This window comes from Rutidosis leptorrhynchoides, chromosome 5 (genome assembly GCF_046630445.1).
Source record: "Rutidosis leptorrhynchoides isolate AG116_Rl617_1_P2 chromosome 5, CSIRO_AGI_Rlap_v1, whole genome shotgun sequence".
In the NCBI taxonomy this organism is placed as follows: domain Eukaryota; kingdom Viridiplantae; phylum Streptophyta; class Magnoliopsida; order Asterales; family Asteraceae; genus Rutidosis; species Rutidosis leptorrhynchoides.
Window position 1 is genome coordinate 5,133,618 of NC_092337.1, and position 72,089 is coordinate 5,205,706.

General features: G+C 33.6%; 2 protein-coding genes and 1 pseudogene across 2 annotated transcripts; 1 reads left to right on the forward strand and 2 right to left on the reverse strand.

Moving 5' to 3' along the window:
- Positions 1-6,351: 6,351 nt before the first annotated feature.
- Positions 6,352-6,708, reverse strand: LOC139847303 (uncharacterized). Its single transcript, XM_071836977.1, has one exon. It carries the CDS (start codon positions 6,706-6,708, stop codon positions 6,352-6,354), a length of 357 nt encoding a protein of 118 aa, XP_071693078.1.
- Positions 6,709-21,337: 14,629 nt separating this feature from the next.
- Positions 21,338-29,007, reverse strand: LOC139847304 (villin-3-like). The gene is made up of 11 exons (XM_071836978.1): positions 29,004-29,007; positions 28,498-28,523; positions 28,227-28,358; positions 27,857-27,862; positions 26,293-26,353; positions 26,119-26,198; positions 25,952-26,032; positions 25,684-25,834; positions 25,456-25,588; positions 21,505-21,677; positions 21,338-21,393 (listed from the first exon to the last, which is right to left on the reverse strand). The coding sequence occupies exons 1-11, from the start codon at positions 29,005-29,007 to the stop codon at positions 21,338-21,340; spliced, it is 903 nt and encodes a 300-aa protein (XP_071693079.1).
- Positions 29,008-29,727: 720 nt separating this feature from the next.
- On the forward strand, positions 29,728-38,575 carry LOC139846719 (ureide permease 2-like; annotated as a pseudogene).
- The last annotated feature ends 33,514 nt before the right edge of the window (positions 38,576-72,089 follow it).

The window sequence follows — 72,089 nt, forward strand, 5'->3', positions numbered from 1 at the left end:
TGGCATCACCCCCAAGTGTTCCAAAAACGGCTATGGCATCACTTGATCAATGTGTGAGTAAAACACAGCTATTACTCACAATCATGTGCACAAACACGGCTATGTGCAACAATTAATACGGGCAACAACGTGGGAGTAAAACACGGCTATTACTCACCACCATATGCACAAACACGGCTATGTGCATAATTATCAATTGGAAAAAACTGCTATGTCCCACAACTATGGTCACAAAAATGGCTATGTGACACCATTACTACGGGCACATAAAACATATACATACATACATAGATATTCCACTCACAATATTAACCCTTCGCCATTGGGGTTATATAATCCACATCACACGCCCATGTGATAACGTACACACAAAGTGTGCACCTCGCCAAGGTAGTCAACCAAAACGCACAATCGTGCCAATTGGACCTATACACAAGTTCAACAATTCCACCTATATGAGAAGGGAGCTCTATAACCGAGAACCCCTTCACCCGACCCGCACCCATCCTACACATACATATGCATATAGGATATTAACACTCACCTTGTTGCCTTGATGAATGCTTCTAAGTAATCCGCAACTCGTCAATGGAAAGTACCTATTCCATTATCACAAATACAACAATACACAATTAGGGTTGACTTACAAACCAACCCAATTTACCCTTAGTGCAATTTCGACCCAAATGCACTTCCAAACACCGAACGCGTCCAAACTAACCAATAATCACTAACATGAGTGAAAATGGTCCTAATATGCCAATTAAACCCGAACACAAGTGTTAAACACTTATCGTTCTCAAAATCGCTCATAAACCCTAATTTTGACCCAAAAGGTCCAAATCCCATCATTTACAAGTTTTGACACCAAAACATGTTTAACTCGGTTTTATACTTCAAATTAATCCATTTTAAGTTTACAAACCTCATCGAATCGACATTCGGGTCATAATCCTCAACAAACCCTAATTTTGACTCTAGTCAAAATTAGTCAACCACGAAAACCCTAAAAGTCTCCAAAACACCAATAATCACTAATGCTAGTGATTGTACACCATTTACAAGTCTTAAACATGGTTAAATCATTAACCAACCCAAAACTCGCCTTTAACAACAATAAACCCGAATATTGGTGTTAATCTCCAATTAACAACTAAATGAGTTTCACCTATGACTCGTACCATCAAAAGCCCCAAATTTGAATGATGAACACGAAAATGAAATTCGGAGTTAGAGCTTACCACTAGTATCGCTGTGTAGCCAAGAACGATGAGAACAACCTAGTCAACTACGCCAAAGATCAAATCCCGCTTCTTCCTTTCCAAAAATCCCTTTGAAATCAAATGGGTGTTTGAGTTTTGAGAGAAAAATGAAAAGAAAAGGAAAATGAAATTAGGAAAATGAATGAGTGGATGAGGTTAAAGCCTCAAATCTGGCTCAAACGTGAAAAGACCAAAATACCCTTGAACTTCATTTAAAATTACAAGAATCTGGTGCCAGTTCGTGCAGTATGCCGCGCCGCGGCTTTAAATGTCGCGCCGCGACATTTGACTAAGTCTGGGATCATTTTATAACTAACTTTTGATCTGGATTTATTCAAAACGCCGCGCCGCGGCTCCCTTTGTCGCGCCGCGACACTCAACGTGTCCTGACTCATTTTCTCGCATACAAGACTTTAACACCCGAACATGTATCGAACCCTTCATACGCCTGTCGTAGATACACAATACACCTATAAATCATATACGGGGAAAACGGGGTGTTACAAGACATACCCGATCACCCTAAAGTCAAGTTGGTAGCCATTAAATTGCGCTAACATGCCTATTTGTGGTGGGATAACGTAAAGAGAAACAGAGCATTGAATCGAAAGTCAAAGGTTGAAACATGGGATAAAATGAAGAAGCTTTTGCGGGGTAAATTTCTTCCAACAAATTTCAAGCAAGAAACGTTTCTCAACTATCACAACCTTCGTCAACGCACATCAAGTGTCGAGGAATTGATACAAGAATTCGACCGTTTGAGAATGTGATGTGATGTACAAGAAGCGGAGGAACAAACGATAACTAGATTGAAACAAGGCGGCAGCAGCGGCAGCAGTGCCGACGGCGGCGGCGACAGCGCAGGAGGAGCAGCAGCAGTAGGAGGAGGAGCAGCAGCAGCAGCAAGAGGAGCAGCAACAGTAGTAGTAGTAGCAGCAGTAGTAGTAGTAGTAGTAGTAGCAGTAGGTCCCATCTTGATTGTTTGGACGAACGTTGGGGACCAACCATGATATTTTTTCTTATTTATTTATCAAAGTAACAATAGGGAGTACGTTTTTTTATTTATTTATCAAAGTTAGGTTATTATTAATTGATTATTGTTATTTTTTATTACTTTGAAATAGAAGATTTTAACCAATGTAAATTAAAATGATAATAATTTAATATTTGATAGAATAAAATAATTTTATTGGAATCATGAATTAAATTAAAGAACAAAGATAGAAGAATTTGTACAATTTTCAATCAAAATTAAATTAATTAAAATCTTTTTAATTTTCAAGATTTTTATACTATTAAAACAAGCAATACATAATATAATTTTTTTTTTTTTAAAAGCAACAATTATATTAAAAGAACACAAACATTTACATGGAGTGTGAATGGGAGCAATTTAGCCTTTGCAACCCACATATAGAATATACAGGAAGTACGATACAGACTCAAACATACACAAATATACACGACATAATAGGAACATATGAAGCTAATCAACCCGGATCACGACTGTTTTGATGAGGGAAGCATAACGTGATCCGATGAAGGAGCCATTGAAGCCACTCGATTGGTTTTAGATTGGAACGATTGTTAATCCATTCAAACGATTTTACTTGGATCTCGTTTACTATTTTAGGAGCCGCCCAACTATTGTTACAAGCGAGGTGGGGCCGAATAGCAAATTGAAGTTACCAAGAGCCATTTGATCTGCAATGTCTTTAAATGATGCTGCTAATAATCTTCCCCCTTTGAGAGATAGAAACTCCTCTCAAGTGTCGACTAATTCAACTGGTAATAAGGAAACCGAGAATGCAGTAGCTCCAAACAGTCCACGTCATCTTGCTAGACAAACGACAGATGAAAAGGAAAATCATGGACTGTAAAATTAGGTGGAGTACTAGATCTGTTTTATTGGCTTCATTTGTATGTATAAACTTGTTTTGCATTTCGACTGAAAATCATGAATCCTAGAGTTGAACCATAAGATAGAGAATTAATTCATGACGTGCTTGTTGACAATTGACAGTAACCTCCAATCCAATCCTTTCTTGGTTGCAGTCTATTTGGGTCAAATGTTTATGATTGCTTAACCAAGTTGATTGTGTACGTTCAACTTTACTTTGAGCATGTGTAAAATGTAAACATTCTAAACCTGTATGTTGTTCTGTTTGTGTTTATTGACCAGATTTTGGTAAAACTAGAATACTTTGGGCTTTTTGGCTCGTTTGTTTTAGTTAGTAATTTGCTTTTGTTTCGGTTTAGGTTAGATGAGGCTCAGTATAGGTATTTCGTATATTAGCCGCTTTTTTGGTACGAGCCTCATCCGGGTTTCCACTCGTATCTTGTTAATTCCGTTTTCTTTTCGAAGACTTTTTTCGTTTTTGTAAAAAGTTTTTGTTATTTTTGAAAAAATGAAAAGAAAAACTAGAATACTTTCAAAATATAACTATGACTTTTAAGTTTTAACTATGATATCAAATAATGGTAAAATAGAGTAACTTTTTGTTATATTTACTTTTATAAAGTTACGTGATCGAATTAAAATTGTCGTTATTGTGGACTTTTTTGCCCCGTTGGTCCTTCAATTATACACGAAATTGCAATTCGAGTCCCTCAAGTTTTTTTTGGATTTTCGAGTCCTTAAAATTGCAAAATTTTGCAATCCGAGTCCCTCCGTCAGTTTGCCGTCTAAATTAGCCGTTAACCCTTGACATGTGCCATGCATGTGAGGGTAAAATCGTCTTTTTACTCTTTTCTTCGACTTTTTTGCTCCTTTGATCCTTCGTTTATAGACAAAATTGCAATCCGAGTCCCTCAATTTTTTTTTAAGGAGCCAAACATAATATATTATATATATGAATTAAAGGTACAAAAAGGACTCATAGTTGAGAATAGTATGAGTCGAAATAAACACAAATGTTACAAAGTACACGGCAAAGGTTACAAGGTATAAAAATGACTCATAGTTGAGAATCGTTGGGTCCAAACTTATATTCGCAAGCATGTATTTGGGTTAGCGCCTATGTCATATGGCAAAATTGAAATTGTAAATTATTCCGAAACTCACAATTGACGGGTCCACTAGCTTTCCAAGAGATACAAGTCCGCACCTTCGAATGGGTTTCCAATCGCTCGAAAAACAAAACACTTGAATGGCTACAATGGTTTTCGTCTCCAAGTTACTACGATGCTCACACGTGATTTAGTTGTTGTATAGGCTTAATGTTTCCGTGTACTTTGTAACCTTTGTGTTTATTTCGACTCATACTATTCTCAAGTATGAGTCCTCTTTGGTACCTTTAATTCATATATACAATATATTATACTTGGCCTTCCAAAAAAAAAAAAATAAAAAAAAAACAAAACAAAACAAAAAACTTGAGGGACTCAGATTGCAATTTTGTCTATAAACGAAGGACCAACGGAGCAAAAAAGCCGAAGAAAAGAGTAAAAAGACGATTTTACCCTCACATGCATGCCACATGTCAAGGGTTAACGGCTAATTTAGACGGAAAACTGACGGAGGGACTCGGATTGCAAAAATTTTCAATTTTAAGGACTCGAAAATCCAAAAAAAAACTTGAGAGACTCGGATTGCAATTTCGTGTATAATTGAAGGACCAATAGAGCAAAAAAGTCTCACAATAATAAATAAACATATATACCTTTAATATTTAAGTTTACTTTTTTTAAGTTTGTACATATTCAATAAAATAGTCATTAAGTTGATGTATTTACGGATTATATAATTAAAAAATGCGTGGCTTTTTAATCCTTCATAAAATCATTTCCAACCCTCCGTTAGTTTCCCCTGTCAGATGATGTGTACAGAAACTGACGGCCTCTAACATGGTGTCAGTTAGTTTTAGCTCCATCTGTCATTCGCCTACATGACGGATTTGCAACTGTGAGTGAGTTTTGCTTTGGCCAATCACCTAATTTTCCACATTTAATTAAAATATGTATTTTATTATTAATTAATTTTTCCCACTCAATTTCAATCAAATTTTACTACATCACCCTAACTCAATATTTAACACAAAAAACTGACACAACAGCTAAAAATGTCAGCGCCAAATCACAGTCAGATTGCACTTTTTAACCAAAAAGTACACAACTGTCCGTGATATCACCGTCAGGCGTCAGAGGTCGGAAATGGCCTAATATAAATGAGCCTTAGGATATTTTATATGATTTATTCTATTCTATTTTTTAATTTGTAGTAAAAATGGAAAAAAGTACTCCTTCAATCCTGAAAAATGCGTCCACGAACAACATTCTTATAACTCAAGATATGTAAGTAAATTGTCCATTTTGTCCTTCATTTAATAAGATGTTATAATTAATTTTCTAAACAAAATAAATGAGAGATGAAATTAGGAGTTAAATTTTTTTTTTTTTTTTTTTTTTTTGGTAAGTGGGGAAACTCTCTTATGTGAACGAGCACATTGGCTCCCCATAGAAGGTAAAATCTCGGGTAATGAAGTTTCCCGAGCGCGAGACTTGGTACCGGGTGAATTGCGCATTATGTGCACCTTCTAGTCACACTTCCTTTTTGAACAATTTTGCATAGTCAGAAATTGAACCCGGGTGGTGTGCTTTATTGGGCATCTCGGTGGCCACTCAAGGAAACCTGTGTGGTTAATTAGGATTTAAAGTAATGTGGACTTTTTTTTCGGAATGGAAGGAGTGTATCAGAGCTCATTATCATTGTTATAAATTATGAATGGTTTTATAAATAAACTGTAAATACTTTTTAGTTCATTACATGATTAAAGCTTGATTATATACCTACACATACAATCTCGGGTATAAACTTAAACTACACCATATTTAAAATACAAGGATAAAGCATTGGTAGCAAATTACAACAAAGAAACATAGCATACCGTTAATTCATAAGCATGTAGAGCAAACAATCATATAACATAATTAAATCCCCCTGGACCCCAACAACGCTAAAAATTACAGACTAGATAAGCAGTAATAATCCAATAAAAACATATACGGAGTACCATTGTTTCAATCAATATACTAAAGCTAAAATTTAACTGCGTGCGAGTCCTTGATTGAGGCAATCGTCGTCTCAACTTCACCCGGCTTGTTCTTTTTCATTCTCGACTAGATCGAATGATAACTTTTTCACAAGCCACTTCATACCAACTTTACTTTCCTCATCATCGTCAACTAATCCAACACACCGTCTTCTTCGCTTGCTTGCAATTGGTGCAGGAGGTGGTGACGGACTCCGACCTTGAAGACGATTACGATGAAAAGATAAAGCGCCCATTGGCCAATGAGCATGAGCTTCTTCTGCCCACGACATCAACGGGTCAAGTACTGGAAGGGGTGTGTCAGCCCGATCTGAATTGTATATGATGTTGGTGTAAATTCGGGGTCTTGGGAGACTGCCACCGTTAAACTTCCCTGGGCTTTCTGATACCACCATTGTCGACGTTATCTGATTCTTATGAAAAAAGAAACGAATTGTAGGGGTTTAGACTTTAAAGGGAGAAATTAAGATAATAAAGTGATACGGAGTAATAAGGGTTCGTGTGTAAGGGTTCGTATATATAGTACATAGAGTTTCCATATATGAAAACGTAAGGAGTTGTCTAAATAAACGTTTTATTTGCAAAAAAGTAGGTAGCAAGAATTTGTTATCAATTGCAAGTTCTACAAGTTCTATTCCCTTAATTAACATATTAGCCGTTAAAGCAATATTATTGTTTATCAAAGAGTTAATTATACTATTGGTTCCTGTGGTTTATCCAAAATTATACCGATAATTCCTGTAACACCTTTAACTTACAAAACTCTAATAAATCGTATAAAAATACCTTATAAGGCAAAATGGCGTTAATCTTATTCAAAGTCAAACCAAAGTCAAAGCTAAAGAAAACGGACGTTAAACCAAAATGACTAAAGCTTTACAAAATTCCAAGGCAAAGGTGCTAAGTCCACTTCAAATCTACACTCTTCTCTCGATCCCAAAGCCCACTGAATACCTGTCGTATAAGAAAGAAAACGGAATACGACTGAGCCAAAGCCCAGTGAACGGATATAACAAACGCAAGAGTATAGTATGACATGCAAATACATTATACAAAAAGAACTTATTTTCGATATAACTTATTCTCAAAGCAAACTTATTTTGACAGAAAAGTACGATTTAGTATAGATATACAATACAAAATGTGTAAAACTTATATTAACACAAGCTTATTTCAAAGTAGACTTGCTCAATTACAAATACATGGTTTAATAAATATATACGAATGATATAGGTTCGTGAATCCGAGGACAACCCTGCATTGTTCAATGTCGTCATATGTATTTTTACTACAAAATACATTAAGTGAGTTTCATTACTCCCTTTTTATATATATTTTTGGGACTGAGAATACATGCGCTGATTTTACTAATGTTTTACGAAATAGACACAAGTGATCATAAACTACATTCTATGGCTGGATTATGAATATTGAATATCACCCCTTTTTAGCTTGGTAAACTAATAATTAGGAAACGGGTATGGCCCCTAATTGACGCGAATCCTAAAGATATATCTTTGGACCTCGACAAGTCCCATCCGGGGTACGGATGCTTTAGTACTTCGAGATTATTATTATTATACAGATGAGAGGTTCTGTTTGGGGAGATTCTATGCATTAAAGTTAAGTCGGTTATCAAGCGTTCACCATATAAATGAATTTTAATTCGCGGGTTACACGTGTCATTATGTACTCGGGTTACGTGTACAATTAAATATCTAAAATCTTGTGGTCTATTAAAATGATGGAAATGATTATTGATGATAAACTAATGAACTCACCAACCTTTTGGTTGACACTATAAAGCATGTTTATTCTCAGGTATGAAAGAAATCTTTCGCTGTGCATTTGCTCATTTTAGAGATATTAATTGGAGTCATTCATGACATATTTCAAAAGACGTTGCATTCGAGTCGTTGAGTTAATCGGGATTATTATTAAGTCAATTATAGTTGGATATATTATGAAATGGTATGCATATCGTCAACTTTCGATGTAAAGAAAGTTTGTCTTTTAAAAACGAATGTAATGTTTGTAAAATGTATCCTATAGAGTTCAAATACCTCGCGATGTAACCAAATGTAATGTATTCGTCCAGATGGATTAGGACGGGTCGTTATATATTTATTGTTAAACAAACTTAGAATTAGTTAATAATTATAGTAAACTTAAGATTAAATGTAATTATTACTTATGAATTATTTCTTATCTCAAAATATTTGTCTTTAATATTATTAAAGTTATAGTATTAATTTTGAGAGGTATTACAATCCCTATCTTTTTAAAATTATATAGATTGTCCCCGTGGTTTTTAAAACGTATGGCGCTAGTCCCTGCAACTAACTTCTGTTAAAATATTCCATTACATCTATAATAAGAAGGGGTATCATTGACTTTTCGATATTTTTTCCTTCTTCTACAACTTAACCTATTTTTTTTTTTTTTTTTGTGGTCTACCAAAGAAACAAGAGAGTAGTAGTAGTAGCAATGAGGTGGGGCCGAATACCAAATTGAAGTTACCAATAGCCATTCGATCTGCAATGTCTTCAAATGCTGCTGCTAATAATCTTCCCTCTTTGAGAGATAGAAACTCCTCTCAAGTGTCGACTAATTCAACTGGTAATAAGGAACCCGAGAATGCAGCAGATCCAAACAGTCCACGTCATCTGTAGAGACCCGTCCTAATCCATAAGGACGAATACAATAACATATGGTTACATCGCGAGGTATTTGACCTCTATATGATAAATTTTACAAACATTGCATTCATTTTTAAAAGACAAACTTTCATTACATCGAAAGTTGACAGTCATGCATACCATTCCATAACATCCAAACTATAAATGACCTAATCTGTCATTTACTTAGTAATAATCTTTATTGAACTCAATGACTTGAATGCAACGTCTTTTGAAATATTCCATGAATGACTCCAAGTAATATCTCTAAAATGAGCAAAAGCACATCGAAAGATTTCTTTCAAACCTGAGAATAAACATGCTTAAAAGTGTCAACTAAAAGTTTGGTGAGTTCATTAGTTTATCATCAATATTCATTTCCATCATTTTATAGACCACAAGATTTTCATTTTCATTTCTCATAAATATACATCTCATACATAGAGAAAAAATCATTCATATGGTGAACACCTGGTAATCGACCTTAACAAGATGCATATAGAATATCCCCATCATTCCGGGACTCCCTTCGGACATGATAAATTCGAAGTACTAAAGCATCCAGTACTTTGGATGGGGCTCATTGGGCCCGATAGATCTATCTTTAGGATTCGCGTCAATTAGGGGCCAGTTCCCTAATTCTTAGATTACCAGACTAAAAGGGGCATATTCGACTTCGATCATTCAACCATAGAATGTAGTTTCGATTACTTGTGTCTATTTCGTAAAACATTTATAAAAGAGCATGTATTCTCAGTCCCAAAAATATATATTGCAAAAGCATTTAAAAAGGGAGTAATGAAACTCACAATACTGTATTTCGTAGTAATTATGCATATGACGGCAATGAACAAGTGCAAGGTTGGCCTCGGATTCACGAACCTATATTAAGTATATATATATTTGTATGTTGGTCAATATTTGTCTAACAATTTAGGTCAAGTCATAGTGTATCACAATCCTAATGCTCGAGATCCGTCATGCAAAAGTTAACAAAAGTCATCTAATCCAAAAATGACTTCCAAAATCTATATATGTTTATTATATAACTTAAATGTAGTCGTTTTATATATTTACATATATTTATCAGATTTTATTAGAGTAAATAATACAAGTCATTTATTAATAAATAAAAATTTATATTAAAATTTATATATGATAGAAATATACTTTTATATATCTTAAGTAGTAAAATTTATAAAGTTCACTCAATATCAGAAAATATAGCGGTATGTATTATTAATGTAATTATATCACGTGTGGTAAAATATCTTTGTATCACAATTTCATTTGATAAAATAATATTGATAATAATAATAATAATTAAAAGTTGTATTATTTTGTAATAATAATTATTATTCTACTACTAATAATAACAATATTTATATTTACTCATGATGATATTAATTATGATAAAATGATAATTCTAATCATGATAATTTTAATAATAATGATACTTTTTAATTTTAACAGTAATAATAATAATATTTTATAAAAATAATAATTCTATTCAAAATGATAATTTTTAATAATAATAATACTAAAATAATAATAATGATATTTTATAATAGCAATGATATTTCTATTAAAAATGATAATTTTAGTAAAAATGATAGTTTTAATATTAATAAAACTTTTAATAATAATAATAATGATAAAAATAATGAAAACGATATTTTTATCTAAATTGATATCTTACAATATTTCAATTTCATCATGATACTTATACTCATTATTTCTTAATCGATTTGTTTAATAGCTTTTAGTCCTCTTTTATATCGCATTCATAATAATGATAATATTAGTAGTCATAATAATTAGATAATACTAATATTAATAAATATTATAATAATATTAATGATAATACTAATAACTATTTTAATGATGATAATAACAATAATAATAATAATAATAATTGTTATATTTCAGTAGGCTTATAACTACCTTTAGTGGCCTGGTTCAATATATTCAAATTGAAAGAACCAATAAAAGAGAGATGTGTTGTAGAAGATATAGGAGAGAAAGAGGTTGAAGAGAGGTGTGATGTATTTAATGTATATGTGTGTTTTTGTAACTTACATTATGCACATATATATAGTACAAATTTTACTATCCATATTTGACTAATTACCATCCATATTTAACTACTAAATTTACAACACTCCCCCTTGGATGGTAATTTTTTTTAAAGAGCAATTAATACTGTCTCGTTAAAAACCTTGCTAAAGAAAACCCAGTGGGATAAAACTTTAGCTAAGGGAAAAAGAGTGCAGCATAGAGTTGACTCCCCCTCAAGTAGACAACGCTGAGTCGTCACATCTTTTGAACTTGCCTCATGCTAATATTGTGAACGTATGTTTTGAAAACAGCGATTGACAGTGCTTTGGTATAAAGATCAGCAGAGTTGTTGATTGAACGTATCTCATTTTAATCTGGTTGTCTTTTACGAGATCTTGAGTATATGAGAAGAATCTGAGGTTTTCATCTGAAACTGTATCATCTAAATCTTTTATGTACAAGTTTGACCCTTGTGATTTGTCTACAGTCTCCTTCATGGTTTGCTCAAACTGTTGTTTCAATTCCTATTCCCTTTCATTCTTTTTCTGAACCTTACCAATATACCATTCTTTTCCATCAAACTTATGACCGTTAAGACCGTTTATAGCTTTAGCGCCTCGTCAGCATTTATGTTTTGTTCTGTCATTTTCGATACTCTTCTTTCATTTGTACTATGTAAGCTGTATTATCTTCATAGATAGTTGTTGGGCTTTTATAGCGTTCTAGTCCACAAGAATCAATAATGATTTGTATTATTGATCTTAACTAAAATCATTCCCGAGTAGCTTCATGTAATGCAATCACTTCGGCATGATTTGATGATGTTGCAACAAGTGTTTGTTTTGAGAACGTCATGATATTGCGGTGCCTCCATTTAGGAATACATATTCAGTTTGAGATTTAACTTTATGTAGATCAGATAAATAATCTGCATCTGTATAACCAAACAAATCTTGTTTCGAGTTGTTAGAATAAAATAATTATAAATCAGTAGTTCCCCGAAGGTATCAAACTATTTGTTTGATCCCATTCCAATGTCTTTTGGTAGGGGCTGAGCTGAACCTTGTCAACAAATTAACTGCAAAGAAATGTCAGATCTTGTATAATTTGTAAGATACATAAGAGCCCCAATTGCACTAAAATATGAAACTTCTGAACCAAGAAGATCTTCATGATCTTCTAGAGGATGAAATGGATTAGTATCAATATTAAGATCTAACAACCATATGAGTACTTAATGGTTTTTGTCTTGTCCATATTAAAATATTTTAAAATCTTTTCGGTATAAGTTGTTTGATATATAAGTAAGTCATTAGTTATATGCTCAATATGTAAATCAACGTAATACTTGTTTTTTTTTATTTTAAAATATTTCTTTAGAAGTTGAATGGCTTCATAGATTTGTTTATTTAAGATAATTGATATAAACAGCTATGATCACATATCCGAACATTGTTTTTATAAAACACACGTGCAAATAAGTTTATATGTATACCCTTTTCTTATCAAGTAGTAATTTAATCGATTATACCACATACGTCCCGATTGTATAAACCCATTTAGAAATCTTTGTGATTTAATGGAATATATTCCCTTGGGTTTTGCATTAAATGCTTATGATACCTTAACCCTTCAGGTATATTCATATATATATCACTATTAAGTGATCCATACAGATAAGTAGTAACAACATCCATGAGATGTATTTAAATAACTACCAGGTTGATTAAGTATCTAATAAGTAATTATATTCATTATAGGAGGATAAGTTTTTCTCCTAATTCATTTCTGGTCTTTGTGGGAAATCTTGAGTTACAAGTCTAGTTTTGCCTTGTAACTTCATGTGCACATTTCTTTTCGGATAAAAATTCATTTGTATCCCATTGTTTCACATCTTTAAAAGTGATAACGATTGATCCAAAAACTTTTCTTTTATTGAGCGATTCTAATTCAGCTCGTATTGCTCCTTTCCGTTGAGTTCAATCACGACTATTTTGATATTCAATGACAGATTTTGGTTCCAGATCATCATCTTTATTCATGATGTCATTGTAACATTATATGAAAATATCTCATCAAGATTTTTCATTTCATTTCAGTTTCATAATATTGCATAATTTATTGCAATTTATGTATTTACATTTATCAATATCCTCTGCAGAAGGAGTATTGATTTGTGGTTCTTGTTGAACACTTTCTTTTACCTCATTATCAGCTGATTTTCTTTTTCGAGGATTTTTATCTTTGGAACCAATTGGTCTCCCACGTTTCTGCCGTAGCAAAGACTCATGAGTGACATTATTGCCAGCTTTTGTAATTTCAATTCTAGCTGAAGCATTTACTGCTGGTATATATGATTTAGTCACTTATTTTTTTTATCTTTAAATGCATAAAGTAATTAATTTGCAAGTTCTTGCATATGCATTATATTTGAACTTTCTTTTCGCATTCTTTTGTGCGATGATCAATATTCCTTAATTGATGTTCACACCATGAAACATCATTTTATTTATATTTCATTTCTCCCCCTAATATAGGGAAAAATGTTTCATTAAAGTGACAATCGACAAAACTTGCTGTAAAAATATCACCCGTCATAGGTTTAATATATCTTATGATTGAAGATGTTTCATATCTAACATATATTTCAATCCTTCTTTGAGGAACCATTTGTTGTGGTTGTTCAATTAAAAATACACTGCACAACCAAATGTTCTAAGATGGAAAATATTTGGTCTCCACCAAAATTAAGTTGGTAATGGAGAATATTTATAACTTGCACTTGATTTAATGCGAATTAATGTCACATCATGTAAATTTACATGTCCCCATATAAATATTGAGAGTTTTGTACTCATTTCTAATTGTCTAGTTATTAGCTGTAAGCGTTTATCTATTGATTCAGCTAAACCAATTTTGTGTATGCACATGAGCAACTGGATGTTCAACAACAATCCTTGTAGACATATAATAATCATTAAAAGCTTGAGATGTTAACTCACCAGCATTATCAAGTCTCATCCTTTTAATTATGTAATCAGAATAATGTGTTCTTAATTTAATAATTTGTGCAAGAAACTTTGCAAATGCCATATTATGGCTTGATAACACACAAACATGAGACCATGCGTTAGATGCGTCTATTAGAAAAATGGTCCACATGATGGATGAATTGGTCCATATATATACCCTTGAATTCTTTCAAGAAACATTGGTGATTATTTCTCAATGTGCTTTTCATTAATCGCCATATGTGATTTTCATTAATCACCATATGTGTTTTTCGTTAATCACTATATGTGCTTTTCATTAATCACTATATGTGCTTTTCATTAATCACCATATGTGATTTTCATTAATCACCATATGTGCTTTTCATCATATATCATTTTCACCATATGCGCTTTTAATCATATGTGCTACGCTTTTCGTTATATGCACTTTTCATTATATGCGCTTTTAATTATATGCGATGCGCTTTTCATCATATGCGCTTTTTATCATATGCGCTTTTAATCATATGCGCTGCGCTTTTCATCATATGCACTTTTTATCATATGCGCTTTTAATCCTATGCGCTTTTCGGTGCTACATAGATATTTCTCATTTTCGATTATCATTGACTGATAATCATATCCATTATGATATATATCAGAGAAACTTAACAAATTTCTCTTTGATTTGGGAGAAAACAAGACATTGTTTACCAAAAAATTCGTACCATTTGGTAATATGAAATTTTGCCTTTTTCGTTTCTTATATCAAGTTTGCAAGAGCTGATATAGTATTTATAATTTCTTCATTTGATTTAAATCAATGAAATATTTCTTAGATTTGATCATAGTGTGTATGTTACTACTATCTGCAATACATAGGTCTTTACCATTTAATTGATGTTGTATTTCTGCAGGATTCATACTAAAACTTCAAATAAGATAAGCAAATAATGAGTTATATTTCAGCAAGATAATCAAATTATATTACCTGCAAACAAGTTATAATCTGAAGTACATAAAAGATAACACTTAATAAAACATATGCGTTATGGTCTAAAACCATTTATTTATGAGTGATACATAAAAAAACTAGGCATCTTAGAAAATTCAAACCATTCAAGTCTCAAGGTAGCTCGGGGTTAATTTAATCAAGATTTGTCAACAGATTCACTCTCGTTTTCTTTTCTTTTGGGACTTATTTGTAGAGCTAAACAAGATGTTCATGTATTCAAGAAATACTAGACTGATGATCCACGTTACCAGATTATTAATAAGAATCTCCGAAATTCTTATAAGAGCGTTTACTAATATCTTTAATTTTATTCTTTCATGGATCACCGTTATTATTATTTTTTATATTTTTTTTTGATAATTAATATCGTATCTATCTTTGAGTATTTTCCATAATACACTTGGATTTTCGATCATATAATATGTAGATTCTAAGGACTCGTCAATATGTTTGCTAAGAAAAATACTTACTATTGCTTTCTCTTGTTCGGAATAATTGTTATTTTCATTCAGGGTTTCTAAAATACCGTTTGATTCGAGATATTTTTCTACATTCATAACCCATGTTAAGTAGTTGTTCCCACTTGTTCTAAATGAGCAAATTTAAGTCTTTTCAAATTCGACATTTTCTATTATCAAAAAGATGAATAACATAAATCATAATCATAATCAACTTCTATTCATAGACAAATAATAAAATGAAATTAGAATCATTTTAAATTCATAAGTAGCAAACAACAGAATAATGGTATGATTACAAATAATAAAACCACAAGGGCAGGATAGAATATAGGTTCACCCGGTGATATATTAGCAACAATGATGATAGTTAATATGACCAATACAATAGGAAAAATCATCCTTGTGTGAATCATTTTTACAAAAACTTTTTGAGAGTAGTAATCTGAAAAATGAAGATTGATTTGTGAAAATGTGAAAACGGAGATGTTTATTTTATATTTGAAAAATATAGTTGTTGTAACGTCGTCAGTTGACGTTAACAACCGTTATGTATATATGACCGTTGTAACGTCGTTAGTTGACGTTAACGAATAAAGTCACTATATCAAAACGCGTATGAGTAATATAAAGGACAAGATTTTTTTTTCTTATTTTAACTTTTAAGATTTACTTTTAATAAAAATACAAACTACTTTTCTTATTTTAACTTTTAAGATTTACTTTTAATAAAAATACAAACTACTTTTTCTTATTTTAACTTTTAAGATTTATTTTTAATAAAAATACAAACTACTTTTCTTATTTTAACTTTTAAGATTTACTTTTAATAAAAATACAAACTACTTTTCTTATTTTAACTTTTAAGATTTACTTTTAATAAAAATACAAACTACTTTTTCTTATTTTAACTTTTAAGATTTACTTTTAATAAAAATACAAACTACTTTTTCTTATTTTAACTTTTAAGATTTACTTTTAATAAAAATACAAACTACTTTTTCTTATTTTAACTTTTAAGATTTACTTTTAATAAAAATACAAACTATTTTTTCTTATTTTAACTTTTAAGATTTACTTTTAATAAAAATACAAACTATTTTTTCTTATTTTAACTTTTAAGATTTACTTTTAAGAATAAACATTAGTATGCATGAAATAAATAATGATTAATTGCATAAGTAATCATAAATGTTAGATAACATATAAAGACCCCATCGTATTCGTATTGATCGTAATTAATCTCGACCCATGGTACCGTGTTGTCAAATGACGTGTTGCGTACATAAAGTACCGTGTTGTCAAATGACGTGTTGCGTACAATCATGAGGTCTTATTAACATAAATATAAATGTTAGTGAAGTTAATAAGAGTTAGATTACAGAAAATATAATTCAGGCGGTATAACCGACCATATATAACTTAAATAACATAAATATAAATGTTAGTGAAGTTAATGAAAGTTAGATTACAGAAATATAATTCAGGCGGTATAACCGACCATATATAACTTAAATAACATAAATATAAATGTTAGTGAAGTTAATAAAAGTTAGATTACAGAAATATAATTCAGGTGGTATAACCGACCATATATAACTTAAATAACTTAAATATAAATGTTAGTGAAGTTAATAAAAGTTAGATTACAGAAATATAATTCAGGCGGTATAACCGACCATATATAACTTAAATAACATAAATATAAATGTTAGTGAAGTTAATAAAAGTTAGATAATTTCTTATCTTGATTAGTGACGTGTGCTTGCTTAGATAAACCTTGATTATACGGAGCACTTCGTGCTGATAACGTGTTATATTTCAGTAGGCTTATAACTACCTTTAGTGGCCTGGTTCAATATATTCAAATTGAAAGAACCAATAAAAGAGAGATATGTTGTAGAAGATATAGGAGAGAAAGAGGTTGAAGAGAGGTGTGATGTATTTAATGTATATGTGTGTTTTTGTAACTTACATTATGCACATATATATAGTACAAATTTTACTATCCATATTTGACTAATTACCATCCATATTTAACTACTAAATTTACAACAATAATAATAATAATAATAATAATAATAATAATAATAATAGTAATAATAATAATAATGATAATGTTAATAATAATCTTAATGATAATAATGGTAGTAATACTAATAACAATGACAATTTTTAATAATAATACTTATAACGATAATGATATTAATAATAATTATTATTATTAGATAATAATAATAACGATGATAATAACGTCGATAATAATAATAATAACTATTTTAACAATATTACTTAAAAATATAGATAATTCAATTGACTATTTATTTTAATTCGTTCATCGAACCCATAAGCTTTCTAAATGAAAAGTTATTAATTTTTCGCCAACTTTCCAACGACATGCACATCATATACTTTATCCCAGTAGCATATGTATTAAATTCATGATTCATCATAAACTATCTAACGACAATATTAAGCGTACAAGCATGCATAATCCTATATACTCGAGCACTAGTCAGGGATACACTATTAATATATAAAAGATAAGTTATGAATGCTCACGTATCAATATTGTGATTCAATATTGCAGGAAAAGTACGTAGACACGACGGAGATGATAAACACTAGATTTACCTCACGAGCATACCCCCGAATCATACCCATAACCTCCATAGCTATAACCCATGTTTTCCTTAGCTCTATCCTGCTCAAAAAACCCATTTAAAATAACACGCGCATACCCTCGTCGTAGTATTTTATGTATAACTAATACTAATAATACCAATATTAATACCACTAATAATAATAATAATAATAATAATAATAATAATAATAATAATAATGATAATAATAATATATATTCATATATTTATCGAGAGAGAGTGATAGATGATTAGAAACTGGAACCGAAATCGATCATTTATACAACTTTCAGCTAACCACCTACCCATGCGATCGCATGGCTATTGTGAGGGGAATCCATGCGATCGCATGGCCCCTAGTCACAACTCATATTTGCTTAACTTCTTGTGCCGACGGTTTTGATTTAATATTTTATATATAATATATTTAATTTATATAATTAATTATATATTATATTAAATTTACGTGTATAGTTAACTTATAATTTTAGCTCCAATGACTCGTACGTTGTCACGCGACTTATGTCCCGATTCTGGTTTCTCGAACGCATTTTCGTACGCTTAGAAAAATGGTACTTTATGTTTCGTGTAATGTACCTTTATACATAACAAGACTTAAATCAATGAAAAACTATCCCACTCAAAGTGTAACTTATTCATTTGAATGTTTTGGTCATTTGCTTCCATAAATCGACATCTCATTATATATACATATGCATATATATATATAATAGTATTATTTTAAATAAAACGTTTTATAAATAAAATTAATATTAAATCTTATTACGTTGTAAAATATATATATATATATATATATATATATATATATATATATATATACTTTCATTTCGAAATATAAATTCGAAATATTTATTTAATAATATAATATATAATTTTTCAAAACTAAATTTATTTCAAAGACCATTATATAATTTAAAACCATTTAAATATTTAACAATGGTTTTGTCACATAACGTTTACATAATAGAAATTATTATATCATATAACGTTTTCATTTTAAAACTTAACTAAGTATAGTTCATTTATGTACTAGCGTTTATTTTAACTTCGCACTAGTTATCCTATCTACATATTAATCGAATCACTTAAGCGAGTGTTACTATCGTTTACTTAACTAATTTAATATACATAAACACGTTTTAAATACACGATGCAAGTTATGTATATATATAGTTCTAACAATTAACATTTCGACTTATTGTATATATTCAAATTCATTCTTTAAAAGGTTTCACCTATATCATAAACGTTTTCAATAATATGAAAACTAAATAATTATCTTATCAAAGACACGAGGAAATCATTGCATTGAAAGTTAGGCAGAAATCTCTACTAACCTTTGTCCAGTTATTGTTAATTGACGTATTTGTTCTTACTTGTAATTCACTTTACCATTTTTCGAATATTGTTAAAATGGAAAGATTTTCTCAAATCAACGTGGACCTCACAACAGAGACTCGTAATCCTATCACAATGTATCTGATAATTCAGTCATTTGATATTATCTTTTAATTTCGTCGATAGATATATTAAACATATATTGAAACAAATACGTTCATGTAAAGTATTATACATCCAATACTTTGTTAACGTTTTCAAGTCATATAATAATTTCATAACTTATTTTCATATCAACCAAACCGTTAAATGTTTTATTAATATTTCTCAATTTAATAATCACACATATGTATATATTCATACATATCTATTTACACATAATTATTCGTGAATCATTGAGAGCAGTCGAAGGGTAAATGAATACATGACCACAGTTCTAAGTTTTTGAGATTTCAACATTACAGACTTTGCTTATCGTGTCAAAAACATTAAATCATATAAAGATTAAGTTTAAATTTGATCAAAAATTTCCGGGTTGTCACATCATCTAGCTAGATAAATGACAGATGAAAAGGAAAATCATGGACTGTAAAATTAGGTGGAGTACTAGATCTATTTTATTGGCTTCATTTGTATGCATAAACTTGTTTTGCATTTCGACTGAAAATCATGAATCCTAGAGTTGAACCATAAGATAGGGAATTAATTCATGACGTGCTTGTTGACAATTAACAGTAACCTCCAATCCAACCCTTTCTTGATTGCAGTATATTTGGGTCAAATGTTTAAACCAAGTTGATTGTGTACGTTCAACTTTACTTTGAGCATGTGTAAAATGTAAATCTTCTTAACCTGTTTGCTTTTATGTTCGTGCTTATTGACCAGATTTTCTAATTGTTAAAACTACAATACTTTCTAAATGTAATTATGAATTTTAACTATGATGTCAAATAATGGTAAAATAAATTTGTTATATTCACGTTTAATGGTAGAAAAAATTATGTAGGTGGTCCCAGTGCTTTACCCTAATTTTTTCGCATAGTCCCTATGTCTTTTTTGACTTGGGTTGTCACTTTGATTTAACAATGTTACGTAAGTTGTACTTGATTCTAACAAACGTTAAAAGCGTCCGTTAAGTGAATACGTTGGTGGTCCCCGACACTAACAGACGGTAATCGTTTCGGTTCATGAATCGTTTCAATTCCACATTTTAGTTACCATGTTTCTGTTCGTTTCGCGAAAATCGTAACACAAAACTGTAACATGAAACCGGAACATGAATCGAAAAGCGGAACGAAAACGCGAAAACGTAAACACGAAACTTAAATGTGAAACCAACACGCGAAATTGAAATGCGTAATCGAAAAGCGAAACCGAAAGGCAAAACTGAAACGAAAAAATGGAAAAGCAAAAATGAAACGCGAAAACCGAAACGCGAAAACCGAAACGCGAAACTGAAAAGAATTCCACTAAGGGCAAAATCGGCCAACCCAAAACTTTTACACTGAAAATTGTAAATTCACTCAGGGCGGATGCCCCTTGCCCTACCTATTTCCACCACTGCCTGTATGGGTACCCTACTAGATTTATGAGCCCGTGCGTTGCACGGGTATTCATCCGAAAAAATTATATAGTATTTTGCAAATTTATATGAAATGACGATATTATACGGTCATGTCCTAAGTACTTTTGTGGGTTATTTATGTACTAACAAAAGTGGTAAACTTAATCTCACTAATACATGGTCATTTCTAATTTATGAGACCGTTGGACGGGTTTTAATAATGACTGCGAACTTTATCTCACCAACGATCTACTGAACTATTTCATTATGTTCCTTTTCAACCCAAACTCATATTGACCAAAATCCTGACCATCTACAATTAACACAAAAGAAGATGTTAATTACAACAGCTTGCATCGCAGCTTTTACAACAGATGTTAATTACAACAGCTTTTGTGTAATTAACACAAAAGATGTTAATTACAACAATGGCCTACCTCAGCAGCTTGCATCGCAGCTTTTCTTTCATCCACTTGTGTTACTCGGCCGACCCAAACAAACACCTCCGACCCACAATCCAAAAGATGGCATTTGCTGTTTTCAAATAACGATTTCGAAAGTTCGCCATCTACGTGCTTAACCTGACCTTTAGCAATGCTGCAAAAAAGGCGATAAAATGTAAGCATAAGTAATACATGGGCATTTAAGTATCTGATTCAACATAATAGATCCATGTGACAACCCGGAAATTTCCAACCAAATTTAAACTTTAATCTTTATATGTTTCCGACACGATAAGCAATATTTGTTAAGTTAAATTGAAAGAATTTTAAACTATGTTCATACATTCATTCAACCTCGACCAAGTTCCAACGATTCAAGAACCATTAAACAAATATGATTATATATGTATATGTGTATATATATTATAACTTGAAACGTAAACAAAATATTAGATTAAATACTTTATATGATTGTATCTGTTTCAAAATGTTTATCAATGGAATTAGAAGATAAGATCAAATGATTGAATTATCAGATATATTGAATTATGATTACAAGTCTCTGTTGAAAGGCCCACGTTGATTTGAGAAATCTTTCCATTTTAACAATATTCGGAAAATGGTAAAGTGATTTATAAATAAGAACAAATTGTCAATCATTGAGAACTAGACAAAGGATAGTGGAAGATTGAATCTCATAAAGACTCGATTGATCTATTTAGTTTCAAATGTACAAAAACGTTTTCAGTTTAAAAAGAACTTTATTATTAAAACGTATATAACTTTTATAAATATCTAGAACCACTTTTGACAACTCATTACTTAACTAGTATGATAAAGATAACGATATTTATATTTTATTTTATTAAATATATATAACGATTTAAATTAATATTATATATATTTATACGCGTATTATACGTACATAGTTTTATACTTTTACTATACTTAAACTTTACCTTTACTTTATTTTTACTTTACTTTAACTTTAATAATTCACTTTAATAATTCATACTTTAATAATTCACTTTAATAATTCATACTTTAATAATTCACTTTAATAATTCATACTTTAATAATTCACTTTAATAATTCATACTTTAATAATTCACTTTAATAATTCAAAAATCTATTATAAATAGAATTCAATAGGTTTCATTATTTCATAGAAACTTGAAAATATTTTTCTCTAAACTCTCTCAATCGATTTACATATATATATTTACTCCGTATTATTTCAAGATATTATTAGTATACATAAAATATTACGACGGAGTACTGTCCGAGTGATTTCGAAATTGTTTTTCGAGTAGGATAGGATTAAGAAAATTATGGGTTATAGCTATGGAGGTGATTGAGTATGGTTCATGGGTATGCTCGTGAGGTCAATATAGTGTTTATCATTTCCGTTGCGTCTACATACCTTTCCTGCAATATTGAATCTCAATATTGATACGTGAGTACTCATAATTTAACTTTTACATACTAATAGTGTATCCCTGACTAGTGCTCGAGTATTTAGGATTATTCATGCTTGTACTTTTGATATTGCCCTTAGACAAGTTAGGTTGAATATTGAATTAGTTACACTTGCGGTTGAGATAAGGTATAAGATATGCATGTCCTTGGAAAGCTAGCGAAAAATTAAGAACTTTTCCTTTAGATATCGAATGGTTTCGATGAACGGATTAGAAGTTATAATCAATTGAATTTTCGATATTTTTATTAAAAATGATTATTATTATCGTCGTTTTTATCGTCGTTCTAGTTTTATATTATTATTATCATTATTATTATCTTTATCAATAAAAGGAATTTATCATTAAAAATTGTTATTTTTTTATTATTATTACTATCGTTATTATCGTTAAAGTTATAATTAGTATTATTATTATTATCCAATTATTATTATTATTATTATTATTATTATTATTATTATTATTATTATTAGTATTAGTATTATTATTATCATTATTAATATATATATCATTATTTAAAAATGGTTATTGTTATTGTTATTATTATTATTACTGTATTATCATTAAGATAATTATTAGTATTATCGTTAATAATGTTATAGTAACTATCATTATTAATATTAGTGTAATTAAAACAAATATTTGTAACACCTAATTATTTTGATTACTATTATTATCATTATTATGAACACGATATAAAAGACGATTAGAAGCTATTAAACGAAACGATTAGGAAATAATGAGTAAGAGTATCATGATGAAATTAAAATATTATAAGATATTGATTTAGATAAAATTATCGTTCTTATTATTTTCATCATTACTATTATTATTAAAAGTATCGTTAGTATTAAAACTATCATTTTAATAAAAATTATCATTTTAATAGAAATGTCATTGTTACTATAAAATATCATTATTATTATTATTTTAAATAGAATTATTATTTTAAAGATAATATTAAAAATTATCGTAAATATTAAAGTTATCATAATTAGAATTATCGTTTTATCATAATGTAATCTTAGTAATTATAAATATTGATATTTTTATAATAATAATTATTATTACAAAATAATACAACTTTTACTTACTATCATTATAGATATTATTTTATCAAATAAATATGTGATACAAACATATTTTACTACGTGTAATAACTTACTTTAATAATACCTATCATATTATCTTTATGATATTAAATGAACCCTATAAATTTTATTACTTAATATATATAAAAGTATATTTTATTACATAAATTTAATATAGAATTTTATCTATTAATAAATAAATTATATTATTACTCTAATAAATCTTTTAAAAATATTTAAAAATATAAAACGACGATATTTAAACTATATATTAATCATGTATAGATTTTTGGAAATTATTTTGAGTCAAATTTACTTTTGTTGACTTTTGCATATTAGTCTCGAGCATTAGGATTGTGGTACACTATGACTTGACCTAATTTATTAGACAAATATTGACCAACACATAATTATATATAATTAATTTAGGTTCGTGAATCCGAGGCCAACCTTGCACTTGTTCAATGACGTTATATGTATTTTTACTACGAAATACAGTATGGTGAGTTTCATTTGCCTTTTTACCCTTTATATTTTTGGGCTGAGAATACATGCGCTGCTTTTATAACTGTTTTACGAAATAGACACAAGTACGTGAAACTACATTCAATGGTTGGATTATTAAACCGAATATGCCCTTTTTATTAAGTCTGGTAATCTAAGAATTAGGGAACAGACACCCTAATTGACGCGAACTCTAAAGATAGATCTATCGGGCTCAACAAGCCCCATCCAAAGTACCGGATGCTTTAGTACTTCAAAATTTATATCATGTCCGAAGGAGGATCCCGGAATGATGGGGATATTCTTATATGCATATTGTGAATGTCGGTTACCAGGTGTTCAATCCATATGAATGATATTTTGTCTCTATGCATGGGACGTATATTTATGAGAACTGGAAATGAAATTCTTGTGGTCTATTAAAATGATGGAAATAAATGATTATGATAAACTAATGAACTCACCAACCTTTTGGTTGACACTTTAAAGCATGTTTATTCTCAGGTGTTAAAGAAATCTTCCGCTGTGCATTTGCTCATTTTAAAGATATTACTTGGAGTCTTTCATAGCATATTTCGAAGAACGTTGCATTCGAGTCATTGAGTTCATCAAAGATTATTATTAAATTAATTTATAGTTGGATAGTGGATATTATGAAATGGTATGCATGCCTGTCAATTTTCAATGTAAAAAAAGTTTGTCTTTTAAAAACGAATGCAATGTTTGTAAAATGTATCATATAGAGGTCAAATACCTCGCAATGTAATCAACTATTGTGAATCGTTTATAATGTATATGAACGGGTCCTTTCAATCCACACACATAAAAAAGGGAAATCACAATGATTATAGAATTATACCAATAAAGTTTTGGAGGAGTCTTTTCTATGACTATATGATCATCACTTGCGACCTTTTTGCTAATAGGCGCAAACCCGCCAAATATGACCCAAAATTCACCCGAGTCACCCTTCGCTTGTAGCTTTCGGTCATCTAAAATATATCAAGAAAGTTATGAAAACAATGATCTTACGACCTTACTTGTAAACTATATTCAAAAGTTGACAACATGTCAACTTTTGACTGACAATGACCAACTTTGACCCGACTTTTTTGCGTTGACCGACTAATTAGACGTTTTTGGGAAACACGGGAGGGGCTAGTCACCAAACTGCTGCGACTGCCGTTTTCAACCATGGTAATATGTAAAATTTCATACAGACAAAACTTAAAATCAATCTATATAGCATATTCACATACCAACAATTGCAACATCACACGTCCCATAATGAAATTATCCTTCAACAACTGAATAACTTCAAGTGCTTTAGCCCGTTCTTATATATTCGAATTTGCCCCATTAAATTGTAAAATCTTATCCTTTGTATCCAAGATAAAGACATCATCATGATTCAATATAGATCGAGAGAAAGGTACCTGAATAAAAAACACATCTTCATTTTCAATAATAGAGTAGACATACAACATAACAATCAAAATTCAAAATATTGTGATATTAAAACCTGCTTCAATCTGACAGCTCGTTTTCCTTCGCATATGTACAATCGTATTTGAAATTCTTCTTCTTCAATTTCCTTAAATTCTGTTGCAACACCACCCTCGAGTGGTACAATACACGATTTAAAGTATGAAAAAAATCTATCAGATTCAAGACCCTGTGGTTCCCTATATTGCACCGCGCGTATCACCAAGAATCGCATCAAGTTCGACTGTCTTTATTGCTGTTCTAGCTTCATCCTGTATTATGCAATGGAATTAAGATACTATAGAGTTAAACTTCACTAAAAAAATAAACATTAAGGTGTTGTTTGTTTTTCGGTCCGCAGATCTTATTTTTACTATTTGTTTGCAAGCTCGCAGACTTTTTTACTACAAATTGTTTGTTTGAATAATGTCTTATTTTGTCAACTCTACTACATACGTTTTTACTTATGTTTGCAAGCTCGCAGATCTTATTATGTCTTATTTTGATCCAATTATTATAAATTGTTTTTTTGAAGATAAAAATTTTCATACACCCAAAGTAAAAGCATAGTAATAGTAGATCAATAACAAATAGTAAAAATAAGTAGAAGCTAAACAAAAATAAAAGATATGTACCTTAAGTATCTATACTCATAGAACCTGAAGAGGATGTCTGCAACTGTCGCTGGAAGTACAAATAATTAGATTCACACAACGACAATAAGACCCTGACCCATGTTGGATTTTGGGGAAACCATATATCGTTCAATAATCACAAAATAATACATATTGCAAACAACAAAATAGTCAATGGTATGAGCAAATTATGAAACAAATATTAACTTTAGCAGGTATCTAATTTATATATGTTTGCTGTTAGTTTCCATAAAACACTAATAGTAACCAATATCCATAATCCATAATGTAATTCAAAACCAAATACCTAATATGTGTTTACTATTTAGCAGTCAGAAAACATAGAAAATATATCGCAATCAAACTGGTAAGTTGTAACATTGTAGTTTATAAAAAACAAAAAAAGTTTTGACTCGATACCCATCCTGCCCGACACGCCCATTTGGCCACCTCAACTTATCTTGGTAAAAGTTCCAAACTTTAAATATTTCTAGCATTAAATTAATATTGGAAGCTACAAAAGAGAATGTGTACCTAGAGTTGTCATAAAGTTGCACTAAAAGAGAGCTTCACTCAGATTTGGCCTTCAAATTGACAGGTGAACCGTATTACTCCACAACTTAAAAAATATAGAACGTAGAATAATAAACACTCTAAAACTAACGATACATATTTTAAGTTTTTTGAAGTAGTTGCAGCAATCGCTAACAATGTTATCAAATTTCTCGATGTAGCAAACGTGGTCCCATTGACCGCCCATGCCCTTCATAATCTATTTCGAGCACTGCATACCCGTAGCTCGCAAGCTTTGTCCCACAACCTACAACCAAAATCATCTTTTATAAATTTAGCAAATCATATATGTGAAAGTAATATATAATAGATCTATTATAAAATCATAACCATGTCATGATACAGTACAGATACTATGAACTATTTAATATTTGACTGCAATGACTTGATTCATAATTTGATCAAATAGAGCAAGTAGATATGACTATTTATGGTACTTTACATAGGTAGCATTATCTTTCAAAAACTTACAATGTTTTTTTTATTTATTTATTTATTTAACTTACAATGTTGTTATAAAGGGATTCAGTATTTGATATAAAACCAAGACGACACTACATTCCATACCATAACCTGCAATAGAAACATTAACATATTCTAAATCAAACATTAATGAAGCTTAAATCACAAGTTTTTTTTTTATATTTTTTGTGTTTGTGTGTGTGTGTGTAAAAGATATTAATCACACCATGGTAGAGGAAGATAAATGCTTAAAAAAGATGAAATCATGATGTTAATAATTAATTTAGTGAAGAAAAACATAAGTGGTGGAGTGGAGGTGGGCGGTTTTAATTTATTTCCGGCGGTCGGTCAATGGTAATGCCCTACGTCGGATGTTCGTTGAGCCGTTCTACTACCTGGAATTCATTGAAAACTTGTATCAAACACTTGATATGCAACAACCAACAATATAATTTGAGAGTTAGTGGTCTAATACTTTGCAACTACTAAGAAACAACTTTCTATGCAACACATCAATTCCAAAGATACATTGGCCACAAAGACACCGAGACTGACAACAACTATATTTCATTTGTTCTTTTCCAGTCACTACACTAATATTCACCAACTGCAATAAATTTAAAACAACTTACACATCCACAAATGCATTTAGAATTGTACACCAGCATCAATAATAGTACCATGAAATTAAAACCACAAAATAGCAGGTTAAAAAAAAATTCTAACAGCAAACAATAAACATATACCTTAAGCACCTTCAAGCAGAGATTTACTAAAACACAGCAAAAAAAAAGTTAATACGACAAAGCATATGAAAACAAAAACCAATTTAAAGTGAACAAAATGTTCACTACAAAAAACAAATTCAAAATCAAGCAACAATAACCATTAAGTTGTTTTAAAATTTGATGTATATATGAGCAGGGTATCAAAATAGACTAATATTACTACCGTCGATACAACTACAACCGTGATCAACAACATTAGAAGCACACCATCGAAAAGTGGCTTTAGGCATGCTCTCTTCAATTTCTGCTCACGAAACAAAACTAAAAATCGAAGAAAGCTACCAGCAATTTTACTGTACAATAAATAGCTAAGTAATCAAATTCACTTTTAATATAAATTACAACCAATTACACAAAATACTCCCTCGGAATTAAAACAAACTTATTAATCAAAACACATATATCTACTTTTCAATTGACGATGAACCGTAATTAGAACGAAACAAATACAAATTCAAACTTACCCATTTAATGCGATAAAGCTTAATAAAAGCCGCTTGAAATAATTCTCGCAACGATTGACTGATTGAGGAATTTTCAATTCTTCATCGAATTGATTCCTGCAACAACCGATTATGAAACAAACTGAAACGTGTATCACGGAATTACACTCGCCATCGAAGAGATAATCGACGGATATAGTGATCGTGGTTATTCTAGGGTTTTCACTTTTGAGGGATAGGAGCGGTTTCAATGATCATGATGATGAACATGAACTTCTTTAAGAGACATTAATCGTTAAAGATTGAATCGGTGATAGAATGAATCGATGAAAATTTTGGAAAAATAAATTTGTGAACCCTAATTTTGAACGACCCCAACCAATTGAAGGGATTATTGAGGGACACGTGTTATTTTTATAGAATTATTGGGATTTAATCAACTTTTAAGGAGAAAAAAGAAAAATGCTGAGGGTTAATGTAGAACTGCCACGTGGACTTAGCTTACCGGATTAGTAATATAGAGGATATATATCTATACATCTCTATCTATCTATCTATCCATCAAGTGAGTGAGTCTGACGTGTCGACTCCTCCTTTGTCGCGCTGATATGCCGTCCTACATGTTCAAGTCAAATTGGTTTGAAATTCAAAGTGCCGATGACATGGAAGTCCATGTGTACAAAATTGAAATCAATTTACAATTATATCGGCAGTTTCAACCATAACCCTAAATTCGATTTATCCATCTCTTTCATCTCAAACCGTTCCCTTCTCAAACCAACCCTAGAACTGTTCATCCAACGAATTACTCTCTACCATCGGCGATTTTTTGAAATTCAGGCTAAATCAAGTGACGAAATCACGAATTACATCTGTTCTTCTTCCGATTCATTATACTTCGTCGTCCAATTGTGATAATACAACGCTCATCGTCTCAGAAAATCACACGTGTACCCTACATATTTTCTTCTTCTGATTCAGTATCCATTGTGGATCAATTTAGATAACACAACGCTCAATCGAATGATATAATTACCAATCGTTCATCAAGTGTTTCTTCTATCGGAAGGTATGATTGTTAATTCGATTACGGTAAATTATTTCTTCTTACTACTATGCTTCCAACGTAATTCATCTTCACAAAATTGTGTTTCTAACCATCATTTTCTTTATGAACAGATTTTAGATTCCGAAATTATCCTTGGTAAGTTTTGAATATATTTTTTTTAAAAATAAATATTATAATCATCTGATGTAATCATCTGATATGTAAACGTATAAATATTATAATGTATTTTTTCATGTTACTTTTGTTGATGTAATAATATGATCTTTATTGAAAAAGCCAAGTTTTGTGACTTTAATCTTATAATGACATTATTTTTGATGAAAAGATATAAAGATATTTGGAGTATATGTATTTACTATATATATATAGGGTTAAAATGTTTATAGATGATTTTCTTTTGTGTGCAGACTTTAAGCAGATTGAATATCAGGTAATCATTTTAAAGCAAGCCTAGAGTTACATCAATGCGTGTTAACTTATAGGTACATATTAAATATTTCATTTGTTTCTTTATCGATTGTATTTATATTAAGGGTTTTATGACAGTTTTTGATGCTCTTGAACCTACGTTGACTGGTTGATATTATTATGTCAGTTTCTTTGTTTTATTTTCTTTGTGGAATTTGATGATTGTTTGCTACCTGTAGATTCATTAACCTGATTTATTGAATCATGCTTAAGGTTTTTGAGTTATGCTTAAGGTTTTTCCTAATTTGGTTTCAGGGTATTCTCAAATTTCAGTTGTTGATTACTTTTACAAAGGGATTTGGGCTTAAAGATGTATGTAGCGGAAAGTAAAGGTGGATCTATAGCATCTATGCTGCTTGCACTGTTTTTTCCAGGAACATGGCCCGCAATTTAAACGTTGTTAGAAAGATGTGGCAGGTTACCTCAACACACTTATCTCGATTACACAATCACTAATCTTCTGGCTGCTGTGATAATCGCCTTTACGTTTGGGGAATTAGGACATACTAATGATGGTAAACCCAACTTTTTAGTCCAGCTTTCTCAGGTATATATCATCATGAACCCAAGCTAATGAAATAACTTAGTAAATCTTATATGTATTGTTTAGATGTAAATTGTAAGTTTTGTTTCAGAATAATTGGCCAAGTGTTTTTTTCGCTATGGCGGGTGGTGTAGTTTTAAGTCTTGGAAATTTGTCGACTCAGTATGCTTGGGCGTTTGTTGGTTTATCGGTTACTGAGGTCATAACCTCAAGTATTACCGTCGTCATAGGTATATTATCATCTTATATATGTTAATATATACTTAGTATGATACAAGTGTGACTATTTCAACTAATTTGCACATAAATGGGTTGATTTGGGTGATAGGTACAAATTTGAACTACTTTCTAGATGACAAGATCAACAGAGCCGAGGTACTTTTTCCAGGCGTTGCGTTTTTCTTGATTGCTGTTTGTCTTGGTTCATTGGTGCATACATCCAATGCCAAAGATAATAAAGTAAAACTCGATAAATTAGGAGATTCTAACGTGGGCGAAAAAGGGTATATTCGTCTTTCTTTCAATACAGTTGTTTCTTTTTATTTTCGACTTCAAATGACATGGTTCATATGGTACTTATTAGACAACTATAATTGTATAAGGTTATGTTCTATTTATAGTTTAGGGATACTTAGTTAGGGATACTTAGTGTAATTACACCTTCTATATATAGAAGGCACAATACTCTGAATAACACACACAAAACTTACAAGTTCAATATCTCTCTTCCTCTATTCTATCATCTATTATGGTATCAACAGCTGTAAAGGCCTAAGTCCGGCAACAATTCCGGCAGCCACTATTCCGGTAACAATTCCGGCAGCTACTATTCCGGCAGCAGTTCCGGAACAAGAACAAAAAAAAAAAAAACTGACCTTTAAAACTCAAAGTATGCTCTGTGAATGCAGCGTTGTCGGAACGTTCACATCAGGAACGAGCTTTTTCAGGTCATAACAACTAAATCCGGTAACCCACAAAATCATTGCAACTCAATACAACCCTAATCAGCCAAATTACCAACACAACTACATGCGGAATTAAATTCCGAACACACGCACAAGTATTTCAGCCGCAACTGCCACCACACGCGCCACCACAGCCGCCAGAAATTTTCGACTTTCTTTTTCGATCTACATCAATCCGGCCAAAATCAGAGAAAACCGCCAACACCAATACGCTCGGAATCAAATTCCGACCGACCGCTGAAATTTTCAGCTTTTTCCGGCAACTATTCACCGCCGGCCGCCGCCGGCCGCCACTGTACACGGCCTGTCCTATTTTTTTTTGTCTGGAACGAGAGTAAAAAAAAAGAGAGAGAATGAAGTTTTAACCCTTTATCTTCTTTTTATCTCTCTCCTACCTACTCTAGATACTATTTATTTTTACTTTTACTTTTTTATCTTCTTTTAAGTTAAAAAAAAAAGAAAAAAAAAACGGAAAAAAACAGAAAAAAAAATTATTATTACCTTATCTTTTTTTTCTATATCTGAAAATGGCAATGCTAGCTTCCTTTACTCCAACAGAGAAAGCCGCACACAACTCTCACAAATTTGGTTTCACCTTATCTTCCACGAACTATGGTTACTGGAAGACCATGGTTGAACCGTTCTTCGTCACCAACAAATTATTTGACTACATTGATGGCACAATCCCTTGTCCACCTATAAATGTACCATCATCAGAAAAAGATGAAGAAACACAATCTCAACCACCAAACCCCAATTACATTAATTGGGTCTCTAATGATGCTCATATAAGAATGCTCCTCCTTTCTACCATATCCGAAGCATCATTCCAACATGTTCAAGGAGTAACGTCTCGTGATCTCTGGTTGTCCCTTGAACGTGCCTACGCTCCTCACACTTCCTCTCGAGAATACACTTTGAAAACCCAGCTTCTCAGACTACAGATGAAGCCAGATGAAACAACCGCAGATTACCTAACTAGGACTCAAGAATACGATGTTGCGCTCGCTAACATAGGTGAAAAGATGAAAGAAAAAGATTTGGTGATGCTAGTTATATCAGGACTACGAGAGGAATACAACGGTTTAAAATCAAGCCTTCTGGGCCGCGAAAAGCCCCCTACCTTTGTAGACCTTCATGATCTGCTATCAGACCACGACTACATGATCAAGAAATCTGTACCCGACATTCCTTCGGCTCAAGCATTCACGACTAGCACACAAAGTCGCAGTTCACCAGCTCCTAATAATGTATTGCCCGCTTCACAAACAGATCAGCTTCAAGCCATACAATTGCTTTTATCTCAACTTGGACTCCAAGCTCAACCTGCCCATACACCGGCTGCACAAGCCATGTACACTAACCGATTTGGCAATAACCGTGGTCGTGGACGTGATTACAGACGTGGACGAGGCAACTATAACAACAGAAATCAAGCAGGTAATCGAAATTCATTTAACTGGGCTTCTAATCAAAACACAGTTTTTGGCACATGCAACAGGTGTGGGATTGGGCACATCCCATCTCAATGTCCTAATCGTAACCCTGCTACTATGAGACGACAGTCACCTTCAACCAACTTTACAGAATATCGCTCCCAAGCGTCAACCTCTTGGATCCCAGACACAGGCTCTAGTCACCGTGTTGCTCCAGACCTATCCAACTTTGGCAACTCCGAGGTCTACTACGGTGAGGACAATCTTCATGTTGGCAATGGTAAGGGTTTACCCATTCTACACGGTTCCTCATTTTTCGTCTCCAAACAAAACCTTTTCCCTCAAAGACATACTTCATGTTCCTGAAATAAAACATAAACTACTTTCTGTACAAAAGTTTTGTCTTGATAACAATGTGTATTTTGAATTTCACTCAACTTTCTTTGCTGTGAAGGACAAGATTACACACACTACCCTCCTCACGGGTCCAAGTAATGGTGGTCTTTACTCCTTCCATCTTCCTCAGTCTTCACCAGTTCACAAAGTAGCATTCTCCACTACCCGTGCATCTTCAATTACATGGCATCAAAGACTCGAACATCCACATCCACAACTTTTGAAGTCCATGTTATCTAAATATCATTTGCCTTTACAAAATAAGTTTACAACCACCTTTTGTGATTCATGTAATGTTGGAAAATCCTCTAAACTTCATCTATTACCATCTACTTATAAAAGTTCGCACATTTTGGATTTAGTCTTTTGTGATGTATGGGGACTTGCGCCTGTTACCTCCTTTGATGGTCACAAATACTTTTTGTTGTGTGTTGATCACTTTTCACGATTTATGTGGTTTTTCCCATTAAAACTCAAATCTAATGTTTACGCCACCTTTAAGCAATTTGTGGCAATGGTTGAACGACAATTTCAGACCAAACTCAAATCTGTCCAAACTGATTGGGGAGGTGAATTTAGAAATCTCCATCAATTCTTTTCTCCACTAGGCATCAATCATCGTCTTTCCTGTCCTCATACAAGTGAACAAAATGGTTTGGTTGAAAGACGACATCGCCATGTTGTTGAAACCGGTCTTACTCTACTCGCTCAATCACATGTACCACAACGTTTTTGGCATTTTGCTTTTGGAACTGCAGTGTATCTTATCAATCGAATGCCATCCAGAACAAACTCAGCAACCTTACCCTTTGAACATGTGTTCAAACATAAACCTGATTTTTCATTTCTTCGAGTTTTTGGGTGCCAATGCTACCCTCATCTTCGTTCATACAACAACCACAAAATGGATTTTCGATCTACACCTTGTGTATTTCTTGGTTACAGTACTGCCCATCATGGCTATCGATGTTTCGACCCAAAGTCGGATCATATTTATATAGCCCGTCATGTTCGATTCAATGAGCAATCTTTTCCTTTTAAACAATCTGATACAACCATTTCTACACATCCAGTCAATCCCTACATCTCTAAATATCCAAATCCTACCTCACAAACTAAAGATTCACGTTCCACAGTTCCTAAAACTCATTCTGTCCCACCAGAACCACAAAATACCACCACTACACCGCTTGTACACGGCACGATCGAACCACCTATCATTCACAAATATCATCGTCGCTCAAAAACCTCCTCATCACCACCTAAACAAAGTCACAACCAACTACCTCAGACTACTGCTACTACTACCACCACTTCCACAAACACTGAGCCACCTCCTCGTTCTCGACCAGCCAATCTTCGCCCCAATCCAAAACAAATCCACCAACATAAGGCCACCTCCTATCATACAAGAGGTCCCTCGTCCGACACTGAACCAGCAAACTTTAGCATTGCTAACAAAGATCCTCACTGGCGTAAAGCCATGACTGAAGAGTATTCAGCTTTGGTGCGGAATGGTACTTGGTCACTAGTACCTCGTGTTCCAAATTCTAATGTGGTTGATTGCAAGTGGGTATACAAATTAAAACGGGATCAAACAGGGGCAGTACAACGCTACAAAGCACGTTTAGTTGCTAAAGGGTTTCGACAACAACCAGGCATCGACTATCAGGAAACATTTAGCCCCGTTGTAAAATCAACAACCATTCGTGTTGTTCTCTCCTTGGCTGTGTCTCAGAAATGGTCCCTCAGGTAACTTGATGTACAAAATGCCTTTTTACATGGTGATCTTCACGAAACAGTTTATCTACAACAACCACCAGGATTCGTCAATTCAGCTACACCAAATCATGTGTGCCTCCTTCACAAAGCCTTATATGGATTAAAGCAAGCACCTAGAGCATGGTTTCATCGACTCTCTACAACACTTCATTCTCTTGGATTTCATGGGTCGAAAACGGATACTTCCTTATTCATCTACTCTAATGGGAACACTCTTCTATATATGCTTGTGTATGTTGATGACATTATTTTAACAGGGAACGATACAAAGGAAATAGATAGGGTGGTACAAAGTCTCAGCCGCTCATTCGCTATTAAAGACATGGGTAACTTGTCTTATTTTCTCGGGATTGAAGTCACAAGAAATGGTAACGACATGATCCTATCACAACGCAAATACATACATGAACTTTTGGAACGCGCCGACTTATCTAATGCTAAACCGGTTTCATCTCCCATGACAACCAACGCAAACCTTGCTCTTGGTGATAGTGCAACATTTGACAACCCCGTTCAATACCGTCAAATTGTAGGTGCCCTTCAGTATGTTACATTGTCTCGACCGGACATCACTTTCGCAGTCAACAAAGTCTGTCAGTACATGCATTGTCCCACGATAAATCATTGGTCAGCAGTTAAACGAATTCTCCGTTACTTACAGGGCACTGCCAATTATGGGTTACGATTTATACACGACTCCGGAACAGTGCTTCATGCCTACACTGATTCCACATACAACTCACTGACTAGCTTCTCTGATGCTGACTGGGCAGGTTGTCCAGATGACCGTCGATCCACGGGAGGATATGCTATATATCTAGGTTCAAACCTAGTATCATGGTCTGCACGAAAACAAAAGACTGTCTCTCGATCTTCAACAAAATATGAATACAAGGCCCTAATACAAGGCCCTAGCTGACACAGTTGCAGAACTAACATGGCTTCAAGATTTATTACGTGAACTTCGTGTGCCTGTTAAATCAGTTCCTACCTTATGGTGTGATAACCTTGGCGCTACGTATCTCTCAGCTAACCCAGTCTTTCATGCACGTACAAAACATGTAGAAGTTGATTTTCACTTTGTTCGAGAAAGAGTTGCTCAACAAAAACTTTCAGTTCAGTTTATAACTAGTGACGATCAGATTGCTGATATCTTCACCAAGCCGTTGTCCTCACCAAGATTTCTTCTATTACGATCCAAGCTACAAGTCGTATAGTTTTGGGAATATTAGACAACTATAATTGTATAAGGTTATGTTCTATTTATAGTTTAGGGATACTTGGTGTAATTACACCTTCTATATATAGAAGGCACAATACTCTGAATAACACACACAGAACTTACAAGTTCAATATCTCTCTTCCTCTATTCTATAATCTATTAGTACTTGACAGACCAACAAGTAATGGAACAAACTCAAATTCAAGTAAGAAAACTTGAACTTCTAACTCATCATGTTTTGTTTTGGCTTTTGATTATTTTGAAAAAACCTTTTTATAATCTCAGAAAAGGATTTGGAAAATGGATCTCTCAAATTGGAAAAAGCTAAAGCAGGGACTGCTAATTTTCTTATTGAGCTCGAAAGCCGAAGATCAATTAAGGTCATTCACTCAATGCATTATGCATCATTTATCTTTAGGGTTCTACTAATGTGTTTAGCTGCATTTAATGAACTCAAAATTTCCTAAACATTCTGAATTTGATTTGTATTTCAGGTGTTTTAGGAGAAGCACATTTATTGGTTTAATCATATGTTTATTTGCCGGAGTATGTTTCTCTCTTTTCTCTCTGACATCTAATCTTGCAACGAACGATCGATGGCATACGTTGGAAGATGGGGTACCTCACTTAAGTGTCTACACATCTTTTTTCTACTTTTCTTACTCGTGTTTTGTGATTGCTGTAATTTTAAATATTATAATTCTTTACCTCCCTGCTTTCAACTTGCCACGATCATCAATCAAATCATATTTGAACGATTGGGATGGTCGAGGTTGGGCGTTTTTAGACGATTTTGGAAACGGGCTCCAGTTTATGGGTGACCAAGCTGCTGGTTATGCTGCTGCTGATGCAGTTCAGGTTAGTTCAAAGTCTATATAAACTTAAGGTTCTAAAATTCAGTGTTGCAATGTTATGACTAGAGGTGGCAAAATGGACGGGTCAATATTCTTACCTTTTGAGGTTGTTGTGGACTAATTTCAGGATCCTCCACCTGTGAGTACATTTTGAGGTCATGATATAGTAAAGTGCTTTTAAGATTGATTTTCTATAAGAAGTTATATATTATAGTAAAACACTGAGTGAGTAGAGGCTGACTATTCAAAAAACTTTATGGTTCAAAGGATATTGTTTGAATTTCAAAATGGGTTTTGCTCATTTCGAATGATTCACTGCATGCTCTTTACAGAGTTATACTTTTAATGGGATTCTAAATTCTTATAAGCATGGCAAACAAGTCATTCAAAATGGGTCATTATTACCCCAGGTTGTGTTTACCTAAATCCATTATCTTCTCACGCTTCACCTAATTAAACTAATTGTCTTTTTTTCAGCCAAATGGACGTTCTGAAGCTCAAACCAAGATCTGCTTGAGCATCTCGAATCATCATCCTTATCATTGACAGCCATCATCAAGTGGTAATTTCTATTCTTAAATTTAACTTTTGCTCTATGTTTTTGTAGTTAGAATGTCTCATTGACAGCAATCCGAAATGACAGGATCAAACTAGAAGATCAAGGAATAACACCATCATTTGATGCAAGTATATTTAACAATTATTATTGGAGCAAGGATAAAAATGTTTTTTTTATTTCGTTTTTCTATTAGTTTCTTTTATTTTTTTGTATTGACTGATTTCATTTATATCTAATAACATACAACTTTGCTGAAAGCCTGAACATAAAGGAAAGTTATAAATGCGACTCGGGTACTAACGTGCTTTACAAACTTTTATTTTAAATTATTTTATTGATTCAGCTTTTTTATGTATCATTACGAGTTTAATTCAAATTGTGTAGTTTCGTTGCGAGTCAAAACGTCACTTTTTGTGTAAGTTCTTATAATTTTTTAAGAAACGATATCCAGTAATAACCTTCTTTACAAAACAAGTTTAGAAGGTTTAACACATTCACCTTGGGTGCCTCATCATCCCATTTGACTTTGTTCCATCTAAGTAGTCAATTTTACACATCCAAAACCTTATAGAGAACACGTTACCTAAGTCTACATATTCATACGTTTATGGTTGAAATTGACATGTTAATGTGACGACCCGGAAATTTCCGACCAAATTTAAACTTAATCTTTATATGATTTCGACACGATAAGCAAAGTCTGTAATGTTGAGTTTCAAAAGTTTTGGAACTATATTCATGTAATCAATTACTCTTTGACTGTGCTCGACGATTCACGAACAAATTATATGTAAATAGAAATGGGGAAGTAATCAATCGGGGGGAAGCAAAAAAAAAAAAAAAATTCGTTTTTTGGAAAAACTTTGTTAACGAACATTATAGATTGGATGAAAATAAGAACATTTAGAAAAGACACTTCGTGATGAATGTTATTATTTTGGCGGAAAAACGATCGACAAAAATAACATTCAAGATAATATTGTTCGTGAAGAATGTTAACGTTTTTTTTTCTTCATGTTTTGTGAAGTAAAATTTAGCCCGATTTAGAGTTTAGGGTTTAGGGTTTGGTGTTTTGGGTTTATTCCATAAACCCAAAACACCAAACCCTAAACCATAAACCCTAAACCGTTCGTGTTAAAAACTCAATCTAAATCCTAAATCTAAACCCTAAACCCTAAATTTCTAAACCTTAATATCTAAACCCTATAAACCCTAATATCTAAACCCTAATGTCTAAAACTTCAACATACACTCGAAAAACACGATAATTGTTGTATATTACTTCTTCGAGCGTTTTTCCGCCAAAATAATAACATTCATCACGAAGTGTCTTTTCTAAATGTTCTTATTTTCATCCAATCTATAATGTTCGTGAACAAAGTTTTTTCAAAAAACGAAAAAAAAAAATTGCTTTCCCCCGCTTCCCCCCGAATGGTTACTTCCCTCTTGATCATACCACTATATATATATATATATATATATATATATATATATATATATATATATATATATATATATATATATATATATATATATATATATATATATATATATATATATATATATATAAGTACATTTGGTATGTAATTTAAATCAGGAAAATGAAAACGGAATGATGGTTATGCTGTGTAGAGGTGAAACGAGTGGTCGCGGGTTTGAGTCCCGCTTCAGGCAGTTTATTTTCTTCTTTTTAAGAAAACCTTCTAAGGTATTAACTATTATTATTATTATTATTATTATTATTATTATTATTATTATTATTGTTAAAATAGGTATTAGTTATCATTTATTATTATCATCATGATTATAATTATAAGTATGATTATTATTATCATTGTTATTACTAATATTATTATTATCATTATTAGTATTACTATTTAGGAGCACTATTATTAATATTATCATTAGTAATGAAATATTATTATTAAGTACTAGTATTACTATTAGTAGTAATATCATCATTATAGTTAGTAACATAAATATACGTTTTAGAAAAAATATTGCATTCGTTTCATAAAAAGCACACTATTATTATACATAATGCATGTTTTAAACAAGTGGGCGATTATTTAAGAAATAATCCTCATGATACATCAGTTTCCAAATACTACACACGTGACATAACAGTCGAATATAGTACATGACAAATGTTTTATTGAATGCAACACTTCATTTAAACAAAAGCATGAGACTCCATGCACATCTTGCTCAGATAATGCAACAGCGGAAGACTTTCTTAAGGACCTGAGAATAAACATGCTTAAACAGTCAACACAAAGGTTGGTGAGATATATAAGTTTAAAGTTAGCATTGATAGAAATATAGACCACAAGATTTCATAGTTACAAACATTTCAATAAAGATATTCTATAAGTTGTTGAGCGCTTCGGTAACCATACTTAACCATTAATGTGGCATATTCCCTTTATTATGAAATCTCCCTACACTGTACCAAGTGTAGTAAAAACGAAGTACTATGTAACCGTTTACGATACTAGAGCGACTAGCCCGGTTGGGGTTGTCAAACCCGATATATCTATCAATAGGATTCGCGCTTACATGTTCTTACAACATGTAAATATTAGTTACCAAGCTATTAGGGAAGATATGCAATGTGGTACAACTCAACGTAGAATATATTTTAAGTACTTGTGTCCATGGCGTAAAACATAAAATGCATGTATTCTCATCCCAAAATATTTGTAGAGTTTATATATATATATATATATATATATATATATATATATATATATATATATATATATATATATATTACAAAGTGATAAAATATAATATTAACCAGATACAAAACGTTTTGATTTAAATTAATATTATCATATATATAAATAACGAGAAGTTGAATTAAAGAAGCAAATGACCTAAACACTCGCACGTTAAAGTTACATTTCGAGTGATATAGTTTATTGATAATTTAAGTCGATATTTTGACAAGAGTACGAGTCACAAAACGTAGAATGCCAAATTATTAAAGCGTACGAAAGGCGTTTGAGAAACCGGAACCGGGACATAAGTCGAGCGTCAACGTACAAGTTATCGGAACTAAAATTACAAGTCACCTATGCACGAGAATATAATATAATATATAAATAATTATATTATATATATATATATATATATATATATATATATATATATATATATATATATATATATATATATATATATATATATATATATATATATGATGTGCAGCGGGGTAGTATATAAAATAGTTATTATTTTACTAGGAAAAACTATTAAATACGATACAATTTTACACAAGATATTTATTTATTTATAGAATGGATATACTTAAACCTTGCTACAACACTTATAGGCAGTGTACCTAATCGTACAGTAGTGTAGTTTTTAGTAAGTCCGGTTCGTTCCACAGGGAAATCTTTAAACAAAGCTCAACGCTATATTAGTTAACTTTTATAAAAATACAAATATATATATAGGTAATATTATTATTATAAAGGGGGGTTTTTACCGTTTAATGACCGGTTTGTCGATTTTAAAACTTTAGTCGCAGTTAAAACCTAATGTAAAATATAAAATAAATACAAGACTTTAAATTAAAGCGTAAAGTAAATAACGATAATGAAATTGCGAATAATAAAAATGCGATAAAATTAAATTGCGATAATTAAAAAGTACGATAATTAAAAGTGCGATAAAATAAAATAAATAAAAGTGCGATAATTAGAAGTGCAATTAAATATAAAATAAAGGAAATTAAATATGAAATAAAAGAATTATGCTTATTTAAACTTCCGTAATCATGATGTTTGACGTGTTGATTTTAGTTTTATGCCCATGGGTTAATTGTCCTTTGTCCTGGATTATTCAATATGTCCGTCTGGTTTTTGTCCATAACAGTCCATCAGTCATAAATATAAATTGCAAGTGTCCTTGTCAAATTATTATTATACCCGAAGATAAATATTCCAACTAATTGGGGATTCGAATTGTAACAAGGTTTTAATACTTTGTTTAATGAATACACCAGGTTATCGACTGCGTGTAAACCAAGGTTTTACTACTTTGTTAACAATTACACCAATTACCCTTGAATGTAATTTCACCCCTGTTTTAATTATTCTAGTGGCTATTAATCCATTCCCGTGTCCGGTTAAATGAACGATTATTCGTACATATAAATACCCCGCCCATCGTGTCCGATCGAGTGTATATGGTAATTTATAGGGACGCCCAATTGTAAATCTTTATATTAACATTAACAAACTTTCATTTAGTTAAACAAATATAAAGCCCATTAATAGCCCATAGCCTAGTTTCCACAAGTGTCGTTCTTTTATCCAAACCCCAATTATGGTACAAAGCCCAATTACCCAATTTTAGTAATTAGCCCAACATCATGATTACTTCGTTTTAAATAAGCATAATAATAACTTAGCTACGAGACATTAATATAAAAAGGTTGAACATAACTTACAATGATTAAAAATAGCGTAGCGTTACACGGACAGAATTTCGACTTACACCCTTACAACATTCGCTAACATACCCTTATTATTAGAATTATAATTAAAATTAAAATATAAATTATAAATATAAATATATTTACGTATGAAGAGGAAGAGAAAAAGATGATGATTTTGATCAGAATTCGGGTTGATTTATAGCCAGACTTGATTTTTGGGACTCCGCGACTCGCGGCCAAATACCCTTAAAACTCCGCGAGTCGCGGAGAGGTATTTACAGTTTACACCCTTGGAGTTTCCTGCTGCCGACGGTTTTAAATATATATATATATAATATATATATAATTAATATAATTAATTATATATTATATTATATTTATATATATAGTTAACTTGTAATTTTTAGTCCGTTGCGTCGAGCGTTAAGAATTGACTCTGGTCCCGGTTCCGGATTTTCGAACGTCCTCGCGTACAATTTAATATCTTGTACTTTGCGTTTTGAATCTTGTACTCTTGTGATTTTGAGACGTTTCTTATCAATAATTGGAACCTTTTTGATTGTCTTTTGTTCTTTTGAGCTTTTTGGTCGTTTGCGTCTTCAATTCGTCGAATCTGTCTTTTGTCTTCACCTTTTATTATTTAAACGAATATCACTTGTAAATAGAACAATTGCAACTAAAAGCTTGTCTTTCTTGAGGAATAATGCTATGAAATATATGTTCGTTTTTAGCATTATCAAATATTCCCACACTTGAGCGTTGCTTGTCCTCAAGCAATATTGTCTTGAAATACTAGAATCACTTCTTTATTCTTCACACTTTGTACATCAGTGATTTCTATACGGCGGTATAAACAATGGTAGTAACGATATGGTTTACAGTCCCACATGACTATAAAAATTTAGATCCATTAAGGAAATTGGATCTTTATGAAAACATTTGATCTTTTGAAAATTAAATCTAGTTTTTACCCTAGATAAGTTTTCCGGAATAACCCTTTACCGGTGTTTGCAAAATATTTTTGTGGGTTTGGTGGGTTTCAGATTTGAAAATTTTAGCTCAAAACTTGCGGTTTTGTGTCACCCACTTGCTAACCTTGTATTTGGAAAGCAACACGTCCAGTTTACTTGTTCCGTATATTACCTTTCGGCAAACTACCGTCCGGTTGTAAAGGAAAGCGTTGAACAAGCAACTGTTAAGGCAATGTCCCGTGACATGCTTTTGATTATGGTCTATAACGTGTCGGACGCAATTACTATCCTTGGTAGGAGCAATAGTAAAGCTCACCCTTATAATTTGTCGGTTTGGCACAAGGTCCTGTCTTTGACCATGCTATGCAACCACCGTTCTTACGGTTGACACCCGATTTAGTTTAGGTGACCTAATGAATTCCAGGTGAATTCCTAGGATTTTACGTTCAATGGTAATGAACGCATTGAAAATAGGGTTTTCAGAAAACAAATCGGTTTATAATTTTGATCAAAATATTTTCTCGTTTAAGCTCGAGTTTAGATATCATCGAATTCCATGAGTTTGAATTCTCAATCTTTAAGGTCAATCTCTAGGATTGAGTAATATCAGTCTTGAAAGCTGATTTTTAATCTTTAAGGAGATTATCCTTTCTGGGGATCTGATTCATTAGTCTTATCCAGCTAATTTGCACGGTGCCTCCCCATTGTACGAGATAAATCCTTCTCATGGTTAGGATAAATCTGACCACTTGGCGACCCTGTTTAATGCTGAGGTCCGTGGATTTCCTGCTGATTTTAGTGATGACTTTTCTAGATTTTTCGTCAACCTACAGCTGGTCTGAACGACAACTTCATGACCTAAATCAAGAAGCGCGTGTCTTTTTCGGAAGACTTTACTTCCTTTTAATGATGGAATTGATTCATCGTGTAGATCCATCTCTTCTTTTCTTTCATCGGGTAAAACAGTTTAGTTTAGTTCAAAGCAAAAGTATTTTCAGTTATTTGTTACAAATATATGTGACATATGTTTAAAATAACTTGGTAAATTTTCCCACACTTGGCTTTTTATTTTTCTTTTTATCGTCCTCTATTCCATTTTAAATGAATTTTAACATTTTAGTTTGTTTCTCAATTTATGTCCTTTCCGAGGTAACAATAATTTCGGTGTTAAAACCTAGTTTTATCGTTCATAAATATGTATAAACATGATTTGAATTCATTTAATTGAAAAATTTTACTAGAATTGGGTAGTCAGTATATAAGACTAGTGCTGTTCTTTTTTATCAGAGAGCACTAGATTCTAATACAACTACTGCTTTACTAGTATTTTAATGGTAACCAAGTGTTTAATAAAAATTTTTAAAATCCGAAAGAATTTAACCCCTTCCCACACTTAAGATCTTGCAATGCCCTCATTTGCAAGAAATCAGTAACAATTTAAATTATTGAGGGTGATTTGTGTGAAAATGATTAAATTTTTACCAAAGTTTCCAAATATATTGGCGTTTGTTTGCTGAATGATAAATGGTGCACGTCATTGGTTCATTCCGTCTTGTTGTTATTTCACATATATTTTGCATCATTGTCGTCAAAATTACTTGCTTTTGCTGAACTTAATGCCAGTCTTTGAAAATGCGTTGTTTTACCCTGTTATGTACATAAGATAAATTGCAAACATATATACATATTTTTGAAGTTTGGTATATTACCCCACATTCAAAAATTATTAAAATCTAAGAATAAAAGTTAGATAATTATAAAAATGATTACAATATTAACAAAAGTATTAAACATATCAATAATTACAAATTACAAAATAATAAAAAAATAATAAGTAAACTAAGGATGATATTGGTACCAATAGGGGTTCCACGCATAACCATAAGTGCTATAGAATGCTTCGGCAGGGTCATACGTAGGATATGGTGGCTGCATCTCTATCGACCAAGGAGGGAAGACGGGTTTCGGTGTAGGAATATAGTTTCTACCTATATGTTGGCAATGCGCTATGATCTGGTTCTGATGAACTTGCCAATCTTCAAATGCTCTCTGTCTAGCATTTTCGTATTCCTGAGAAGCTATAAACCTATGCATTTCTTGCATCTCATTCCCCCCTCCTACATTACCTTGTTCCTGGTTTCTCTCTACCTGTGGATGTCTACCATTGTATCGTACTGCGGCGTTATTTCGCCGCTTCAAAACTTTCGCACCATGGTACACATTTAAACCTATAGTGTCGCGGGGTTCCGGCTCTTCTACTAATAATCCCCCCCGACTTATATCCACACCGAGATATTCACCAATCAAAGTAATAAAAATACCACCTCCTATTATGCTATGTGGACGCATCCCTCGAACCATAGCTGATAAATAATAACCCACACAATATGGTATACTTACAGCGCTGTGTGGGTCTCGAATACACATATGGTAAAACAAATCTTGTTCATTTACCTTTTCTTTGTTTTTACCCCTTTGTGTAATCGAATTAGCTAAAAACCTATGTATCACTCTTAATTCGGCTCTATCTATATCCAAATAAGAGTAGTTTCCCCCTTTAAAACGGTGATGGCTTGTCATTTGACTCCACACACCGTGTGTATCAAAATTTTCATCTATTTTCCTACCGTTTAGTATCAATCCTCTACAATCGGCAGACGCTAATTCCTCAGGCGTATATATACGTAAAGCCTGAGCCATGTCCAGTAAAGACATGTGGCGCATCGAACCGCCTAACAAAAATCTAATAAAAGAACGATCGGTTAAACTAGCTACCCGATCATTCAACTCTATACTACATAACAGCTCTTCACACCATACTTTATATACAGGTCTGCGTATGGTGAATAAACATATCCAGTCATTAAAAGAAGAATTACCATACCTCTGTACCAGTAATTCCCTAATTGGCCCGGCCAATTCTACAGCTTCCAAGGGTCCCCATTCTATGACCCTCGGTACCTCAACAACCTTAGAGTGAAGAGTATGCAAACCCCGTTGATATTTTGGATAATCTATCCAAAGTCTGTCAAATCGCAGGTTCGGGTGCAACTGTTCCAAGTGCATATCTGAAAAGGTCATGACTGGATGAGGTACATCCTGCTTGTAGTAGTTATCTACCTCCTGTTGTTCCAAGTTCTCAGCAGGAGCATGGCGGGCTTGGGATGAAGATTCACCCCTTTCATTCTGCAAAACACATCAAACACAAATTTTGTGCATCCAAATATGCATTAGTGTCAGCAAAATCATCAATCAAAATAATTACAATGACATTATCAATTTATATCAAACTTAAGCTTATTTTCACATTTTTATCAAATCTACACTTTTTCAAATAAGCATATACGAAAATTTTCGCCAAGTTCATAAGCATTCAACTCAAATAACATGTCAAAATAATCATTACTAGCAAATAAACAAGTCTCAAATGGCATTATCTTTCAAAAATCAAGTTCATGAATTTTGGACTTGAAAAAGTCCACTTTAATTCTCAAAATCATGTTTAGGCTCAAAGTTTGGATCATTTAACTACCTAGACATGTTACACTACTCAATTTAGCAACAATTCATGACAAAAATCGGCCATAACCTGTTTATATCAAAAAGCCCCAAATTGCTCAAGAACACAAACCCTAGATTATTCAAAATTTGAAGTTTAAGGCTTCTAATCATGTTAAACAGCATCAATCTAGGTTATACAAGCATAATACATAAACAATTTAAGTCTAATTACACTAGAAAGCATCAAAATCAAATTGGGGAAAAATAGCTCAAGAACACTAAAATTCGAATTAAATGGTGTTTAGGTGTAGAAATTTACCGTTTTTCTTGAGTAGTTCCTAGATATCATCCTTCTCAACATGATTTTAGCAAAAAATTTGGTGATTAACGGTTAAAAATTGAGATTTTTGGAGTGTGATTTTCGGGTTTTTCGGGGTCTTTTTTCGCAGTATTTGGGTGTTTATGTGTGTGGGTGAGTGAACTGATCGTGCAGCTTGTTATATTTTTTTTTCTGTAATTTTGTCCCTCCGCGAGTCGCGGAGGTTTGCACTGAAAACTCCGCGAGTCGCGGAGTATACCCTTTTTTTTTTTTTTTTTTTTTTTTTTTTTTTTATAATCTTTAACTTATAAACAATTAAGAAATTAATTTTTAAAATTTTGTTTCCCTTGTTATTTAGGACGAGGTCGTTTCGGATCGATGTCCTAGTCCGTCCCTCGACAAAATTTTAAAATTTGTCTTTTTGTAGCGATTGTTTTAAAAGCTAAGATTTTTGGGTTTTTTAATGTTTTTGGCATACTTTAAATCAATAAGATTAAAAATAATGATAATAAAAGTTCTCGTCCCTCCCTCGGGTAAAGCAATTTCGGTTCAAAGACCTAGTCTTCAACTTACGACGAATTTTAAAAATCATATTCTTAACTTAATGAGATAAAGTAAATTTTTGTTTTTAAATTCACACAACTTAAATATAAAATTCAAAATTAAAATTAAAAATTCACACCAAACTCAAAATTTAAAATGCATAAAATTAAAATTTCATATTTTAAAAATTAAAAATTCACACCAAACTTAATTTAAAAATTCATAAATTCATACCAAACTTATATTAATTTTTCAAATATTTACAATTTTAAAAATATTGTTTTTACAAAGTTTACAATATTAATTTAAGATTTAAATATTAAGATTAAAAATATGGTAAAAAAAAAATCTTTTTGTCTTTTTATCCCACTTTAATCAGTCAAATATTATCAAAAATATGCGCCCCTCTTTTCGGTAAAGTAATTTCGGTTCCAAGACCTAATTTAACTCATGACGAATTTTTGAAATATTTTGGGTTGATTGATTAAAGATATTTATACCTTAAGAATAAACGTTAAATTTCGCAGTGATGTAATAAATTTTTGAACGATATCAATAATTTCGGTCGCCAAACCTAATTTTATTTAATACCAATTTAATACTTTTTAGCGAACAAATTAGCGTTTATTATCAAAAGGTTAAAAATAAAAATAAAAATAAAAACTGTACAGACATACCTGTGAAATAGATTTCTTAGTTATATGATCTATTATATTCATAAGATAGTCGGTTTAATTGGTTTTCCATGGCTGCATAGGCGTAACCTCGAGCATTCATTGTCTTTTCTTCTAAACATATGAACGGTCCGTCTCTGCATAAAGTAACAAATTCGGTATTTAAATAAGTTTGATTATTTGAACATTTACCTCCATGTGACCATTTTCCGCATTTGTGACATTTTTCTAGGTGTCGTGCTCTTCTTTTCGCTGCGGATTTTGATTTTCCTTTACCAAATTGTAACTTATTATCTTCGCATCTGGATCCTTTTCTAACTCCGTCCATTCTTTCTCTGATTACTGATACTATTTCACTCGGGAGTATGTCATTATTACGTTTAGTGATCAAAGCGTGTAGCATTAGACCATGGTTTAGTTCACAGGCAGTCTTCATTTTGTAAAAACCTAAAAAAATAAAAATTCAGAATGGGGGGAGAAGACTAGTTCTTTAGGGTCTGCTAGGGAAAGACCATACGTGTTCCATTTTCGAGAACTACACGAAAACAGACAATCTAACTCTAACAGAAATACATATTATCCTTTAAAGACTTGATTCTCCCCACACTTAGTTATCTGTGGTGTCGAAATTGTGATTAACTTCGTTGTCGACTTCCATCGGACCCTGTATGTAATGTTTAACTCTGTGACCATTAACTTTAAATTCAATCCCATTTGAATTTATTAATTCTATCGTTCCGTATGGGAAAACTCTTTTGACTATGAATGGTCCAGACCATCTTGATTTCAATTTTCCAGGAAATAGCTTGAATCGTGAATTGAAAAGAAGAACTCTGTCTCCTTCTTTGAATTCTTTTGAACTTCTGATTCTTTTATCATGCCATTTCTTCGTTCTTTCTTTATAGATTAACGAATTTTCGTATGCTTCATGTCTTAATTCTTCTAATTCGTTTAGTTGACTTAATCGTAGACGTCCGGCTTCATGTAAATCAAGATTACATGTCTTCAAAGCCCAAAATGCTTTGTGTTCAATTTCTACTGGAAGATGACATGCTTTTCCATAAACAAGTCTAAAAGGTGTGGTTCCAATTGGAGTTTTGTAGGCTGTTCTAAAAGCCCAGAGTGCATCCTCCAATTTAATGGACCATTCCTTCGGATTTGATCCTACGGTTTTCTCTAGAATATGTTTTAAAGCTCGGTTGGTATTTTCAACTTGTCCACTTGTTTGTGGATGATATGCGGTGGAGATTTTATGAGTTACTCCATATCTTTTAAGAACTTTTTCAAGTTGATTATTACAAAAATGAGTACCCCGATCACTTATTAAAGCTTTCGGTGTTCCAAACCTTGCAAAAAGACGTTTTAAAAAGTTGACTACAACTCGTGCATCGTTAGTTGGGAGAGCTTGTGCTTCCGCCCATTTAGATACATAATCAATGGCTACGAGTATATATAGATTATTATGAGATTTTGGAAATGGACCCATAAAGTCAATACCCCAAATGTCAAATACTTCACATACTTGGATAACATTTTGTGGCATTTCATCACGTTGACTTATTCTTCCGGTCCTTTGACATGCATCACAGGATTTGCAAAGAAGGTGTGCGTCTTTGTAAATTGTAGGCCAATAGAATCCAGCTTCATAAACTTTTCTTGCTGTTAGTTGAGGCCCATAATGCCCTCCTGTTGGTCCTGTGTGACAATGGTTTAAAATTTTACTAGCTTCATCTCCAAATACACATCGGCGTATTATTCCATCGGGACAACTTTTAAACAGATGTGGATCTTCCCAGAAATAGTGTTTTATATCACTGAAGAATTTCTTTCGTCTTTGGTACGATAATCCTTTTTCAAGGAATCCACAAACTAAGTAGTTTGCATAGTCTGCAAACCATGGGATTTCTTTATAATCTATCTTCAATAGATATTCATCAGGAAAGTTGTCTTGTATGGCCGATTCATTCAGAACTTTTAATTCGGGATTTTCAAGACGAGAAAGATGATCAGCGGCGAGATTTTCTGCTCCCTTTTTATCTCGGATTTCAATATCAAACTCTTGTAAGAGTAAGATCCAACGGATTAATCTTGGTTTAGCATCTTGTTTTGAAAATAGGTATCTAAGAGCAGAATGGTCGGTATAGACCACCGTTTTTGCTAGAACTAGATATGATCGAAATTTGTCAAAAGCAAAGACAATAGCAAGGAGTTCTTTTTCAGTAGTTGTATAGTTCGTTTGTGCTCCTTGTAATGTCTTACTAGCATAATATATAGGTTGAAATCGTTTTTCAATCCTTTGTCCTAAAACGGCTCCCATTGCAAAATCACTTGCATCGCACATTAGTTCAAATGGTAGATTCCAATTTGGTGTTATCATGATTGGTGCATTAGTGAGTTTTTCTTTAAGAATATTAAAAGATTTGATACACTCATCTGAAAAGATGAATGGCGCATCCTTTTCTAGGAGTTTATTCATAGGAGTGGCAATTTTAGAAAAATCTTTTATGAAACGTCGGTAAAAACCGGCATGCCCTAGAAAACTCCTAACTCCTCTAACATTGGTGGGATGTGGAAGTTTAGCAATTACATCTACTTTAGCTCTATCCACTTCAATTCCTTCTTTTGAAATTTTATGTCCAAGAACGATGCCTTCTTTAACCATGAAATGGCATTTCTCCCAATTAAGTACTAGATTTGATTTTTCGCATCTAATTAGCATTCGTTCCAGATTAACTAGACATGATTTAAATGTATCACCGAAGACTGAAAAGTCATCCATGAATACTTCCATGCATTCTTCTATCATGTCATGAAAAATCGCCATCATACACCTTTGAAAGGTTGCAGGGGCGTTACAAAGTCCAAATGGCATGCGTTTGTAAGCAAAAGTACCATAAGGGCACGTGAATGTGGTTTTCTCTTGGTCTTCGGGTGCTATTGGAATTTGAAAATATCCGGAAAATCCATCTAGAAAACAATAGTAACTATTTCCGGCTAATCTTTCCAACATTTGATCTATGAAAGGTAAGGGAAAGTGATCTTTTCTGGTGGCGTCATTTAATTTTCTATAATCAATACACACACGCCATCCTGTTACAGTCCTAGTAGGAATAAGCTCATTTTTCTCATTTGTGATGACAGTCATGCCACCCTTCTTAGGTACGCATTGAACTGGGCTTACCCATGGACTATCAGAAATTGGATATATCAAACCTGCATCTAGCAGTTTAATAATCTCTTTCTTAACTACATCTTTCATATTAGGATTTAGTCTTCGTTGGCGTTGCACATACGTTTTATGACCTTCTTCCATAAGGATTTTATGTGTGCAATACGAAGGACTTATTCCTTTAATATCATGAATCTTCCATGCAATGGCTAGTTTATGAGCTTTCAACACAGAAATGAGTTGTGATTTCTCATTTTCAGTAAGAGAAGACGATATTATTACAGGTAATTCAGATTCACCATGTAAATAAGCGTATTCCAAATGGTTTGGAAGTGGCTTTAACTCTAATTTCGGAGGTTCTTCTATCGATGATTTATATCGATATCTGTCTTCTTCTTTTAGCATTTGAATTTCTTCTGTTGTTGGTTCATATCCATTAGCTATAAGTGTAGCTAACATTTCAGCTTCATCAATTGGTTCATTACCTTCTCCTAAAGAACATTCTCCTGTTCCTTGTAATTCTGGAAATTCTTCTAATAATTCTGCATGTGCATCTATAGTTTGAATATAATAACATGTATCATCTGCAGATTGTGGTTGTTGCATTGCTCTATCAACTGAAAAGGTAACACTCTCATCCTCTATACTTAGGGTCAGTTTCTTACCGAACACGTCTATCATTGCTTTAGCCGTGTTTAAGAATGGTCTTCCTAATATGAGAGGAACTTGAGAATCTTCTTCCATGTCCAAAACAACAAAATCTACTGGAAATACTAAAGTACCAACTTTAACTAGCATGTTCTCCATTATCCCTCTAGGATATTTTATTGATCGATCGGCTAGTTGTATGCTTATTCTTGTTGGTTTCAATTCTCCAAGGTCTAGTTTAGCGTATAGTGAATACGGCATTAGATTTATACTAGCACCTAAGTCTGCCAATGCTTCTATTGAACTAAGACTACCCAGAAAACATGGAATTGTGAAACTTCCTGGATCAGATAGTTTTTCTGGTATCTTATTCAACAGCACTGCTGAACAATTAGCATTCATAGTAACAGCCGAGAGTTCTTCCATTTTCTTTCTATTCGTGATTAGATCTTTCAAGAATTTAGCATACCTAGGCATTCCTGAAATCACATCAATGAAAGGAAGATTTACATTTATCTGTTTAAACATATCCAAGAATTTGGATTGCTCGGCTTCAAGTTTCTCTTTCTTCATTTTACTCGGATAAGGAAGAGGTGGTTGGTATGGTTTAACATAAGGTTTATCCTTAACTGTGTTATCTTCATTAACCTTTTCAACTACCGGTTCTTTTTCCTTATCTTGATCAGGTTGTGGTTCTTGTGGAGTAGGAATAGTTTCATCAGAAGTTACAGGTATTTCAGGTGGTTTAAGTGTTGTACCACTTCTTGTGGTAATAGCTTTAGCTGTTTCATTCCGGGGGTTAGCATTTGTATCACTAGGTAAACTTCCCGGTTTTCTTTCACCTATTAACCTTGCTAGGTTACTTACTTCTTGTTCCAGATTTTGAATAGAAGCTTGTTGATTTCTAAATGCTTGAGCATTTTGTTCATTGGTTTGTTTTTGAGATGTGAAAAACTGCGTTTGAGTTTCAACTAGCTTCGTCATCATATCTTCTAAATTCGGCTTTTTATCATCGGTTTGTTGTGGTGGTTTGTTTTGAAAATTAGGTCTTTGCTGATTATAAGTATTATTGGATACTTGTTGATTGCTAGGACCTTGTTGGTTGTTGAATGGAATATTTCGGTTATAATTCTGGTTTTGATTGTAAATCGGTCTTGGCGGTTGATAATTATTCTGATAATTATTTCCAGGCCTTTGGTTTATGTATGAAATATTCTCTCTTTGTTCCATTGTTAATTCAATACTGAGACAATCTTTTGTCAAATGTGGTCCTCCACACTGCTCACAACTAATTCGTATAGCATGAATATCTTTAGTCATTTTTTCCATTCGTCTCTCGAAAGCATCTATCTTTGCGGAAATGGAATCTAAGTCATGGCTAGAATCGGCTCTAGCTGCTTTAGATGATCTAATGATGTCTTTTTCTTGATGCCACTCATGTGAGTGGGAAGCAGTGTTATCAATAATTTTGTAAGCATCAGTTTCGGTTTTCTTCATAATAGAACCACCAGCTGCTATATCTATGTCTTTTCTTGTAGTGATGTCGCATCCTCGGTAGAATATTTGTACTATTTGACAGGTGTCTAAACCATGTTGCGGACATCCTCTTAATAACTTCCCATATCTTGTCCACGCCTCATATAGAGTTTCATTTGGCTTTTGTGTGAACGTAACAATTTCTGCTTGAAGTCTTACGGCTTTAGATGCAGGAAAGAATTGTTTAAGAAATTTATCAATTAAAACGTCCCATGTATCGATCGCCCCTTCAGGTAACGATTCCAACCAATATTTGGCTTCTCCCTTTAAAGTCCAGGGAAATAACATGAGATATATCTGTTCATCCTCCACTTCTCGGATTTTAAATAGTGTGCAGATCCTATTAAAGGTACGTAAATGTTCATTTGGATCTTCCTTCGGCGCACCACTAAATTGGCATTGATTAGTCACCATGTGTAGAATTTGTCCTTTGATTTCATAATCTGGCGCATTAATGTCTGGATGAGTAATTGCGTGACCTTGGCCAGTGCGTTTAGCTCTCATTCGGTCTTCCATACTTAAAGGTTCCAGATTCTCCATAATTGAATTTGTTGACTCGGTATCACTAGATGCTTCAGATTTAATGGTTCGTTCCTCAACAATCTCTGTTTGAATGATTGGTGGTTCCGGAGGAAAGTTTAGTGGTTCAGGATCTACGAACCGTTCCTGAATATTTTCTGGATTCTCAATTGTGAGGTCGGGTTCAAAAAATGGATTATCGGTATTTTGAACTGAAGTACTTGGTCGACTGGATGACGATTCTAAAGAAAAATCAACGGCGGTTATATTTGTTAAACGATGTCTTGATCGAGTTACAGGTGGTGAACGTACAAAAGGTGGTGAACGTCTTGCTCGGTGCATTCACAGAATATCCTATTAGTTTTTAAAAGGAAAGAAAAATTATAATAAGTTATCCAATTAATAGACTTTTCTGATTTTGCCCACGTTTCGAATAGCCAAAAGATGCAGCAGAGGGGCAGGATTCGTTTGGTCTCAATATAATTGAGGACTGTTTGGCTCCAATAACCCGGTCCACGTACAAATCCAACTATTACTACGAACCAGAAAATTTTGATGTCTATTAATTTAACCACTTAAAATAAATTTTCGTAATTTTAAGAAATTTAGATAAGAAGTAGAATAAAATTCTAAGTCCTAAAAACTAGAATGACGAGAAATAAGAAAGACAAAGAGTTCGTCGCAAAAGGTCGAAAAAGAAAAATGGTTGAAAAATAAAAGGTGACGGAAAAATAAAAGAAACTTATAAAAACTTAAAAATACTTAACTAATTTAATCTTATTACTACAACTAACTTAAAATTATAATCGCAAATTGAAATTACTAATTGGAATGATAATTGATACATAGTAAAAGGTCTAAAAATATTAAAGCTTACAGGAAAAACTAAATTCCAAATGGAAATAACTTAAAAAGAAACTAAAACTTAAAAAGGCGTCGCAAAATTCTAAAGCACCTAAATCTTAGTCTAAAGAAAAAGCACTTAAGAAATTCTACGGCAAAGCCTAAAAATATAGGAGTAAAAATAACTATAGCAAAAACTAAGTTTAAAATTAATTATGAGCTAAAAAATACAAAAGTTACGCTACAACGATTAAAAAGGTACAAAAATATAAAAATATACAAAAAATTGTAAAAAGTACAATTTTTATAAAAATATTATTTTATATTATTTATTTTACTAAACTATTAATTTTACAATTTAATAAAAACTTAATTAATACTAAATACATAAATATAAAGTAAAAAGTAAAAATAAAACTAAAATTAATAATAATAATAATATTTAGGTTTTAATAATAATAATAATTAAAAATAACCCGTGATTAGGGTTTTTTGTCCGTGTGTCAGAGGGTCTCCGCGAGTCGCGGCAAATAAAGAGGAAAACCCCGCGAGTCGCGGGGTTCAGTAATTCAGTTGACAGGTACTAATTTTTACGCGTTTTTCTTTTTATTTTTTTTTTCTTTTTATTTTGTTTTCTGTTTTTTTAATTAAATAAAAGATATTAAAATTAAAACTTATATTTTTATAAACTAAAATAGAAATAAAGAAAGTTTTAAAACTTAAATATTTAATAAAATCTTAAAAATACTTATATTTTTGTTTTTCTTTTTATATTTTTCAATAATTAAAACGTATTTTTACAAAAACGAATTTTAATAAAAGTAGACAAAAATTTTTTTTTTCTTATATTAGCGTTGCGCTTCCGGCTTTTAAGAGTTGTTCCCCGGCAGCGGCGCCAAAAATACTTGATGTGCAGCGGGGTAGTATATAAAATAGTTATTATTTTACTAGGAAAAACTATTAAATACGATACAATTTTACACAAGATATTTATTTATTTATAGAATGGATATACTTAAACCTTGCTACAACACTTATAGGCAGTGTACCTAATCGTACAGTAGTGTAGTTTTTAGTAAGTCCGGTTCGTTCCACAGGGAAATCTTTAAACAAAGCTCAACGCTATATTAGTTAACTTTTATAAAAATACAAATATATATATAGGTAATATTATTATTATAAAGGGGGGTTTTTACCGTTTAATGACCGGTTTGTCGATTTTAAAACTTTAGTCGCAGTTAAAACCTAATGTAAAATATAAAATAAATACAAGACTTTAAATTAAAGCGTAAAGTAAATAACGATAATGAAATTGCGAATAATAAAAATGCGATAAAATTAAATTGCGATAATTAAAAAGTACGATAATTAAAAGTGCGATAAAATAAAATAAATAAAAGTGCGATAATTAGAAGTGCAATTAAATATAAAATAAAGGAAATTAAATATGAAATAAAAGAATTATGCTTATTTAAACTTCCGTAATCATGATGTTTGACGTGTTGATTTTAGTTTTATGCCCATGGGTTAATTGTCCTTTGTCCTGGATTATTCAATATGTCCGTCTGGTTTTTGTCCATAACAGTCCATCAGTCATAAATATAAATTGCAAGTGTCCTTGTCAAATTATTATTATACCCGAAGATAAATATTCCAACTAATTGGGGATTCGAATTGTAACAAGGTTTTAATACTTTGTTTAATGAATACACCAGGTTATCGACTGCGTGTAAACCAAGGTTTTACTACTTTGTTAACAATTACACCAATTACCCTTGAATGTAATTTCACCCCTGTTTTAATTATTCTAGTGGCTATTAATCCATTCCCGTGTCCGGTTAAATGAACGATTATTCGTACATATAAATACCCCGCCCATCGTGTCCGATCGAGTGTATATGGTAATTTATAGGGACGCCCAATTGTAAATCTTTATATTAACATTAACAAACTTTCATTTAGTTAAACAAATATAAAGCCCATTAATAGCCCATAGCCTAGTTTCCACAAGTGTCGTTCTTTTATCCAAACCCCAATTATGGTACAAAGCCCAATTACCCAATTTTAGTAATTAGCCCAACATCATGATTACTTCGTTTTAAATAAGCATAATAATAACTTAGCTACGAGACATTAATATAAAAAGGTTGAACATAACTTACAATGATTAAAAATAGCGTAGCGTTACACGGACAGAATTTCGACTTACACCCTTACAACATTCGCTAACATACCCTTATTATTAGAATTATAATTAAAATTAAAATATAAATTATAAATATAAATATATTTACGTATGAAGAGGAAGAGAAAAAGATGATGATTTTGATCAGAATTCGGGTTGATTTATAGCCAGACTTGATTTTTGGGACTCCGCGACTCGCGGCCAAATACCCTTAAAACTCCGCGAGTCGCGGAGAGGTATTTACAGTTTACACCCTTGGAGTTTCCTGCTGCCGACGGTTTTAAATATATATATATAATATATATATAATTAATATAATTAATTATATATTATATTATATTTATATATATAGTTAACTTGTAATTTTTAGTCCGTTGCGTCGAGCGTTAAGAATTGACTCTGGTCCCGGTTCCGGATTTTCGAACGTCCTCGCGTACAATTTAATATCTTGTACTTTGCGTTTTGAATCTTGTACTCTTGTGATTTTGAGACGTTTCTTATCAATAATTGGAACCTTTTTGATTGTCTTTTGTTCTTTTGAGCTTTTTGGTCGTTTGCGTCTTCAATTCGTCGAATCTGTCTTTTGTCTTCACCTTTTATTATTTAAACGAATATCACTTGTAAATAGAACAATTGCAACTAAAAGCTTGTCTTTCTTGAGGAATAATGCTATGAAATATATGTTCGTTTTTAGCATTATCAATATATATATATATATATATATAATTATTAATTATTAATTATGTCGACAAGCTAGTGAACAAAAATTTCTGAGCTGGAAATGCGCACCTTCGCTATCGCGGAGCTGTAAGGCACAAAAACTTCACGATTCTGGAGCAGTCAAAATAAAAAATGTACTATAAAAAAGCCAGTTTGTTCGACGAGTTACACACACAAATATATCCATCTATCTCCCTCCGTATTATATTAATATTATTATTATTATTATTATTATTATTATTAATCTTATAATTATTAGTAGTATTATTATTATTATACATAAAATATTACGACGAGGTCATGAGCATGTAATTTCAAAAACGGGTTTTTCGAGCGGGATAGAGCTAAGGAAATTATGGGTATTGCTTGGGGGTTATGATCGTGAGTTGTAACAACCCGACTTCATAAACCCAAAAACGCGTACAAAAAAAAAATATTTTATGGCAGTGCATCTGGACGGCGTCCAGAATCCTGGACGGCGTCCAGCTCAGAAAGGTGGGACGGCGTCCAGAGTTTGGGACGGCGTCCAGCTCAAACAACTGGGACGGCGTCCAAGCAATTGGGACGGCATCCCAATGGCCTTCCAGCTACTGATCACGGGTCCAACTCACACGAGCGGAAAACCCACTCCCCGACACTTTCAAACGAAAACATTTTTACCACAAGTCAATATAAGTGAAACTAAGAGATTTTCATCATCAAATCAAGTTTTACATCAACGGGTCCACATCGCCCATTTTACGAGTTTCGTTCTAAAATACAAGTTTCGACCAAATATAAGTTTAAGTTCCAAACGACACTAGAGCATGGTGTTTGGGGTTAAGCTACCCAATCTCGGTCGAACTCCAAAAGCTAACACCCAAAAGCATCCCCTAACAAAACAAGCGGGAGATCACTAATCCAATTGAACGCTCTTACCCTTGTCAACGCCCGAGCCTATAAAAAAAAGGTAAACAACGAGAGGGTAAGCAAAGCTTAGTGAATGCAATAATTATACGAATACATATATAATTATACCTACTTGCATACACTTACACAACCGCAAACATGCTAGCAAACAACATTAGCTTATCGTCGCAATAACAAGCTATAATTCACCAATACCCCCAAGCTAGCATAACATCCGCATATAAATACAACTCGAATAATATAATATGCTTACAACACAAATAACCATGGTTAACCAATAGTACTAGGGAACGACCCTCGCGAAAACGCCATCGGTGTTCATAACATCCGTTAGGGCACTTAACACCTCGCACCACTAACCCCTAGGGTGGCACCTTAACACCTCGGCACATCACCCCGAGTGGCATCTTAACACCTCGATGCAACACTCATTATTTTACGAAGTGGTGTCTTAACACCTCGACACTACACTCCTAGGTGGCATCTTAACACCTCGATGCTACACCCGAGTGGCATCTTAACACCTCGATGCTACACTCTTCACGTGAAACGTGGTGTCTTAACACCTCGACACTACACCTTTCACGCTACAACAAATAGATACATTATATACATACGCATATAATTATTCCACTCACCTCAAAGTCTTCGTGTAAGATAACCGAACTTGCAACGTCAATGTAACGTACCTATTACATTTTAGCACATAATCAATTCACAACTCAAGTCGGTCAAGCAACTCACTTAACAATCTAGAGTCTTTTGACCCTAAGTGCAATCCCGACCCATTTTGCACCTTTGACCCTAATAATGGGTTAACTTCACCAAAAACCCTAACTTTAGCCAATTAAGGTATTAACACACTTTTAACCACAAAGTTAACTCGTTTTCATACATGCAAGACAACCTAGGTCATCAAAGACCCATTTGACCCATTTCTAGGTCAACACACCCATTTGGGTCACCCACAACCCAAATCACACCCACTAACATTAACTATAAGTGTATTAGTATTTACTTAGGTCTTTAAGACCCATTTACACCATTTACCCTTTCAAAACCCTAGGTTAGTCACCATTTGGGTCTTCATGACCCAAACTTATCCAAAAACCCCAAATTACTCACAAATGGGTTTTATGTGCAATACTAACCCAAACCCTAACCCTTAAACACATTAAACTAAGGTAATCAAGTTTAGGGCTTACCACAACAATCAAAACGAAGCTAACGAGGAGATGAACAACTTTAATGCTCGAGCTAAAACCCGAAACAAGCTTCTTCTTCTCCGATTTGAGCTTTCTCACACTTGAATCACACTCTCTCACTAGGATTTAAGTGGATGAAGTTTGGTGGTTAGGAATGGAGTAATGAGGCTCAACCAAACTGATCTAGGGCCTTTAATTCGTCCACCAAGTGAAATTACCAATTTACCCATCTAAAATATTTAAAAGCAAAAAGACCTGCCAGCCATTCTGGACGGCGTCCAAAATGTTGAACGGCGTCCAGGTCTTCAAACTGGGACGGTGTCCCAATGGTTTGGACGGCGTCCAAACCCAAAAAGAAAACAGGATCTTACAACTCTCCCCCACTTGAACCGGATTGCGACCTCACAATCCAAGCCGCATGACACGAGGGAAGATAAACTAACACGAACTCTTCGGGCTCCCAAGTGAACTCGGAACCTTTACTTCGCCGCCATTGAACCTTGAAAGTTCTCACCTCTTTATTCCTCAACATTTTCACCTTCTCGTCAAGGATAGCAATCGGTTCCTCGACATATTCTAACTTGTTGTTTAGCTCGATCTCGTCTAAAGGCATCCATGAGGAATCGTCCGCAAGACACTTACGGAGGTGGGAAACATGAAATGTATTATGGATCCCCGCAAGCTCTTCGGGTAATTCCAATCGATATGCAACTTCACCAACACGAGCTGAAACCTTGAACGGCCCAATAAACCGAGGAGCTAACTTTCCTCGTTTTCGAAATCGAATAATACCCTTCCATGGAGAAACCTTAAGCATCACCATATCGCCTTCTTGGAACTCTATCAGTCGCCTACGTCTATCGGCATACGACTTTTGCCTATCTTGAGCCTTCTTCAAATGTTCCCGAATCAAATCGATCTTGCTATTTGTCTCTAAAACCAAGTCGGTACTCCCGATCTCTCTTTGACCCACTTCTCCCCAACAAACGGGAGTTCGACACCTACGCCCATAAAGCATTTCGTAAGGTGGCATCCCGATACTAGTATGATAACTATTATTGTACGAGAATTTCACCAAAGGCAAATGCTCATCCCAACTACCACCAAAGTCAATGATGCACGCCCATAACATATCTTCCAAAGTTTGATTCGTACGTTCGGTTTGACCGTCCGTTTGAGGATGATACGCCGTGCTCAACTTCATTTGCGTGCCCATATCTTCATGAAACTTTTCCCAAAATCGAGATGTAAAACGGGTATCTCGATCCGAAATAATAGATATAGGAACCCCATGTCGCGTGACCACTTCCTTAATAAACAACTTAGCCAAAGTCTCCGGCGATATCACTTCTTTAATGGGAAGAAACAAAGCGCTTTTTGTCAATCGGTCAACTATAACCCAAATCGAATCGAATTGGGTTCTCGCCGTTTTAGGTAACTTTGTAATGAAATCCATGGTAATGTGCTCCCATTTCCATTTCGGGATTTCTAACGGTTGCAACTTACCATACGGCTTTTGGTGTTCGGCTTTTACTTGTAAACACGTGACACATTGCTCAACATACTTCACAACATCACGTTTCATGCCCGGCCACCAATAATCTTTCTTCAAGTCAAGATACATTTTCGTCGCGCCCGGATGAATGGAGTATTTTGACTTATGTGCTTCATTAAGTAGCACTAGTCGGTAATCACCCATCTTAGGCACCCACACCCTTCCTTGGAAAGACAACAATCCACGCGGACCCATAGTAATAAACTCCGATTGGCCCACGATTCGCTCCGTATGCTTGTTGTGAACATAAGCCTCTATTTGAATCTCACCAAGCTTTTCAAGAAAATCGTTGGTAATAATCAAACGTAACGACCCCACTTTTATCGCCGGATGTTGACTCTTTCGACTCAACGCATCCGCGACCACATTCGCTTTACCCGGATGATAAAGTATTTCACAATCGTAGTCTTTCACCACATCCATCCACCTACGTTGGCGATAATTCAAATCTCGTTGATTAAAGAGATGTTTCAAACTCTTATGATCCTAATAAATCGTACATTTGACACCATACAAGTAATGGCGCCAAATTTTCAACGCATGCACTACCGCCGCCAACTCAAGATCATGAGTCGGATACCTCGTTTCATGTTCCTTTAATTGTCGAGAGGCATAAGCGATGACTTTACCTCTTTGCATTAGAACACACCCGAGACCATTTAAGGAAGCATCACAATAAACCACCATGTCTTCAACACCTTCCAGTAACACTAACACCGGAGCTTGACACAACTTCTCTTTTAACAATTGAAAAGCAATTTCTTGCTCGTTCTCCCAACCAAACCTCGCATTCTTCCTTGTCAATTTCGTCAACGAAGAAGCGATCTTAGAAAAATCTTGGATAAACCGACGATAATAACCGGCCAATCCGAGAAAACTTCGGATTTTCGTAGGCGTAGTCGGTCGTCCCCAACTCTTCACCGTTTCGATCTTCCCCGGATCTACTTGAATACCGTTTTCGTTCACAATATGACCAAGGAATTGAACTTCCCTTAGCCAAAATTCACATTTGGAGAACTTTGCATACAACTTCTCCTTTCGTAGCGTCTTCAATACTTCACGCAAATGATGTTCATGTTCGTTCATACTTTTCGAGTAGACTAGTATGTCGTCAATGAACACTATTACCGACTTGTCCAACATAGGTTGGCACACTCGGTTCATAAGATCCATGAATGCCGCCGGTGCATTCGTAAGACCAAAGGGCATAACTACAAACTCATAATGCCCGTAACGCGTTCGAAAAGCCGTTTTCTCTATGTCTTCCTCACGGACCCGCATTTGGTGATAGCCGGACCGTTGGTCGATCTTAGAGAAATACGTTGCACCTTGAAGTTGATCAAATAAATCGTCAATCCTAGGTAATGGATAACGATTCTTGATCGTCACTTTATTCAACTCACGGTAATCAATGCACATACGCATACTACCATCTTTCTTCTTCACAAATAACACCGGAGCGCCTCATGGCGAAGCACTAGGTCGAATAAAACCCTTCTCGAGCAACTCTTGGGTTTGATTTAACAACTCTTGCATTTCCGTTGGTGCTAAACGATAAGGAGTTTTAGCAATGGGAGTAGCTCCCGGAACCAACTCAATACGAAACTCAACTTGTCTTTCCGCCGGAACACCCGGTAATTCGTCCGGAAAAACGTCTTCGAATTCACTAACAACCGGAATTTCACGAATAGGTGGCGGCTCATTGCGAGTATCAACAACATGAGCAAGGAAAGCCATGCCACCGGTAACAACAAAACGACGTGCCCGTGCAAAAGTGCATATCGGCACCGGTCTCCTTCGCTTATCACCATGAATAATTAACTCTCCCCCACTTAGGGTCTTTACACGAATAAACTTATCATGGCATGCAATATCGGCTCTATAACGATCGAGCCAATCCATACCAACGACAATATCAAAGTCGCCCAAGGTCATTGGAATAAGATCAATTTTAAAGGTTTCGGCACCAAAAACAACATCAAAATTTTCACACACATCAACCACTAGCACCGTCTTGCCGTCCGCTATTTCGACTTCTATTGGACGACTTAACTTAGCTAACGGTCTATTAAGTTTAGGCACAAATTTAGGAGAGACAAACGACAAATTTGCACCGCTATCGAAAAGAATCCTTGCCGGATTAGAATTAACCATGTAAGTACCTGAGACAACTTCGTGCGATTGTTTGGCTTCATCATTGGTCATCAAATAGTTGTGACCCCTAGCCGTACCCGCCGCCTTCTCTAACCGTTTCACATTGTCGTTTCGCAAGTCGGGACACTCCGGCTTCTTATGCCCTTCTTTGCCGCAATTAAAACAAGTGACTTTGTTTCCGGAACGTGGTTTCGGACACTCACGAGCCATATGACCCGGTTGCCCACAATTGTAGCACATATAAGAAAACCCGCCGGTAGTGCCCTTCTTTGCACTATTGACACTTTCGGCCCCCCTCTTGCTTTTGCTCTTCTTGCTTGAGGCGTTAGAGTAACTAAAACCCTCAAATTTTCTTTTGGAAAACATGAAATCACTCTTTCTTGGAACCTCCGGCTCAAAATCCCGAGCCAACTCGAACAATTCATCAAAAGACTTAGCCATACCCCGACTAATCTTCCCCTTGTACTCATCATTCAAAGTACGGTAGAAATCCTTCATGAGCTTATAATCATCACCAACATATTCCGGGCAGAAACGAGTCTTTGCCAAGAATGTAGACTTAAGAGTAACTAAGTCCATTGAGCCTTGTTGCAAATGGTGCAACTCGTCCCGGATTCTATCGAGATCGGAAGAAGTTCGGTATTCCTTGAAAAACTCCTTCTTAAACTCTTCCCACGTCAAGCCCATACATTGTTCCTCACCATACAAGTTGATTTTATCATCCCACCATAACTTAGCCTCTTCTCGTAGCATGCTAGAGCCATACCTCGCCTTCTTCTCGGGAGGACATTCCGAGGTACGGAAAGCTCCCTCGATGTCGGAGATCCAACATGTACTTTTTAAAGGATCTCGTACCCCATTAAACATCGGGGGTTGAGCGTCCTTGAAATTCTTGTAGTGGAAGTCCCGCCTTCCTTCACCTCCTTCACCACGAGGATAAATGTTTCTAGCATCAAGTGCCCCTTCGATAGTGGCCTTCATTCGTTCATTTATCAAATCGGTCACCTGCCCATCGACCGAATCTTGAAAGACCTTTCGGACGTCCGTAAGAAAATCCGCTTTTAACTTTTTAAAGACGGCCTCAACCTTGGCCGAAAACTCGGCGTCCTCGCTTGTACTTCCGTTATCATGATCGGGACCGTTTTTCGTCTTCATTCTATAAAACGAAATAGGTTAAACCACAAAACGAAAGGACGATTACATGTGTATATACATATATGCCACACTACTCCATCTCGCTCAACAATCATCGTACATTGCTTGTTTAACACGATTTGCACCCGTAACAACGGTAGCTACTCGTTGTTACGCGAGCACGTCGCATTCACTTGCTAGTACACCGTCCGTCTTGCTTGATGATTGCTAAACACAACACAACACAATTAGCACAAGGTTAATTCTCATAAACCAAAGCACTAACAATTCCCGGTTAGACCCAAAGTCCTACAAGTCCCGCATAAGGCGCTCACACAATAAAGTCTAAGTCTAGGCACCTATCTCAAGTCGCCTAAATCCCTTAGACCAGGCTCTGATACCACTTGTAACAACCAGACTTCATAAACCCAAAAACGCGTACAAAAATTTTTTTTTTTATGGCAGTGCATCTGGACGGCGTCCAGCTCAGAAGGGTGGGACGGCGTCCAGCTCAAACAACAGGGACGGCGTCCAAGCAATTGGGACGGCGTCCCAATGGCCTTCCAGCTACTGATCACGGGTCCAACTCACACGAGCGGAAAACCCACTCCCTGACACTTTCCAACTAAAACCTTTTTACCACAAGTCAATATAAGTAAAACTAAGAGATTTTCATCATCAAATCAAGTTTTACATCAACGGGACCACATCGCCCATTTTACGAGTTTCGTTCTAAAATACAAGTTTCGACCAAATATAAGTTTAAGTTCCAAACGACACTAGAGCATGGTGTTTGGGGTTAAGCTACCCAATCTCGGTCGAACTCCAAAAGCTAACACCCAAAAGCATCCCCTAACAAAACAAGCGGGAGATCACTAATCCAATTGAACGCTCTTACCCTTGTCAACGCCCGACCCTATAAAAAAAAGGTAAACAACGAGAGGGTAAGCAAAGCTTAGTGAATGCAATAATTATACGAATACATATATAATTATACCTACTTGCATACACTTACACAACCGCAAACATGCTAGCAAACAACATTAGCTTATCGTCGCAATAACAAGCTATAATTCACCAATACCCCCAAGCTAGCATAACATCCGCATATAAATACAACTCGAATAATATAATATGCTTACAACACAAATAACCATGGTTAACCAATAGTACAAGGGAACGACGCTCGCGAAAACGCCATCGGTGTTCATAACATCCGTTAGGGCACTTAACACCTCGCACCACTAACCCCTAGGGTGGCACCTTAACACCTCGGCACATCACCCCGAGTGGCATCTTAACACCTCGATGCAACACTCATTATTTTACGGAGTGGTGTCTTAACACCTCGACACTACACTCCTAGGTGGCATCTTAACACCTCGATGCTACACCCGAGTGGCATCTTAACACCTCGATACTACACTCTTCACGTGAAACGTGGTGTCTTAACACCTCGACACTACACCTTTCATGCTACAACAAATAGATACATTATATACATACGCATATAATTATTCCACTCACCTCAAAGTCTTCGTGTAAGATAACCGAACTTGCAACGTCAATGTAACGTACCTATTACATTTTAGCACATAATCAATTCACAACTCAAGTCGGTCAAGCAACTCACTAAACAATCTAGAGTCTTTTGACCCTAAGTGCAATCCCGACCCATTTTGCACCTTTGACCCTAATAATGGGTTAACTTCACCAAAAACCCTAACTTTAGCCAATTAAGGTATTAACACACTTTTAACCACAAAGTTAACTCGTTTTCATACATGCAAGACAACCTAGGTCATCAAAGACCCATTTGACCCATTTCTAGGTCAACACACCCATTTGGGTCACCCACAACCCAAATCACACCCACTAACATTAACTATAAGTGTATTAGTATTTACTTAGGTCTTTAAGACCCATTTACACCATTTACCCTTTCAAAACCCTAGGTTAGTCACCATTTGGGTCATCATGACCCAAACTTACCCAAAAACCCCAAATTACTCACAAATGGGTTTTATGTGCAATACTAACCCAAATCCTAACCCTTAAACACATTAAACTAAGGTAATCAAGTTTAGGGCTTACCACAACAATCAAAACGAAGCTAACGAGGAGATGAACAACTTTAATGCTCGAGCTAAAACCCGAAACAAGCTTCTTCTTCTCCGATTTGAGCTTTCTCACACTTGAATCACACTCTCTCACTAGGATTTAAGTGGATGAAGTTTGGTGGTTAGGAATGGAGTAATGAGGCTCAACCAAACTGATCTAGGGCCTTTAATTCATCCAACAAGTGAAATTACCAATTTACCCATCTAAAATATTTAAAAGCAAAAAGACCTGCCAGCCATTCTGGACGGCGTCCAAAATGTTGGACGGCGTCCAGGTCTTCAAACTGGGACGGCGTCCCAATGGTTTGGACGGCGTCCAAACCCAAAAAGAAAACAGGATCTTACATGAGTCAAAAGGTCAACCTAGCATTTATCATTTCCGTTACGTCTACGTACTTTTCTGCAATATTGAATCACAATATTGATACGTGAGCATTCATATCTTATCTTTTATATATTAATAGTGTATCTATGTCTAGTGCTCGAGTATATATGTTTATGCATGCTTGTATGCTTTAATTTTGTCGTTAGATAGTTTTTGATGAATCACGAATTTGATACATATGCTACTGATATAAAGTATATGATATGCATGTCGTTGGAAAGCTATCGAAAAATTAATAACTTTTCATTTAGAAATCGCGTGATTTCGATGAACGGATTAAAAGATATGGTCCATTGAATTATGTTTGACGTTAATTGAAATTGTGTTTGAAACTGTAAATTAATATTTAAACAACTTGTCTATGAGATTGATAAATTGGATTTTTAGATATTACTAATCGAGTAAATGAATTTCTATATAAGGCACGTCTCGTTTTGTTAAACAGTTGTCAAAGTTGACTGTCTTATCATGTTTTAAAGCTTTACAAACACTATAATCTGATTTTACAAGTATTGAAAAACTATGTGAAATAATAAAATATTTTCGATTGCCATGATAATTCAAATATAATATAGCTCATGAAATAAATAATATTTTGAGTTTAATAAACTATAAATTCGTTCAATTATCAAGACTTATACCATGTTAATATAATAAACATGTATAGATTTAAAGATCATATTGGGTCAGATTGACTTTTGAGATGACTTTTGCATGTCGGTCTTGAGCATTAGGATTGTGATACACTATGACCTGACCTAGCTTGTTAGACAGTTATTGATTAACATATACTAATATAGGTTCGTGAATCCGAGGCCAACCCTACACTTGTTCAGTGCCGTCATATGCATAATTGCTACGAAATACAATATAGTAAGTTTCATTTGCTCCCTTTTTAATTGCTTTTGCAATCTATATTTTTGGGTTGAGAATACATGCACTTTATTTTAAACGCAATGGACACAAGTACATACTAAATTCTACACTGAGTTTGAACTGAAAATTCCTTAGCTTTGGTAACTAGTAACTGCCAGTTATAAGAACCAGTGGGTGTGAATAGTGGTATATGGATCCATAGGGCTTGACATCCCCGTCTGTTCCAGGTATAGAAACCCTAGCATGAACTATAAAACAGACGTATGCTATTTAAGTTTAGTACATGTAGGTTTGCGTGTATTGTACATGTTGGTTGTATGTATGTTAAAACAGGGGTACTTATTATATATACGTTAAGTTTAGTTACCAGGGGGCTCAATTTTGTAGAATATTTTGATAAACGTTTTGAATAAAACAACTGAAATCTTGTGATCCACTTTCACATACAGATTATGCGCAATATTAAAACTATGAACTCACCAACCTTTGTGTTGATATTTTTAAGCATGTTTATTTTCAGGTTCCTAGAAGTCTTCCGCTGTTTTCTTATACGTTATACAAGCTATGTGCATGGAGTCATACATGCCTTATTCGAGAAAACTTTGCATTCACAAAATCATCACCATGTATCTTATTTTGACTGCATTGTCAACGGATGTAGTATTGTAAACTATTATTTACGGTGATTTTCTATATGTAGAAATCATCAGATGTCAAAAACCTTGGAATTAGATATTCATTTATGGTGTGCCTTTTTAAAAGAATGCAATGTTTACAAAATATATCATGTAGAGGTCAGTACCTCACTGTGAAATCGATGAATGATGTATTCGTCCAAATGGATTTGGACGGGTTATCACAGTTGGCATCAGAGCTTGAGGTCATAGGGAACCAGAATTTGCATTAGTGTGTTTAACTGGTAATTGTTAAGATGCATTAGTGAGTCTGGACTATGATCGTATCTGTTTTTACCGAATTTTGCTTATTATTTCTTGTCAAAAATTACTTGCTTATCATTCTTAAGTCTAGACACATTTTCCTGCATTTATTGCATAGATAGTGTACAGACGAATTCATATCTTAGCATATCTGTTACTGTAAACTTTGCCTGACATCTTCCGAAGATTCCTCCGTAATTTATGGGATTTTGGTATTATATATACATATGTAAATTATGTATTGAAGAATACCAAATCTAAGTCCTATAATCTATTTCACATCAAAAATCATTTCCCTGATTACACAAGATGGATCCCGTATCTAGTTCGAATTCCTTAGATTCCGACAGCTATTCCGATATGGAATTCTACCTGAGCTCCGAAAGAAGTGTGACAGGAACGGATCAACCAATCAGCCATCGCCTATTCTGGATGAATTGGGAATGGGTTCGTAGTCTACTTAATCATTGAAGACAAGAAGAAGGTGATCCCTTCCATCCACCACATTTCCCTCTGGGCGAAGAACCTGAAGCACTTACCGGCGAACCAGTCCGAAACACCATTTTCTCTCTCATTTTCAGAGTATCTCACCACGATTATATACTATCTCAAATTCTAGATCTTATTCACCCGCTCGTCCGAACCGCCAATCATCCCGGTGTAATAGAAGAAGTCAACGAGCTTCGCGCTCGAGTAGTGGTTTTAGAGAATATGGTGCTAATGTTACAAGCACCATCAGCATCACCGACATCAATAGTACCGCCGGCAACAACACCAACAGTACCATTACCACCACCCACAACAACCGCATCGCAAACCTCAACTTCACAATCTGTCCCACGAGCATCAACGTCATACGCCCTGTAGATACCAAGGAATACCAAGAACAACAAACGATGAAGTATTGATTCATAACTTCATCGAAGAAATATTCTGCAGAGAATATGTAGTTTCTAAAAGTTTTAGAGATTATATATTCTAGTGCAAATTGTAAATCAGATGAGTGGGCGGATAGAAATAATGAAGTGAAACCCTGATAGGAATGGTGCGCGATTTACAAGCTAGACTTGTTATACAAGCAGCATCAACAGTACCGTCAGCATCACCAGCACGTCAGTAGCGTCAGCATCACCAGCACGTCAGTACCGTCAGCATCGTCAGCACCAGCAGCACCTATAACATCACAAGCTCCGCCAGTTCCATAATCACCAACATCATCACAAATCAACAACGCATATATTGTATCAACGAGTTATGAATTATTTACTCATTTCCCCAAAAGAATTTATATGTATATTTTATATATATATGAATATTGAAATCAAAATAAATCTTTTCGTACTAAGCTATTACGTGTGAATCTTAAATGGTAGGTACTACTCGGTTAGTTCATGTTACTAATATGCTATGATGTACATCCTTCGTTAATGACTTAACAATCGTTAACTATAATCTCTGCTTCGACTTAATAGATTCCATTTCATAATAAATCAAGTGTATTATTCAAATACATGTTTGATTTTACACTTTCATTTTCGATGTACTTGAAACTTTCCAGAAAACATCATTCGTACCTTGCGAAACTCACAAGAATTCCACGAGCACCAACATCATTCACCGAGGAATATCAATAAGAATAGATAATGAAGTATTGATTACATTAGTGAAATACTCCGCGAATATTATGTAATCTTTAATGTTTTAGAGATTATTCATTTCTAGTTCCAGCCGAAAATCAAATGAGTTTAATAGTATATTAACTCATTAAATTCGTATTACATCGGAAGAAAATAGACATATATATTTTCATAAAGACTGTAGTAAAATTCTTCTGTACAAAATATTACTTGTGAAATTTTTAACGGGTAGGTAATACCCGGGAAATATATAAGTTCACAATTAATATGTTACACTGTACATTCTTCAATTTTGATTCAAGAATCATTAACCGTACTCACTACTTTCACAGCGATATACATTCTTCCATAAGAATCATAACAACCATTTTCATACAAATTCGATTGCATATTCTGATTTTTATAGATCAGAATCCAAGTCAAGATTTAACAGAAGACATCGCTCTTAGATTTCTACATCATACAAAGCCATACTTTAAATTCAAAATTGTGCTAGAACATCACTTTTATTCACAACACTCAGAAAGATATTAGAATCATTTAAGATTCACGACGAGTTCATCATTTGAATATTGACGATGACAACCTACATTTAAACCTTCAAAATTCCGGAAAATACCTCAACTAAGAAACAACCGAGAGGATGATCCAACCACATGTTACCTACGAAAAGAAGGACTTATGCAAATAGTCATGCACCTGGAAAAACTCCCGGAATCTAAGTAGGAGTTTAACACGAATCCGTGATCCATTGGCGTTGTTATTACCGAAAATAACCTTGCAATTCCCTTCCAAGGTATTCAGTGTTATCACCCTTCCAATAA

What these genes read in the sequence shown, in the direction of transcription:
- LOC139847304 (XM_071836978.1), bottom strand. An exon ending in TCTGCTTGAAGGTGCTTAAG is followed by an intron (nt 28,359 to 28,497) that starts GTATATGTTTAT and finishes AATTTATTGCAG; the next exon opens with TTGGTGAATATTAGTGTAGT. An exon ending in AGATTTTACAATTTAATGGG is followed by an intron (nt 25,835 to 25,951) that starts GCAAATTCGAAT and finishes TATGCTATATAG; the next exon opens with ATTGATTTTAAGTTTTGTCT.
- LOC139847303 (XM_071836977.1), bottom strand. Translation starts at nt 6,708, where the DNA reads ATGGTGGTATCAGAAAGCCCAGGGAAGTTTAACGGTGGCAGTCTCCCA.